Source organism: Vicia villosa, unplaced genomic scaffold (genome assembly GCF_029867415.1).
Source record: "Vicia villosa cultivar HV-30 ecotype Madison, WI unplaced genomic scaffold, Vvil1.0 ctg.000892F_1_1, whole genome shotgun sequence".
Lineage (NCBI taxonomy): Eukaryota > Viridiplantae > Streptophyta > Magnoliopsida > Fabales > Fabaceae > Vicia > Vicia villosa.
The window spans coordinates 657,501-721,944 of record NW_026705401.1 but is presented as its reverse complement, the minus strand read 5'-3'; the positions used below and the strand labels follow the sequence as shown (position 1 = coordinate 721,944).

The window sequence follows — 64,444 nt, the reverse complement described above, 5'->3', positions numbered from 1 at the left end:
GTATGTGACCATGCCTTTCGGTGAATTGAACATTCCTGGGGAATTTTGACACTAAGTCTTTTAGTTCAGAGGGTACCGTTGAGATGTTGATTCGGATGTAATCTCGGGTGGCGGGAGCCATTACCTGCAAAAACAAAGGTAAACTCTTTGATCCTTGAAGTGTTTAGTGAGAAAATGATATGCTTATGATGCAAACATGTGGCACACAAAAACAAATCAAACAATAGCCTTAGGTTTAAAGGCTTGCATGGAGCTGATAGGTGATACCCTCCCCACTGAAGTTGAGTTGGTTAAAACATGTCCTAGAATAGTATTCGGGTTCTATGATCCTTGGAAGTAACATCTCAATACGGCGCTCGAGCGGCCGATCAAAATATTCCTCGAGGATAACTAACTTCGATCAATTTCAAAGCTAGCCACTTAATAGGCCACAAGTCAAGTTCAACTAAAAAGGTTCTAAGACAAATTAGTGTTTAATGACATTTCGGAAGCCTAATATACTCCTTGATCGTTTTCAAGGGACATCAGTATAAACCAAAGTATCGCACTAACGATGACTACCAGATCAACCGTATCGGTACATGCCGTACAGTTTCCTTGGTCTATTGTCATATACTTAAGGTATCTCGAGATTCGGGTTAGAATCTTCCACACAAGCAAAATACCCAAACATACCTTTGAAAAATAGAGCAATCAAGTCAAACTATTGAAAACATCGAAGTAATCTATTCTCTTAAGGTAACCCCTTTTGAAAACATTTTGTTTTTTGAAAGTGACTCCCCAGCAGAGTCGCCAGTTCTGTGGACCTCCGTTTTTCGGGCCATACCTCTGAGCGGGAGAGATACGTGAACTGACTCTTTTTTATCGCTTAATGCTTTCGCTTTTTTTTTTTGAAAATTCACAGAGTCGCCACCGACCATTTATTTTATCCAATTAAGGAAAGGTTTATAAAAGAAACAGAAAAAAGACCTTTAAGAAATTCTGGGTAAGGGGGTAGGTTATACAAAGGGAAGGTGTTAGCACCCTTTGTATCCATGGTTATCCATGGGCTCTTAAGTTTGCTTAGCTCACTTGTTTTTCGATTACTTTTCAATTGCTTTAGAATGCTCATATGTGGTTTCAAATACCTTTGTAAATTGAATTTTGTAATGATCCTTGTGTGGATGTATACAGAATGTTTGTTTATCTTTCGAAGGATGTTTTGAAAAGAACGTTAACTTTGTAATGATCCGTGTTTGGATGTATACAAAGTATTGTCTTTTTGGAAAGTTTTGTTTTGAAAAACAACAGTGTATGAGAATTTTGTTTGTTTTGATTTGAGCAAGCAAACTAGGAGGTCTACCCTGAGTTGTAAGGTCTTTATCCTTATTTCCTTTAAAAATCTATCCTTTCACCGGATACAAACAAAAAGTTCGATTTTGTACTCGAAACAGTAGAATTTTGACTTTGATTTTGAAAAGAATGAGAAGGGATTACCTTAAGAGGTGCAAGTGTGATTGTGTTTGGATTCAGATATTTTATCTTTGAAGTTAGTGATCTAACGGTTCAATTTTATCTTTGACATACACGCAGTTTATATTTGCTGGAAATTAAAATGCGGAAATGTAAAGTGCGGAAAGTAAATCTACGTTATTACATCGATTGTGCAGGAAATGTAAACTAGCCTATTTACATGAATTTGACATCCTATACATTTATCTAGGAATTTAAATTGCAAGAAAAATAAAAGGCATGTTTTTTTGGATTTTTTATGATTGATTTTAATTATAATTAATGCATGATTAATTAAATTAAAATGAAGAAAAAGATGAAAATAGATTTAAACCTAGAAATTAAGTTTAAAACATGTACAAAATATTTGTCAATTAATTTTAAAACAAAACTAATTTTTTTTGGAATTTTTGAAATTGATTTGAAATTGATTAAGCTAATTAAAACATAATTATGCAAATAATTATACAAATAATTAAAACTTAGAGAGAAAATTATTCAAAATATGTACAAAATTAGTTTATAATATATAAACAATATTTTATATAAAGAACAATTTTTTTTATGATTTTTTGATTGGTTAGAATAATTAAAAAGCAAGTATATAAATATATACTAATTAATTATGCAAAATATTGAAATTTATGAAGAAAAATAAAATATTTTTATTTCAGAAAATAATATATTATTTTAGAAGTCTAAAAATATTTTTTGTGTATTTTTTTGGATTTTTAAAACTATTTTTAATTAATTTTGCAAAGAAAATTAAAATAAAATAGAAAATAAAAGGATACATGATCATGTGTGATTAATCTGAGAGTCCATGGTATGAGGATTCATTCTGAGGCGTTGGATGGTTCATTAAATGAGATCAGATGGTCCAGACATTGAGGCACGTGGTAAAAGTTACACCTGCAAAGCACAGAATCAGAGACAAATTCAAAAAAAAACACGCGCGCGTCTGAACCAATGGGGGGGAGACACGTCTTCGTCTTCAACCTCCAGACAACACTTATAACAGCGTTTTTGTAAAAAAGCACTATAATACATGATGCTTAAACCTGCAAAATAGCGAATAGGGTCAAACGTAAAAATAAATTTGGCGCGACCCATCCATTCAACTCGTCTGATCCATACGAACTCAATGGTACCACTTAGATCCTCTAATTTTGCCTATTTCAGAAAGCCCTAATTTTGAGATTATGAACCCTAGAATGGTAACTTCGTGTGTAAGCGTCTAAAACTCAATTAAAGTTCCAGAAATGATCTACACACCACACCAAGTTCAAATATATGTCTACATCGTGCTAGATATGCTTGTGTTATGAGATACAAGTCAGTTTTAGTTTGGACAAATCGTGACCTGTAGTGTTTGATTCAATGAGTTTCAAAGCTTGCAAATGATCTGAATTGGTTCAGTGAAGTTCAAGGAACGTGTTTGAGTGTTTATTTTGTATTGAAACTAACTTAAACTTAGAATTCGAATTTCAAAATTCTTTGAATATTTTAAGAGGTTACAAATGTATTACAAGCAAGAGTTTGATTCTGAATTCGTTCTCCTTTTATTGCTGAAGTATGCTAGCCTATATATAAGCATTGAAGTGCTTAAAATCTAAGCTAGAAAGCAATAAGTGCTTTGTTGAATTTTTTACTTTTTCCACATGTGTAGCTTGGAATTTAAGCCACTATGGCTTGATTTTCTTCTCTCCCTCTGCTGTACTTTGGCTTGGGACAGAGTTGAATGATTCTCTTGATGAGTCATGCTTGGAATTCAAGCTATGCATTATCCTTCCATTTTCCTTTTTAAATTTAATCTAATATGTGATAAAATTAAATCAAAAATGGATAAAAATGATGTGGGCTTTATCTTGGTCGTGGGAGGCCCATAATGTTATGGAAATGATGTTTGAACCATGAAAACTTGGCCCCATTTGGAAAAAACACATTTTTGAGCAATGTTGATTTCATGTATTTTCCCAAAATTTAGCCAATTTCAACAAGGTGTAAATCCCTCAATTTTTGTCATATGAAGGATTTCTTGCACTTTTTGGAAACCTCAAAGAGTCCTCTAACCAATGTCTTTGTTCTCATGTCAAAATGATTTTTGATGCTCCTTGTGGGTCCTTTTGAAAAAAGTGTCTTTTTGTTGACTTTGAAAATGACCTGTAATGTCTTTGGTCATATTTTTCAAATGGTGAATGCAATGACCATGGGATCAATTGCATTTGAAAGATAATTGAATTTCCTTCAAAATGAGCTTTGGTTTGAATTTTTTGGATGAAGGATGAGAGAGTTATGACCAGTCAAAGTTGAGTTGACTTTTTAGGCAAAAACCCTAATTTTGAATCTTAGGGTTTTGTTGATTTTTGATCTTTCCTTGATGAATTATGATCATCCAATGATCAAATGATGAATCCTTTGACAAAATATGGACTTTGACAAAAAATTTCATTTTTGACTGTCTGTTGACTTTTTGGGTCAAACGGGTCGTCTGTTGACCGTTTGAGCTGCTGACGGTGCGTCTGAGTGAATTGAAGTTTGAAAATTTGTATGATGGTACTTTGAGATATATGGATGTGCATGAAATCCATTTGAGGTCTCAAAAGCTTGTTTCTCCTGTAATAACAAGAAAACCCTAGTCATGGACTGTTTGTGTAGGAGACAGTTAAGCGTACCTGATTTTTGTGCAGTGTTGAGTCTCTGCTAATCGCGTGATATTCAGAAGACTTCTAGAACAAAAATCTTGGAATTCTGGAATGCAAAAGTTTGATTTGATTAATGGTACAAAACACGGAGAATTGCACTGTCTGCAGTTTGACTGTCAACTGACTGTTCAGAGTGAAATTTCAACAGTCAAAGTTAATTTTCTTTTTGCGCCTGCAAAAGATTTAACTCTGTACCAATTGTGTCAGTACTATTTATCTGTAAATAAATAAATAGCATGTGTGAAGTAATAAACAGTATTTGGCGTTTGCGTAAGAATAAATTCAACTGCAAGCCAAATTACTGTATAAGAAAAATTCTAAAAACTAAGTATTTCATATGTCAGGATATTTGTTGAAATAAAAATCCATGATTATATGAGATTCTTAATTTTTAGATTGGAGTTTTCTTGAAAAAAAAAGCGGGCAAATTTTGGGGTATAACAGAAGCTATTAAAGGCAACGTCAGTAGACACAGCGTAAACAAGGCTCGAGGTAGTTGACAAAAGAGTGAAACATTAAATGCAATGCTGTACGGAATACGCAAAGCATTAAATGCTCCCAACGGTCATCTTCTCAAGTGCCTATAAATATGAAGTTCTGATGAGAAGCAAGGCTACCGAATCTGCTGATAATTAACTTGCTGAAACGCTGTTCAAATCAAAGCTCTCAAACTTCATCTTCATCAAAGCTCACTACATTGCTGTTGTAATATATTAGTGAGATTAAGCTTAAACTTTAAGAGAAATATCACTGTTGTGATTATAGCTTTTCAGAAGCATTGTAATACTCTTAGAATTGATTACATTAATTTGTAAGTAACTAGAGTGATCAAGTGTGATCAGGATACTCTAGGAAGTCTTAGCTTGTGTCTAAGCAGTTGTAACTAGAGTGATCACGTGGTGGTCAGGATACTCTAGAAAGTCTTAGCTTGTGTCTAAGCAATTGTTCCTGGAGTGATCAGGTTGTGATCAGGATACTCTAGAATACTTAGTCGCGGACTAAGTGGAAAACCATTGTAATCTGTTGAGACTAGTGGATTAAATCCTCAGGTGAGGTAAATCACTCCAAGGGGGTGGACTGGAGTAGTTTAGTTAACAACGAACCAGGATAAAAATAACTGTGCAATCTGTTTTTATCGTTCAAGTTTTTAAACTACACTTATTCAAACCCCCCCCCCCCTTTCTAAGTGTTTTTCTATCCTTCAATTGGCATCAGAGCGCCGGTTCTAAGGTGCAAGCACTTAACCGTGTTTAGAAAAGATTCAGGAAGAGAAAAACGCTTCGGTAAAAGATGGCTGGTGAAATTCCAACAGACCCACCTGCATCTACATCTGGCTCTGCTGAGCAATACAACGGTAACAATGGTTATACTAGACCACCAGTATTTGATGGTGAAAACTTTGAATACTGGAAAGATAAACTGGAAAGTTACTTTCTTGGTCTAGATGGTGAACTATGGGATCTTCTGATGGATGGTTACAAACATCCAGTGAAAGCTAGTGGCGTAAGGCTTACAAGGCAAGAAATGAATGATGATCAGAAGAAGCTTTTCAAGAATCATCATAAATGTAGAACTGTTTTGCTGAATGCTATCTCTCATGCTGAGTATGAGAAGATATCTAACAGGGAAACGGCCTATGATATATATGAGTCATTGAAAATGACCCATGAGGGAAATGCTCAAGTCAAGGAGACTAAAGCTCTTGCTCTAATCCAGAGATATGAAGCCTTCAAGATGGAGGATGATGAAAACATTGAGAAGATGTTCTCAAGATTTCAAACGCTAACTGCTGGATTAAGAGTTCTGGATAAAGGCTACACCAAGGCTGATCATGTAAAGAAGATTATCAGAAGCTTACCCGGAAGATAGGGTCCAATGGTAACAACATTCAAGATTGCAAAGAATCTGAATGAAGTTTCTTTGGAAGAGCTTATCAGTGCCTTGAGAATCCATGAAATAGAGCTGGACGCAAACGAGCCTCAAAAGAAAGGTAAGTCTATTGCATTAAAATCTAATGTTAAAAAATGCACTAACGCTTTTCAGGCTAAAGAAGAAGATTCTGAAGAATCAGAATCAGAAGAAGAAGATGAACTGTCCATGATCTCCTGAAGGGTAAACCAACTCTGGAAGAGCAAGCAAAGGAAGTTCAGAGGCTTCAGAAGTTCAAAGAGATTTGAACGAGGAGAATCTTCTAGTGACAGAAGATCTGACAAGAAGAAGGCTGTCTGCTATGAGTGCAATGAGCCTGGACACTTCAAGAATGAATGTCCAAAACTTCAGAAGGAGAATCCCAAGAAGAAGTTTCATAAGAAGAAAGGTCTTATGGCAACATGGGATGATTCTGAATCAGAATCAGACTCTGAAGGAGAGCAAGCCAACTTCGCGCTGATGGCTATAGAAGATGATGGATCAGAATCTACATCAGAATCAGATTCTGAAGAGGTATTTTCTGAACTATCTAGAGAAGAGTTAGTTTCCAGTTTAACAGAACTTCTGGAACTCAAGGTTCATCTTAGTATCAAATACAAAAAGCTGAAGAAGTAGTTTGAATTTGAGACTAAGAAGCTGGAAGTGGAAAATTCTGAACCGAAGGAAAAAGTTTTAAATCTATCCAAAGATAGTGGATCTCCTTCTGAAACAGAAAAATCCATTCCGAGTCTCAATCATATTCTGAAAGAACATGACTCGAGCTTCAGAAAGTTCTTATCTAGAAGTATTGGCAGAAGTCATCTTGCTTCTATGATATATGGAGTTTCTGGAAACAGAAGGTTTGGTTTTGGCTATGAGGGTGATACCTCACATAAATTTGAACCTATTGATGATCTGAAGATCACATACAAGCCATTGTATGATCAGTTCAAATATGGCCATGCACATGATATTAGGCTCACTTCACATGCACAGAGTTTTAACACTGTTCACACCAAGAAGCATGTGACACATCCTAAGAAATGTCATGCTGACAAACCTAAAGAATATCATGCTGTTTCTCCTGTTAAATATTATGCTAAACCCAAGTTCAATCAGAACTTGAGGAAAACTAACAAGAAAGGACCCAAGAAATTGTGGGTACCTAAGGAAAAGATTATTCCTATTGCAGATATCCTTGGCTGCAAAGAAGACAAAACACAACATGTCATGGTACCTGGACTCTGGATGCTCGCGACACATGATAGGAAGAAGGTCTACATTCCAAGACCTGGTGCTTAAACCAGGTGGAGAAGTCAAGTTTGGAGGAGATCAGAAGGGCAAAATCATTGGCTCTGGAACCATAAGTCTTGGTAACTCTCCTTCCATAACTAATGTACTTCTTGTAGAAGGATTAACGCATAACTTATTGTCCATAAGTCAATTAAGTGACAATGGTTATGATATAATCTTCAATCAAAAGTCTTGCAAGGCTGTAAGTTAGAAGGATGGCTCAATCCTATTTACAGGCAAGAGAAAGAACAACATTTATAAGATTGATCTTTCAGATCTTGAGAAGCAGAAGGTGACATGCCTTATGTCTGTTTCTGAGGAGCAATGGGTCTGGCACAGAAGATTAGGACATGCTAGTTTGAGAAAGATTTCTTAGATTAACAAACTAAATCTGGTCAGAGGACTCCCAAATCTGAAATTCAAATCAGATGCTCTTTGTGAAGCATGTCAGAAGGGCAAGTTCTCCAAACCTGCATTCAAGTCTAAGAATGTTGTGTCTACCTCAAGGCCGTTAAAACTCTTGCACATTGATCTGTTTGGCCCAGTAGAAACAGCATCTGTCAGAGGGAAGAAATATGGATTAGTCATCGTTGATGATTATAGCCGCTGGACATGGGTAAAGTTCTTAAAACACAAGGATGAGTCTCATTCAGTGTTCTTTGAATTCTGCACTCAGATCCAATCTAAGAAAGAGTGCAAAATCATAAAGGTTAGAAATGATCATGGTGGTGAATTTGAGAACAAATTCTTTGAGGAGTTCTTCAAAGAAAATGGCATTGCCCATGACTTCTCTTGTCCTAGAACTCCACAGCAAAATGGAGTTGTAGAGCGAAAGAATAGGACTCAACAAGAAATGGCCAGAACCATGATCAATGAAACCAATATGGCTAAGCATTTCTGGGCAGAAGCAATAAACACTGCATGTTACATTCAGAATAGAATCTCTATCAGACCTATTCTAAATAAGACTCCTTATGAATTGTGGAAGAACAGAAAGCCCAACATTTCATATTTCCATCCTTTTGGATGTGTATGTTTTATTCTGAATACTAAAGATCATCTTGGTAAGTTTGATTCTAAAGCACAAAAGTGTTTCCTTCTTGGATATTCTGAACGCTCAAAAGGCTACAGAGTATACAATACTGAAACATTGGTTGTAGAAGAATCAATCAATATCAGGTTTGATGATAAGCTTGGTCTTGAAAAGCCAAAGCAGGTTGAGAATTTTGCAGATTTTGATATTGATATATCAGAAGCTGTAGAACCAAGAAGCAAAGCTGCAGAAGCTGGCAGTCTCAGAAGCAATGGATCAGAAGATCAAGTTGCTGCATCTTTAGAGAATCTCAGGATTTCTGAAGAGCCAACAGTCAGAAGATCACCCAGACTTGCATCAGCTCATTCAGAAGATGTGATTCTTGGGAAGAAAGATGATCCTATCAGAACAAGATCATTTCTAAAGAATGACTATCAGAAGCAGTGATCAGAATCAGAAGATGTACAGTCTTCTCAAAACAACACAGCTGTCATCTATGAGTATCTGAAAATGAACGCGTGTCCGTACGGTCAGTACAAAGCGTGCAGTTGAAAAGACGCCGACCTAGGTAACTGTGTTAAATCATTTCATTTACCATGTTCTCTCTCCTAATGTCATTTCTCATTAAATGCATAATGATGTTTTTTTTAATCAATTTCTTTCAAAACAGTTTTCTTTCTTTATTTTAATTTCTTTTTCTTTCAAATCGTTTAAATAACCCGCTTCATCTTCATTTCTTCTTTTCCCTCTTTTTACTTCTCTCTCTCTCTTTGCATTCATTGTCATCTTTGTTTGCTCTCTCTCTCTCTCTCATTATCTGCATTTCGCATAAACCCTAGTTTATTCATCTTCAACCTAGCATTCACCATGAATCCGTCTTCAAGTTCCTCTCAACAAGCATTCAACAGACAAGAGGTTACTCCACTGAAAACTTGCTCCATTCCTCCATCAGAAATGGATGTGCTGTGTGAGTCTCCGGTGGACTTTGAAAACTTGGGTGCATATGGTTTCAGATTTGATGCTAAGACTATGGAACAAGGATGGTCGAACTACTTGAAGAGATTGGTTGGACCAATATATCCGGCCCTTGTGAAAGATTTCTGGGCATATGCAACCGTTACTCCAACCGCTATTCTCTCCTTCGTGTTAGGGCATGAAGTTGTAATAACTGAAGACTTAATCAGAAAGCTGTACAACCTTGAAGATAAAGAGGGTGTTACTGGTCCTATTGCTGGAAGGGTTAGTTGGTCCCAGATTGAGAGACGAATCTCTTGTGTCACCGGGCTTGAGGCTAACTTTACTGGTACTTTAAAGCCTTTCTATCAGGTTTGGGCTGCGATCATTATGGGATCTCTTCACCATAGAAGAAAGTCATTCTCCTCCACCTTCATCAATCCTGACCAGAAGTACACTCTCTTCTGCATCGGGCAAAGGATTGAACTCAACATCTCCAACATTCTCTTTGAAAATCTGAAGTTGGCTGTTGAAGAATCACGGGATGAAGAGCGTGTGAAGTATCCTCATCTTCAAAGGAATACTATTCCTTTCAGCAGAATGATCTCAGATATTCTGATTGAAAGTGATCTGATGAACTCTCTGAAGACTTGTGGGTCGTCTGACTTCTTTAGAGTCATCCAAGGTGTTATCTTCAATGGTCTTGACTTGGTGAGAATGGAACTGGTCCCGGAGATAGTTTCCGTTCCTTCTGGTTTCTCTGATGGTCCTTTCAGAAGAATTCCTGTTGAAGGCTTCTCAACCTTGTTTCAAGCTGAACTGGTCAAGGCTGTTAAATTCTATTTGGAGGCTTCCGTGAGAAATTCATCGTCTATTGATCCTGCATGGATTCGTGGAAGAGTGCTTCCTTCTCAAGCTGATCTCAAGAAGGAGGATAAGAAGAAGCGAGAGAAAAGGCTAAAGAGAAAGGCTGCAGAAGAAGCTGTCAAAACAAGGCAGAAGGTCACTTATGACCCTCTTAAGGTTGATTCCTTTGAAGCAATCAGAACAGGTAACTTCTCCAGGCAAGTGTACCAACCTCCACCTATCCAACCTTCCCCTTCTGAACCTCAAAATATCCTTATCTCTACAAATATTCCTCAATCACCTCCTCCTGCACAAACTCCTACCCCCATATCACCTTTACCAAATAGCTTGCAAACACCATCATCTTCTCAAGTTCTCAACCCTACCCCCTTAACTACCATCCTTTCCACACCTACAGATATACCTTCCTCATCAACCTCTTTCACTGATATTCCCTCTTCCTCAACCACTGCATCTTCACCTTCTCTATCCCATCCCTTACCTACCAGAAAATCCAACCCTTACTGCCTTCTCTACCCTGACTACAAATTCACCTTCAACCCACCTGAACCTGAACCCCATATCTACCTGGAGCTGTTCAGACATGAGGTGATTAGCAGTCTAGACCTTCTGAAGGATGCCTTTCTAAATGGTCTGGATGATGTTTCTACAAGAAATCTCTGGAGAAGCTTTCGCCAGGATTTTCAAGTAGGAGCAATGGGAGTACAGAAGAGACTAGTGGCTGCTGCCCCTGGTTACCCTGGTTACCTTCTAGAGGGTGATAATGGTATATACTACCATCCTCTCAGAAATTGTGTTGCTGTTGAGGAGAAGCAGTTTGTGGACGAATTGGAAGAAGCAAGACTTGCTGCTGCAATGGAAGCTAACCCTTGCAGGGAAATTGTGGTCTGGAAATCTCAATATCCTGTTCTGCTCGGAGACTTCAAGACTCTCTTTGACTTTCTGAGGGAAAACCCTTCTAAGAAAGACCCAAGCTTGGTCATTCCAGAAGTTGTTGACCCACCAGAAGTTGAAGGTCCTTCTGCCCCTAGGAATCTAGCTGCCATTCTTCAGGCACTTGAGAATGGAGATTCTGAGATTCCGGCTGCAGAATATGAAGATGCTTCTATGCAAGAAGCAGATGTAGAAGATCATGCTGCTGAAACAGTTCCTGTTAAGGAAAACCCTGCAAATGATCTATCAATGGAAGCTACAGATCACAATGCCATCCCTGTGGATAGAAGCTGTGAAGCTTCTTCTGATGAACCTTCCAGTCTTGCAAGGACTCTGGAAGTTATTCAGAAGAACCAGGATGAGCAAAGCTCAGTCAATGCTGAGTTTAGAGCTTTCATGGAGAGGCAGAATGAGCACAACAATGGGGTTCAAGATATGCTGGCCAAGATCTTGTCGAAGCTAGGGTCATCTTAGATTGAGTCTTAGTTGTTTTGTTTTCGTTTTTTTGCTTTGCTGCATCTGCTTTGTGCATCTTCTCTTGCTTATCCTCTTGTACTTATGTACTTCTGTCTTCTTGAGCCTAAATGAAAGTTATCTTTTTCTTCCATCTGTTTCCTTTTGTTTTACATCTGCATCTTTTATGTTTTTGATGTTATGACAAAAAGGGGGAGAAAAATGTGATAAATGATCTGATTAATATTATCAGTTACCGGGTAAAAAGGCCCCACATTTCTAACAGAACTTGCAAAGTTCTATGGTTTTTAAGTGTTGACTTGCAAGAATTGAAGATCTCTTCAAGGAGAAGCAATTCTAAAGAATCAAGCTCTTGGATTCTTGAAGCAAGCTGAGTGCTATGAAGCTTCAGAATCAGAAGCAAAAAGCAAGAAGGAAGAATGTTCAGATATTCTGATGATAGAATATGTTCTGAAACATTATGTCCATTTGTTCTGATACATATTATGTGGCTCTGATACATATTATATGTTCTAACTCATTCATGCTGACTTTTGTCGTTTAACGTTGTTCTGTAACATTTCAGGATATAGAGATGCTCTGATGATGCTCTGGTACATTCAACAATGTTCTGATACAATCTAGCATGAAGTGATGTAAGAAGAAATTCAAGCTCTGAAGCTGTCCTGATGGAAGCAAGAATCAGAAGCTGTGAATGTTCTGAAGATCAAAGAAATTCAAGTTCTGAAGCTGTCTGATGGAAGCAAGAATTAGAAGCTGTTAATGTTCTGAGGATCTAAAGAAATTCAAAGTTCTGAAGTTGTCCGATGGAAGCAAGAATCAGAAGCTGTTAATGTTCTGAGGATCTAAAGAAATTCAAAGTTCTGAAGCTGTCCTATGGAAGCAAGAATCAGAAGCCATGAATGTTCTGAAGATCAAGCACTGTGAACGTCTCTACTGAAATACTCAGGGAAGTCTTTTATTATTAAAATTCTTCTAGTATTAATTTCAGGGGGAGATTATTCATCTCAGGGGGGGATTGTAAATCTCAGGGGGAGACATATTCACATGCTTATGCTTTAGCTGTGTAATTGTCTTTAGCCGTCTGCTCTTTCTGATCGCAAATTCATATCATTTATATATGTTTTTGTCATCATCAAAAAGGGGGAGATTGTTAGAACAAGATTTGTTCTGATCAATATTCTTAGTTTTGATGATAACAAGGATATGAATTTTGTATGAGATAATGTGGTACTCTAATACACTGCAATTTCCCTTTCAGGAAATATATATAAAGAGTATGCATAAATCAGCGCTCAGAAGCTTTGACTCAGAAGGTTCAGCATGCAACATCAGAACATGGTCTGGCAAGACATCAAAAGATGGTCAAGCAGAATCAGAACATGGGTCTATGGAAGCATCAGAAGAACTTGAGATCAGAAGCAGAAGCACTGAAGTTCTCATGGTATCACGCTCAGAAGCACTTCAAGGTCAGAAGACAAGAAGATGCTCTGCACCAAGCTGTTTGACTCTGATGATATTCAAACATCGTATACACAAACATCAGATCAGAAGCAAGTACAAGATGGCAGGCTACGCTGACTGACAAAAGGAACGTTAGAAGCTATTAAAGGCAACGTCAGTAGACACAGCGTAAACAAGGCTCGAGGTAGTTGACAAAAGAGTGAAACATTAAATGCAATGCTGTACAGAATACGCAAAGCATTAAATGCTCCCAACGGTCATCTTCTCAAGTGCCTATAAATATGAAGTTCTGATGAGAAGCAAGGCTACCGAATCTGCTGATAATTAACTTGCTGAAACGCTGTTCAAATCAAAGCTCTCAAACTTCATCTTCATCAAAGCTCACTACATTGCTGTTGTAATATATTAGTGAGATTAAGCTTAAACTTTAAGAGAAATATCACTGTTGTGATTATAGCTTTTCAGAAGAATTGTAATACTCTTAGAATTGATTACATTAATTTGTAAGTAACTAGAGTGATCAAGTGTGATCAGGATACTCTAGGAAGTCTTAGCTTGTGTCTAAGCAGTTGTAACTAGAGTGATCACGTGGTGGTCAGGATACTCTAGAAAGTCTTAGCTTGTGTCTAAGCAATTGTTCCTGGAGTGATCAGGTTGTGATCAGGATACTCTAGAAGACTTAGTCGCGGACTAAGTGGAAAACCATTGTAATCTGTTGAGATTAGTGGATTAAATCCTCGGGTGAGGTAAATCACTCCAAGGGGGTGGACTGGAGTAGTTTAGTTAACAACGAACCAGGATAAAAATAACTGTGCAATCTGTTTTTATCGTTCAAGTTTTTAAACTACACTTATTCAAACCCCCCCTTTCTAAGTGTTTTTCTATCCTTCACTTGTATCACTATTTTTCAACTTTATTTTAAAGCTTTTAGATAGTTGGTTTAGTTGATAGAAACCAAGAGCCTATCCTAACAATAGTATATAACTTTGATCCTTAAACACATAAAACACACAGATCAACTTCTCTTTTGGCATCAACAATTCCTAAAATTCTAATAATCCAATTCATTCAAGTTAAAAGAAGAAACAATGACAGTCCACAACACCAAGATTATTTCAGTTACAAAAATTTAAGTAATAAAATGAGTGAACAAAGAGAATACATATTAGTGAAGAACATAGAAATGTGAACCAAATGTAGGAGGGAGACATTGATAAGAATAAAGGAATTATACAGTTTGTTCAAGCCATAGATTATTATGCTTTGACAGGATTTAGGATTGGCATGACAAACTTAAAAGTAAGAACAATCTAAAATTAACAAAAGATAACACATCACAATATGTTCATTCCAGAAAGAATAAAACTACCTTTAAGATCATTGTTTTCTGCATTAGACAATGGGACACCTCCATGATGTAGTCGGCTTTTCTCATTTCCAACCTCATTTTCAGTACCTCGTTCAATAGTCTCAATGTTGTTGCTTGGACTACTACTCTTCATAGCTCTTTTCCCTAATCATGCAAATAATTCAGACCTTAATGTTGCTTCAAGAAGCAAAGACCTCTGAGCTTTAAGATAAGATTTGTGTGCATTTCTCTCTTCAATTTCACAATTATGTCTGTGCTAGAGAATTCTTAAAGAATGACACAAGGGACTGAAATAGTACACAAAATAAGATTAAGTTACATACTGGCTTATAAAAGAATGACACTTGCTTATATAAACCATCCACGATAACTATTTCTACATACTTTTCAGAAGGTTTCTTCACACTTTGACTTTGGTTGACATGCTCTATATTTTCATGTCGAATAGAGACCTGAAATAGTACACAAAATAAGCTTAAGTTACATACTGGCTTATAAAAGAATGACACTTACTTATCTTATTAAGTTACAGAAAGTACTTCAAAAGTATTTCTTTCTTTACTTTTTTGTGGTATAATTTCCTTATACTTGGGCGATAGCCTTTCTCTAAGCCTCCAAAAACAAATCCCTTCATTGCTGTGACTGCACTTGGGGAATTTGTAGGGAACTCATCTGTCTAAACTGAGTGTTAGATTGAGGATGGAAATTTGACATTGCAGCCAACTGCTGCTGCCTAAACAGTATTTGAGGATGTCTGGAATTGATAAAGGTATTACCATCACTTGGTAAATCTGATGTGTTTTCAATCTTGACTTGAACCAATGGTCCTTCCTTATTAACATCCATAGCAGGGCGGGGATTAGATTGGAGGTTTCTCACTCTCTCTAACTGCAGCTGGTGTTGTTGCTGAAAAGTTAAACTGTGAGAATTAATCATCTGCTGCATCTGTCTCTGCATTTGAACCTGCGCATTAACAAAATATTTAGTAACACTACATCACAAAAATCATGAATAAATAACCCCTGTCTCCATCCGCTACAAAAATTATGATTATACTTGGGCACAGGGTAATTTTGATTATACTTGGGCACAGGGTAATTTTGTTATGAAAAAGTATCGGGTGCATTAAGAAATTATAAAGAATCCTAAATAGAGAAGCATTGTATTTATAGACTTCTTCCCATCACAGAATTTTGAAAACTGTAATGATGAGGCTGATGTTTAGAATTTTTCTGTTACTCACAAAAATACAAAGATAATGTGTAGAGTGAAAGTTAAAAATAGACCAACTCAAAATAAGTTTTTCCAATAAAATAACAAGTCAAAAGTAATATGAAAACTCACGAGTATAATCAAATATATACACAATTTGTAGTTATTAATGGTTGAAAAGACATGGTAGATAGAGTAGACTAAACACAACCAATATAGTATGACAAGCGGTAGATGCCCAATCTTGTAACTATACTACAGCTTGTTCCCAACAACAACATGTTGTGCTAACCTGATAGTATTACAAAAGAACCCAATTCTGGTGGTAAGTGGGTACCAACAAATGAGTTGGTTACATATACAGGTTTAAGTTAACAATGATATTCTAAGCCACTTATCATCTACTCTTAACTTTATTGCATATCAATTGAAAACCTTTTTCAAAGCCCATTATTAATGTATTCTATGATAACTATTTAAACTAAATAATTGAACAAGATTCACATGTGAATAAATTCTAGACAAATTTTCTTAAATATTTGAATGGTCTGAATATCAAAAGTTCCTAAGAACTTGCACGTAAATAATTTTTCATGTAATTGAGTTTGGAGCTTAAACTTCTAACACTTTTCTTCATTCTTTCTATTTACATATCAAACAGTTTAACTTTTCTGAAGAATTCAAAATGATAAAAGTGGGGGAAGATTAACTATGGTAGATTAGCAAGTAACAAAATATCAGTCATCAAAACAACATCAAAACCCTGACATTCAAAAACCCTAAATATCAATCATTATCTTCCCAATTTTACAAACCCTTCAGAAAATCCAAACATAAAACCCTAAGCTATCATCATTTTTCCTAAAACATCAAACCCTTTAGAAAATAGCGAGAGAAGAAGAGAGATTAGAGAGCTTAAAATGTGAAAACAAAATCAGAAGGATCTCACCATTTCAAGCTGATCTGCAATCTGCTCTTTGAACATCATCATCACCAAATCGCAACACACTCTCAGATTCTGAACAGCAACACTTTCATTATCATTAAAACGTGTTCATCATGGTTCGTCTTCAACGAACCCAGCAACACAACAACATTCAACAACACAACTTTCATCATCAAATCGAACAAAGATTCAACGACAAGGTTCAACACCAACATCACCAAACCCGTCGCGAGCTCGCCATCAGAGAAAGAGAGATTGGAGAAGAAGAATGTCTCAACAGAGGGAGCTGGCGGACCTTTCGCCAGAAACAGAAGAAGATGGTAGCCGTTGATGAATCGGATGGATGAAGGTTACGCCGTCGCTGTTTGAAGAAGGAGAAAGAGATTTGTTTCAACATCCCAGTGGCCTCACACGAACCCTAGTCCCTCTTTTGTTTAATGTTCCTTTTATTTATTTATTTATGTTAATCTGATTAATAATATTAATAATAAATTATGTTTGTAATGGGGGTTTTACCAGTGCTTTTTAAAAGCGCTTTGAAATGGGGGACTTTACCAGCGCTTTTTCAAAAGCGCTTTGAAAAGGGGGGTCTTTACCAGCGCTTTTTCAAAAGCGCTTTCGCAAGGGGACCTTTACCAGTGCTTTTTTTAAGCTCTTTCTAATGTTCCCATACAACAGCGCTTTTTTTCCTTGTTTTTTAGATTTGTTTTTAGTGAAACCTATAGCACCGCTTTTGCCTAAAAGTGCTTTCGTAGCTGCGCTAGCAAAACTCAAATTTGGCGTAGTGTATGATTTTATATGGTATTGATGTCGAATGATGGCTGAAATTGCGATAATATGTGCCTAATTGATGTTTAGATCGAGTTTTGGGTGAGGGATGTTGGGTTTCACAGGTCTGTCAGAGAGGTGAAATTCTGCAAAATCGCACGTCCGCTGAGCGGCCTCAAGCTCACGGGTCAAGTTACTGTGCATAGAGAATAATCTATGCACCATGCATAGAATAATCTCTGCCCTTGGATCAACATTTTAATCTAAAGGTGAATATTAGGCATATATAACATTTTCTAAAAAGGAAACCTAATCTCATTCTCTCGCTCTCACGATTTTGGGGCTTCGGATTCTCTCTCGCCGCCACCACCATCATCGCACTCTCTCTCTCGCCGCCACCACCAGCATCGCACTCACTCTCTCTCGCCGCCACCCCCAGCATCGCACTCTCTCTCTATCGCCGCCGCCACCAGCATCGCACTCTCTCTCTCTCGCCGCCAACACCACCATCGCACTCTCTCTCTCGCCGACACCACCACCATCGCACTCTCTCTCTCTCTCTCTCTCTCTCGCTGCCACCACCATCGCAGCACCTTCAACATCATCATCTAGGTAAGATTAAATCTTTCTTCCGATTAGGTCGCGATTTTGTTTCAATTTGTGTTTTAGTTACTACGATTAGGTCAGATTAGGTCACGATTTTGCTATATTTGAGTAATATGTATGAAATAGAGTAATATGTATTGAGTAATGAGTGGTCTACTATGAGCACTATATGTCACTTGCTGAGTTATTACTAGACTGATTTGAGTAATATGTATGAAATAGAGTAATATGTATTGAGTAATGAGTGCTCTACTATGAGCACTATATGTCACTTGCTGAGTTATTGATAGACTGATTTGAGTAATATGTATGAAATAGAGTAATATGTATTGAGTAATGAGTGGTCTACTATGAACTAGACAATTTACAAACACGGTGACAAGTTATATTCCAAGGAGTATATGCTTCTGTGGAGGAAGTTCTAAAACTCCAGTCTTCATTATTCACTTGTCTTCTTTGTTAGTGATGTTAGATTTTATTTTGTACCTCTGTGGAATTTGTTTATATCAATTATCTAAAAACTATAGTTGCATGTAATTTTTAATATTGGAGGAAAGAAATCAGCTAACTGCTGTAATAACTACTTACTTGAAAAAGAACCTTTTGGTTTTCTTTCTATAGTTTCTAGCATATAACATATTTACTATATAATGAATTTGCCTTTGTTCTGGTTCAAAGTCGATGTTTCCATTTTAAAACAGGGACACAACTCTAGGTGTGTTTTTCTTTTTAAAATTATAGGTGCTGTGCCAAGTCATTAATTCTAGTAAATATGAGTGTATGGCCTATCAGTAAGTAGATTTAAGGCAGCCAGAGCTTAATGGATCTAGTAAATATGAGTGCATGGCCTATCAGTAAGTAGATTTAATGCAGCCAGTGCTATTCAGCTCCCACAGTGATAGGGTCTAAGAATGGGTAGTATTCATTATGGAGTCAGTTAAGTTTGTAAACAATCCTGGGCAAATTATCTGCAGTTACTGTTAGTTGACTGTTGTCTTAGTTTGTCAAGGAAGAGTCTATATTTCAGTCCCAAATTTTCTACCTCAAATGCAGCATGTCTTTAAGTTTTGATTTAAATTCGGATTAGCTATCTATTTTTCAAGTAATACTTGTTGCTGCTGATAATACTTGTTCTTCTCCCATAATACTTGTTGAGTAATATGTTGTGATAATCTTTTTTACTCAAGTAATTGTGACAACTTAATAATTCATGTTGAGTTACACAATAAATTGTTGAGTTACTCAAGAAAAGTAATGACACGTGTGAAGTAATTACATATGTTTTTTTATCGTTTGACACGTGTTAGATAGTTTTATTTATGTGTCTTGTTCTCATATGTGTGTATAATCTGAAACTTTCGGAACAGAATAGCATGCTTCAAATAGATAAATTGTTAACAAATGCTTGTATATTTTTTTTTTTCTTTGTGAATCTAGAATAGCATGCTGTATTTGAATTTGAGTGAGCAATTCTACATAAGTATCTAGGATTGTAGTATGACATCTTATTGTAGTATGTTCTGTTCCTTGCTTATTGAGTAATATGTTGTATGGACAGATATGAGAACAAGATCTGCGGCACGAATTGTTAACAATGACCATTCTGATGATTTTGTTACAATCATAGAGGAAGACGTAAATGATCGTACTGCTGCAGTTGGGACTGAAGAGGCAGAGGATGGATTTGCTGACATGAGAAATAAGAAAGGCAAAAGAACTTCATCAAATATATTGCATAGAAGTAAGTATTTGAATAATCTGTTTTTGGATTTGAGTAATTTGTTGTCAATATTTATGTTTAGAATAGTCATATCATAAGTTTTTTTGGGAGGCCCTGCCCTGTACGAGTTAGCTACAATTCAACCATGCCACCAATTAGGGGTCATATATTTAGATATAGTTTAATGGTGACAATTCTATTAGGAGCTGTGCATAGTTCAATACTGGCCAGATTTCATGAGTTCATGCTTTTAGAGAATAAAATCTGGATGTTGATTTGTTAGGATTCAAATATTGATTTATTTATTTTTTAATTTTCCTTTTCTTTTAATTCTAAAATTTACAAGCAGATGTGGCTTGTATTGTTTTTTTTAAAAGGTTTCATACTTAGTATTTTTTTTTTCTTTTCAAACTATAACCAAAAATATGGAACAAAGCTAGTAGTAATTTTTTGGATTTGAGTAATATGTTATTAATATTGAGTAATCTGTTTTTGGATTTGAGTAATATGTTATTAATATTGAGTAATCTGTTTTTGGATTTGAGTAATATGTTATTAATATTGAGTAATCTGTTTTTGGATTTGAGTAATATGTTATTAATATTGAGTAATCTGTTTATGGATTTGATTAATACGTTATTAATATTGAGTAATCTGTTTTTGGATTTGATTAATATGTTGTTAATATTGAGTATATTCTGTTCCTTGCTTTCTATTCTTGTTATTGAGTAATATGTTGTATGGACAGATATGAGAACAAGATCTGCGGCACGAATTGACAACAATGACCATACTGCTGCAGTTGGGACAGAAGAGGAAGACTTGAATGATCATACTGGTGCAGTTGGGACAGAAGAGGAAGAGGATGGAAGTGCTGACATGAGAAATAAGAAAGGCAAAAAAACATCATCAAGAATATTGCATAGGTGTTTCCCTAAGAAGCTGACAGAATTAGTTTTGTTGTTGAACGAGGGAAAGAAAGATCCTAGGAAGAAAGAAGACTGTATTAAGAAAGAGAAGTATATTACGGAATGTGGATTTGGTGGATTGTTAAAACTGAACATCACCATTATCCCGGGGGTATTTGTAAGTTGGATTTTAGATAACTTTGACGAACATAGGGGAATGATTGTCAATGAAAATGCAAGAATTACAGTTGGAGAAGAAGATGTGAAGAGGGTATATGATTTGCCAAGGGGTAAGAAGATAATTGATTTGGAAAAGGTTGACAAATCAAGTAAAGAAAAGGTGAAGAAATTTAAGGAGCAGCTCGGGTACATAGGGGAGACTTATGATAGTATGATCCACATACATACCAATGTTTTGTATGAAAAATTGATGAATTTTGAAATCACAAAGAACAAAGCTTGGGCAAAAGGTTTTATATTATTGGCTATCGGAACCATTCTTTGCCCTACTACTTCATACTTGATTAGTTTGAACTATGCTACAGTGTTGAGCGAAGTAAAGAAAGTTAGTAGCTACAACTGGTGTCAACACTTAATTCAACATGCCAACGGAGGGATTAAGAAAGATGCATGTTCTGGGAAAGCAGACTTCCACTTTCTTCTAGTATGTAATCTATTAAAATATTGTTTTCATTTAATGTATCCTCTTTAAATTTTACTTAATAATCAAATTTAATATCTTCATTGTAGGTACATTTTTTAGATATGGTGCAAACAACCAAACAAAAGGAAATAGTTGAAAAAGCACCAAGTTGTGGAAATTGGGAGGATGGCAATGTGAGCATGGAGTTGAAGAAAATAAAGAAGAAGGGAGGTTTCAACAAGGTGATCATTCTTGATAAACAAGATTGTGATATTCCAGAAAGTAGTATGGCAGCAAAAGACATGGGTGATGAAGTGATGCATGACAAAATTGCTGAGACTGCAAAACGTAGTAGAGAGAAAGTGATCCAAAGAAAAGGGAAAAAGCGAAAGACACAAAATGTGGATAATGAAATGATGGAGGCTCATTTGGCTCCACAAGACTACGCATTAGAAGAGGTATATCTGAACGAAATACTCAATATTCAAATTTAGTAGTGTAATATATTAGCAGTATTGAGTATTGAGTAATGCTTAGTATATGGTCATTCATTGTTATTTGAGTATCGAGTATTGTGTACTATATGACCATTCATTGTTATTTTAATATTCAGTATTGAGTGCTACAGTTTGACTATTGAGTATTGCATAATATATGGCTATTCATTGTTATTTTAGTATTCAGTATTACTGTTTGAGAGTACATGTTTAATATGTGGCTATACATGCTTAGTTTGAGTAATATGTGGCTATTGATTTGAGTGCTTTTATGTACATTGCAGGCTAAAAAACAAATAAAAATTTGTGATGAAAAGCTGAAGTTTTGGGCAGATTGGAAGACTTATTGGGTCAAACAGGCAGAGGAAGCTGAGTCTTCAATGAGAAAAGGAAAAGAAGTTGGAGAAAAGGAGCATCGTTCTAATACGGAAAAAGAAGTTGGATATAAAGAGGATGCTGCACATGAGCCTAGAAATGCAAGTCCTGAATTGGTTGAGAGTGAAGACAATGATTCGGATCATGGGCTTGAAGAACAAGCTGCAAATTTAGTTGATAAAGAGGATGATGCAGAACAGCCCGGAAAAGAAGATGATGCAAGTCAGCCTGAAAAAGAAAGTCAAGAGAAGCATGGTGATACAGCTGAGATGAATGATTCTGATTGGGGTCAGCCTTCTTTTAGTCTAGGATTCAGTACTCCTATATCATTGGAAGAAAGTAGAAAGTCACCATCTGATGTGGCAACATACACACTTATGGAGAACATACCACAAAATGAACAGATTCCGCTTCCAAAAAGGATCTCAGCATTGTCACAATACTTTAGATCCCCATATGTAATGCAAATGAAGAAGGCAAAATTGAGTGAGGAAGACACACAATTGGTCAACTATGCATGGACATTGGCAGAAGCAAATGGAGGAGCTATGTACGTTGATTTTTTAATTCAAGCCATTTAATATTTTTTTAACTTCAATTTTTAAATGAGATTCATTATATTTCATCTCTAATTGATAATGATTTTAACATGAAGGGAGGTATTGTTCCAAGACAAATGCAAGATGTTAGACAACCTTAACAGGGGATCCTTATTTTGTCTCAAGAAGGATTGTAAGTTAGAGGGGGATGTCATTGGAAACTATTTTAGTTTCTTGAATAAAAAAGAGATGATGAAAGGAAAGATGAAAAGGTTGATATTCCCGGTTACATATGAAGTAAGTATCACATATTGATTAGTTTTAATTAACTAAAATTTACAATATCTTCATTGTTTAAATTCCCATATTAAATGTATTCTGTTATAATTATTTGCACATAGTTTGAGCATGGCGTCAAGATCACTAGACGCAAAAAGGATCATAGAGAAGCCCATGTAGTGGCCGAGTATGCAGAAGATTTAATAAGACAGCTCAAATACATGGATTTTAATGATATAGACGTGGAAAATCCTGAATATGTAAGTACATTTTTGCTTAATATTTGTGCGAACATATTGTAAATATATTGTGCTAGGATAATATTCAATAATGTTTAATATGTTGATAGTATTGAGTAATCTGCCATACTAAGTGATACAGAAAGAATTTCTGCTATATCAAAGGTAGAATTCAGTAACTCTTTGAAAGATAGTTCATTTGAGAAAAGTTCAACGAAAGGAACTGATAATGTGTCAAATGAGATAAACACTACCAGTCATATAATACTATTTGGTCAGATCGTGCGTCCCGCTGAAAAAAGTTTCGATGATTCTGCTATTAAGGGGGCTGATTGTAGTGAGATGCACAATGGGGGCTGATTAATGGGGCTGATTGTAGTGAGATGCACAATGGGGGCTGATTAAGGGGGCTGATTCTGCTATTAAGGGGGTTGTTGAAAATAATAGCTCAACTAGTTTTTAGAAAATAGTGAAGTAGCTAATAAGATGGATAAAACATGGCTTTAAACTTGCATACTGTTGTAAACTTTCTACTTTGTTACTATACCATGGTATGGTTTTCTTTTTTCTTTTAGTTATTCTCTCTTAGGATTTGGAGATGATAATTTTTATCACCTTTTAGTCACAATTTAAGTAAGTTAACTGCTTTTGAATTCTCATATATGCTATTGAAATTTATAACAACTTGGTTGGTAACAGACTTGCTCTTAAGTGTGTCAACACTAATCACATCACGACATGCTTTGAGATTTTTATTGCTACTAGTATTAAAAATTAATTTTAAAAAAAGTACGTAGTTATTAAGAAACTTAATAAGAGCAATGAAGAACATCATTTACAGCTCGGCGAGTCCATATGGCAGTGAAACAGTGGCTGAAATATCACACTGCTATTCAGCCAATGTTTGATGGATCCAAATCTCTAAGTTTAAACCATATTCCAAATTAGAAACCTAAGAAGTATGAACGTTTTGTAACAAAATAATACTGAACACATGGGATAATATTCAATAATGTTTAAGTAATATGTTGATAGTATTGATTACTCTGTTTTGATTAATTACAAGGTTAGCTATAGCAATCTGTTTTGATTAATATGTTGATAGTATTGAGTAATCTGTACTGAGTAATCTGTACTGAGTAATCTGTATTGAGTAATCTGTACTGAGTAATCTGTACTGAGTAATCTGTATTGAGTAATCTGTATTGAGTAATCTGTTTTGATAGTATTAAGTTCCATGTTGATTATTGTACTCATGATTTCTTTTCATCATTACAGTGGTTTTTCCCAGTTTATTTGAAGAGTCACTATGCTGCATATGTGATTGATTTCAAAGAACAGAGGTTCGGATTTCTGAATAGTTGTGAAAGGTTCACATTTCGAAAAGAAGATGAATGGGACAATTGGGGGAAGTGGAAAGTGAGATATGGGATGGAGTTGATAAATGCTAAGAGAAATGAACCTATAGACTTTAGTCAATGGAGTTGGGAGGATGTGAATTTGCCTTTACAACATGATAGGAAATCATGCGGGCTATTTGTTCTGACATATATTGAGAAATGGGATAGCAAGCAAGCTGCAATTTGGGATTTTTTTTAAGCATTGGGATATGATGACAAATGAAGAGCAAGATGATTTTATGGAGATTCAAAGAGTAAAAGTGTTGCTAGACATCTTGAAGCGTGAGGACAATGAGTTGCTTCAAAACTTGACAAAGTTAGCTCTGACATTGGCTGAAGAAGAGGCTGCATGTGCTATGGAGGATGACTTGGAGAAAGAAGCAGAGAAGAACAAAAAAAAGGTGAAGACAAAGAAGTCAGCCCCTAACTTGGGTGAAGAAGAGGAAGAATGTTCTATGGCACAAGTCCTTGAGAAAGAAGCCGGGAAGAAGACAAAAAAACCTAGGACAAAAAGGAAAAAAACTCTATATTGAATTGTGTAGTAAGAATGTTGGTTTCTAGAATTGATTAAGTTTGACTTGTATGAGCAAATTGTTTCTTTAAGCTTAAATGTAGACAAATTGTTTCTTTAAAGCTACTGTCCTGTTCCATATTGATGCAGATTCCTTTTTACGTATTTTCAAATAAAACTGCAACTTTAAATTAGTAGACTGTTTGAATCATCCGGTACATCCAATGAATAGATTCAATGACAATTAGTTTTAAAAAATTTCAATCAATGAGGTGTTTTTAAATCGATTCAAATACAATCTCAATACATATCTAGAATATTTATTCTAGAATACAAGCAAGAATTTAATGAAAACAATTTGCACTGTAATAAAAATGATAAGAGAGGAGAATAGTTATTCATTCTATGAAGTACCCTGCTCCTCTTTTGTCTGTTGTTTACTCGACTGTTGTAATAATTCTAGGAACTATAATATGAACTTATGACTGTGTTGTGTTGTGTGTGATAACAAAAATATAAAACAAAACATAACACGATACAATAAAAAATAAGGGAATGTGATTTTGTAATAATAAAATAATAATTTTGTGAGAATTGATTTTGAAATAGAGTATGATCCTCGTTTTGGGTTTGAATTGAATTTTATATCTTTTTTTAAATTTAAATAAGATATATGGACTAAAGATTTTCTTCTAAATATATAATAAAGTACTGCATAAGATTTGTTTAAGGATTTCTTCCCTTGGACTCAATAACTCATCATATCTGCAAACTCCTGAGCAAATGAAGTGCCCTTTGCCACTGTGGTTTTTCTGACAGAACAATTCTTCTTAAAGCTGGGACTGCTCCAGCAGCTATAATTCCTGAATGGTTCTCACTATCCATACTCAGATTATACAGCTATAATTGTTGATTCCTAATTGAAAAACAAACTAATTCATCTACTAATTGATTAATTGAGCAAAAGCTAAATTGACAATGGAAACATAGAAATATCATTTATTATCCATTCCGGTCACTAATGTATTTGCAGTAACTAAAACGGAATAGTAAAAATTCTGCTTACAGTATGATGAAAATTTGAAATAGTAGACTGAAATATAATAGTCTAAAATAATGGAAAGAAATAATGAAAATCAATCAACATTGTTGATTGTTAAAGCTAATTTTGCAGCATCTTCTTCTTTCTTTTGTTTCTTCCGCTGTGCGATGAATCTTTGTCTCTCCCTAGCTAACTCATAATCACTTTTGAGCCGTTTCTTAGCCCTGATTGGATTGGGTCTCTTTTTGAACTTTTTTACACTAGAATCAACTACAAGAGGTTCAGCAACACTAGTATCTTTGCAAGATGCAGACCTGGAAGATGAAGGTTGACCGGAAACACCTTTAGCAACAATCAACTCTTCCGCTTGCTTCCCACATTCAATTGCAGCATTAAGAAAAAATTGGCACGCATCAGGGTCCATGCAAACACGGGTTATAATCTGAAGCATAACACCAGAAGCTTGTTGATATCTTTGTGCAAAAGTAGTATCTTGAATACCTCCAATACTGATGGGTTTTAAAGCATCAAGGGATGGACGAATTCCTTTAGTCCAACGCTTCAATATGTAGTGGTCAGGTATGGACTTCAAGGACTGGTATTGGACAGAACTCCCTAAGAAGTCTAATATCTTGAAAACATGGCGACATAAGAATCCCCGGTTCTCGAACATCCGACAGGTACAAGTAAAAATCTTGTTCCCAATATCTACCGTAACAACCCTCTCATCAAGTCGCAAAGGATCTTGATCATTAGGAAGAAGGTTTTCTGGAACTTCTTCGACCGACATATAAACATTCGCAGCGGCATCATTATCAAAATCCATCTCATCGGCATCACGAACAAGTTGAATTGTGAACACTTTGAAAACTCTATTAGAAATTGAACTTCTTGACATGTCCTCCTCATAATAATATTTGAAAGAAAGATCATATTGCTTGTGAATGAATGCAAACGATGCTGGAGTATACTTGGCGACAACGGACCTCATGAGTTGGCTGTTGGGATAATTGTTTCTTGGCCTAGTATTAGCAGCCTTGAAATCACAATCAGCATGATTATCTCGCATTTTCTCAACCATAACATTGAAATGGATAAAGAATTGCACAAGTGAGTGGTCTGGCTGAAGAAAGTGGCGAAGAAAGGCATTGAACGACTCGCTTAACTGTGTGGTCTTCAAACCGGCAGTGAAGTGTGATTTCACCCAAGCAGAAGACCATTGAGTACGATTACGATGAATCTGGACAAGCCAAGTAAATTCAGAAGTGGCTTTACCACCAAAACAATTTTGAAGCATCTTATTCCAATTGAAGTCAAACTCTGCCTCATCATCAACATTCGAAACCAAGTGATGTAGTTCGTCAAGAAATGCACCATTGCAACGAGAGCCTAAGTTGGACTTTGCATTCTCCCCCATGTGCCAAGAACACAAGCCATGGAAGACATCGGGGAAGATGTTTGGAACTGACTTCATCAAAGCAGAAGCTTGGTCTGTATAAATTGTAATGGGTTTCTTATTTTTCATGCACTTCAGGAAAGTGGTAAACAACCAATCAAAACTTGCTGAAGTCTCATCGTATAGCAGGGCACAACCAAATAATACACTCTTACGGTGGTTGTCAAATCCAAGGAACGGAGCTGGTATGTGTGACAAAAACATATAACGAAAAAGTTAAAACAATTGATGATATCAATCTAAAAGCAGTGTCATACCTAAAACAAAGGATGTTATCAATATATCTTTATACTAATATACCATGATGTAATAATAAATATGGTAGAGAAAATATATCAACGCACTGATAAATACAAAATAAAATGGAAGCTTGATATAATAGTAGTGAAATGAATAGAACACATACCTAATGGGCGATACTCCGTATTTGTTCGATAAGTAGTGTCGAAACTGATGAGATCACCAAATAATTCATAGTCTTGCTGCATGATTGCATCTGACCAGAAAATACTAGCTATGTTCTCTTCAGAATCTACTTGGATATCATAATAAAATGACGGGTTCCTCAAAGCTTCGTTTCTAAGATATTCTTGGATAATAGTGGCATCACCAATGACCATTTCCTTTTGTCGAACAGTGGTGAGAAAGTTCTTTAAATCTTGGAAGCAATACCCAAGGTTCTTTGAACCACCAGCTATTTGACGCATAACTTGAAAGGAGGATCTTACAGACATGCCTGATTTTGAATTTATTATAGCAAGTTGTTTTTGAGGCTCACTAATCTCTCGAGCCGATCTCAAGTAATGCGAATGCTCGGGTTTATGGAGAGGGTGGTTATGAGTAACATTCCATTTGTATATGTGATAACCTTTAACATTGGAATCATACTTCAACGAAATACTAGCTGGGCAACCAGTCCTTTCCTCGGGAAGTTCTTTCTCTTTATGATATTCAATGAGAACAGGAGTATCCGAGTTTGTCTTGTTCTTAGGATCCGCCCGACTTCCGTGCTTGAAACCATGCTTGTTACAAACATAACGGATATATTGCACAATGTCCGTTTTTTTGTTACGAGAATCATAGAAGGAATGCAAATTTCTTCTCACGCTAAATCCCTTTTCATGAGCGTATTTAGCATAGAAATCCTTGATTGATGAAAGCTCGTGGAAGACAAAATGTTGCCACGATTCATTATTTTCATCGGAGATTGAACCAACATCTTGAGTGACATTTGTGGAAGACGATATCTCATCCATTAGCAACACAACCTACATAATACAAATTACAACTTTATTAATAAGACAGATAGATATGCATATTCAATATTACACAGTCAAGGTTATTCTATCAAAATATATTGCACATTACTCATGGAATCCTAACATTACTCAACCATATTTACAACATAATTACAATCAGTTCTATTGAAATTCAACACTAAGGGTAATGTAAATCCCCTGTTCATATGCAAGCACGGTTAGTTCAATTGGAGAAAAGCTTTACAACATAATTGTGCAGCCCAAACTCATGGTTTACAACATAATTCTACGGCCAGTAACATAATATTCATTTATTGTTCATAGAAAAATTACAAAGAAAATCCTTCTATAAGACACACTATAATACACACATTCAGTTAATCAAACAGTTTGTGTGATACCCTTCTAACCAAATTTCACAGAAATTAGCAGAACAAAGATGATAGGTGAGATAGGGAGAGCAAGTCTGACTCACCGATGGCGGAGCGGAGCTGTGACCGAAAGAGAGGGAGTTTCAACGGTGTGTCTGTGGTGATGCTGCAGAGCAATTCTCGGTGTTGTCACGTTTCGAAATTTCGACAGCCTTGTACTTTTTCACTTCGTTCACCTTATCCAATATACATTAGGCAAGGTTATTATATCAAAATATATCGCACATTACTCATAGAAGTATGCAAGGTTATTCTATCAAAATATACATTACTCATGGAATCGTAACACTACTCAACCATAGTACATACATTACTCAATGAATTCTTGAATTAGGTAAAACAATCAGTTCTATAGAAATCCAGAAATTGAAGTGTGAATCATCTAAAATTAAATTTAACAAGTTTAAAATTCAATACCTATGATTTCGTGGATGAAAGTGAGCTGTGAGAAATCACCGGAATGAATTATTGATGGCGGCGAAGAAAGGCGACGATGATTAGGTGTTGGGAAGGAAGCATGGCAACAGTGGTGATGTGTTGAGAAGGAAGGATGAAGACGGTGGTGATCGGCGGAGATTGGCGGTGGCGACGGTGCAGGCGGTGGCGACGGTGCAGCGGTGGCGACGGTGGTGAATTGAGAAGAAAATGATGTCTGAGTCGTTGAATTGAGAACGAACAAATCACGAAAACGTTTTTTTTTTTCTGTTTTTAGTAAATATATATATGGTGATTTCTAGCCATTAGATGGAAATATTGATCCAAGGGTTTAGGTTAACTTATGCACCATGCATAAATAAATGTTTATGCATATTAGCAGCTGCCCAGGCTCACTAAGCGGATGCTGTGTATTTTCAAAAAAATAAATGGGTCTGCTAAGCGGACCTAGCCCGCCAAGTGGATGCCCCAACATAGTTAGCTACTGTGATAGGTCACTTGAAGCGGGGTTATGAAAAGTTTAATCCCATAAGCGCGCTGGAGGGTCGCTAAGCGGACCCTGCTTTGCAGAAAATTTATGAACTTTGAAACAGCGTATCTTTTGATCCGTGTACCCTTTTTAAGTGTCGTTTTGGGTGTTGCAAGGCTAATTAAAGGTTTTATATGATAATTTGGTGAGATGGTAAGTGGACCGATTTTATTTTAAAACTCGATTTTGTTACTTTGGTGAAATAAAACATTGTGCATATATATATATATATATATATATATATATATATATATATATATGTGTGTGTGTGTGTGTGTGTGTGTGTGTGTGTGTGTGTGTGTGTGTGTGTGTGTGTGTGTGTGTGTGTGTGTGTGTGTTTGTGTGTGTGTGAATATGACAATGTATTGGTGTAGTGATGGATAGATTGTGATTATTACCATGTTTATTGTGACAAATGTGTAAATGATTGAATGATTGCAAAAGTATGTGCATACTTGTTGGTGATGATAGTGGTGGGTTACTGTGAAGCAATGTATTTCATCGGATTGGTGATGTGTAGGTATGTCATATGTGTGCATTCATTCATAAATCATTTTGGTGATGGATCCCGACGATGTTGGATCATTGGTGGGCATAATTCTCAGTGTGTGGAATTTGTGTCGGTAGGGCCGTATCTCGGTGACGTTTAGATCGGTCGGGTGGAGAATTAAATATGGAGAGAAAAAATTATTCCTTATCATTTTTAACTATTAGATTGAAAAGAATTAACGGTCAAGATATGGAGTAGGTTATAATAACTTACTCTTGGAGTAAATATATTCCTTATATATATATATATATATATATATATATATATATATATATATATATATATATATATATATATATATATATATATATATATATATATATATATATATATATATATATATATCCTAGGCCCATTTATTAGGAGATAACATATGTGTGAATGGAACCCCAAAAAGTTGAATAGTTTTATCTTCAATACAACCAAATAACAAGGATGCATGCCTACTTTTCTAGATTTTATTTCTGACTTTGCAACTTCATACTTTGGAATATAAAACCAAGATTCAGTTCTATAGGAGAATGAAATTCTAAATTCTAAAATTCTATTTCACAATCTCACAGCCCAAACATAGCAAGCACCCTTGATTTTTTTTTAGTGGCAAAATTATATATCCACGTGTGCAATCTGGACAAGATACTAATTTACCAACTTGTTATTTAATTTTGAGAATGATAGCAACACAACACCTACTTAAATATCTAACTTTGAAAAGAAAAGTGCAAATCTTCAATTCTTCAAAATATCTATTAAACATGACACATAAAATTTCTCCAACCAGACAAGACTTTGGTGTGGTTGATAAAGTCGAAATGAGTATTTTACAACAATATGGTTTTAAATGTTTTAAAAAGATTTGACATTTTACTTGGCTACAAAGATTGCGGGTAGCATAGTGGCACTATTATTATACTATGATGACTGTGACAGAGAGAGAACAATCTGTTCTTTGTCGAAGAATTGGGCCATTGCACTATCTAGAGAATCCGTTGTAGTGGGCCATGGGCGGCTCATGAGTCATTCTTATTCTTACTCCCTTTTCATATTCTTGACAAATCATAAAGCCACACTAAGAACCAAAATAATAACTATAAATTTTATTTTAGAGGTCAGTTTGGAACTCAACAGGTTTTAGTCCTTTCTGATGGCAGCGGAGGATTGAATATGTCTTTTCTATTAAATTCAGTGTCAATCACCACTGAATTAACTACCGACTAATAATAACTCAATAAATTTATATTTTTAAATTACTTTATTTCATAATACAGGATTTTGATATGTAACTTGTGAAGGTTGTAAACTTCCAATATTGTTATTGTAGGAAAATTGAATGATTAAACATATTAAAAATTTGATTTGTGGAACAAAAGAATAATGACAATGACTAAGAAGTTACAAATGAATTATAAGAAAATAGGTCTTCAAGTTTATAAGAGCTAGCAAATGCATGTAAAAATTACATAATGACAGAGTCTCATTTCAGTCTCAAATTTACTATGTTGTTTGTCCTCAAAACTTCATACTAACCAAATCAATGACTAAGACCAATCGTTGTCGAGTTATCACTTTCGTTCCTTGCTTCAATCCAACATAATCCAAAAAGCTTTTTTTCAAGTTTCTATATACTCAACCTTCTCTCAATCTCACCATTTACTCTTATTTGAAACAATATGGTAAACATTCATTCACATATAATTGACATCAAACATATAAATTTTTAAGAATTCTAAAAAATCGTCCATTTCTATTAGAAAACACGCTTTTAAGGTCTTTCAAAGGCTGTAATGTGGATTATGTCCAGGTGGGATATATTTGGCCAGTAGGTTTAATTCCTTGGAGCTAAGTACTTGCTACCTTCCTATTTTCACACCATCCTTACATATTCTTTTTTTTAACTGATTGGGTACTAGATTTTCGAATCTATTTTCTTTGGAGCTTTTTTTCCTTTTTTTTCTCCAAAAGCTTTAAATTTGAACAAGATAAAGATTTTTATAGCTTATATTCATTCTCGTGTTTTTTTTTCATCATCACTTTATTTTTCAATTCTAAGATTCTAGTACCCTAACTCCAAACTTAAATTGTTTTTTATTCCGGAAGCAACCTCAAACTTAGCTTTTTTGCATGAATTAGAAAAATAACAATCTGCTTAACTCTAAGGAGGGGATGGAAAAATTCCTCTTTCGAATCAATTGGCTAAATTTGTGGCTAAGTTACCGAAAAAATGAATCAGACTCAAAGAGTTTAACAACGGATTAAAATTCTTTTAAGGTTCACCTAAGAAAGGCTCTAAGTAAAAAACAAGCAAATTGTCTCCGCGTGTAATCAAACAAATAGATAACAAATTCATAAATAAAGCAAATCCTAGTAGATGGGCAATCATATGTACACTAATAACAAGAAAGAAGATAAATAGTGAAATTATTTATATCAAGCCTTACTTATAGAGGTATATAGTGATTAAGTACAAGATCATTAAATATTACTCTTCTTCATACTTTGTCAATCTGAATTAGGAACTTCTGTAACAACCATGCTTTCTCTTTTCTTTTGTTTTTATTTTCTTGTGTCTTTCATTCTTTTTGTCATTGATAAGACATCATACTAAGAATTGAAGAAAATAACATAAAAAAATTCATTCATTAAATAGAACAGTAGAATAGTTCACAAAATGTGAAAGAAAAAAAAAACAAACGAAAGAAAATAAATGCCCCCAATATCTGGACTACCTCCCATAGAGTGCTTATTTAAAATCCTTAGCTTGACTGTTTGATTCTCTAATCAGGTGCTTCCTCCAAAATTATATCAGTATATCTAATTAGTTCGAAATCAAGTTTGATCTCATGCATGATGTTATTCGGGTTTCTTCCCCTTAAATCAAGTGTATTCCATATATGTGCTCCCTCATTCTTTCCCAACACTCTTTTAGGCTTCTCTTTCTCCAAAATCAAATTTCTTAACCATGGAAAGAGGCATCAAGTTAATGCTTGCTCGTAAATCACAAAGTGCCTCCTCTATCTTTAGCTTGCCAATGGTGAAAGAAATGGCAGATCTCCCTAGCTTTTTGAGCTTTGGTGGAAGTTCCTTTGTATGATTTTACTTCACTCTTCAATCAATTTTATATTCTCATCATACTTTGTTTACGCTTTCCGGTTAATGGATTTTTTATGAATTACGCACAGAGTGATATTTTCTCCACAACTTTACCACAACGGGCGTTAACATCATGCTTGTTGACATTCTCCCTAAACTTCTTGAGCTAATTATCTTCCTTTTCTTTCTTCAACTTTTTATTTAAGATAGGATAAGGTGGTTTCACATAGTAAGAGAGTTCAAAATTTGGTTCGTTAAGAATTTGCTTCTTGGTTCTTCTCAAAGGTGAGTTTCTGATAATTAGTTTGCCTATTGTATATCCTCTTCATATGTCTTCCTCTTTTTCCTCACTTTTTATTCCTCTATTTTTTGCTCTTTTTCAAACACTCCCTCATCCATTACTTCCTCCACTCTATTTTTATTCTCACTCCTAGAATATGTTATTTTGGAAACTATCATGTTTCTCTTCTCAATGGAATTTCAACACTGATTCTTTAGATTTTCTTTGTTATTCCCACAAAATCTCCCACTCGAACTAGGTTGATTTTAATTTCTAGTGTGCCTACTCACAATTTTTTCTAAAGTAAACAACTTCATTCCATAGATAAAATAGAAGAAGTACAAGCATAAAGACAAACATTGAGTGAGAGCATTTCTCATCTTCAAACTAAAAGCAACATTAATAGTTAAGTCTCCTAAGAGTTGGACAAAAATAAACTTTGAGAGATTATAATCCAAAAGAGTATTACCCATCCAATCCCTTAATCCTAGCAACCAAGAAACAATCTTCCAAAATAGATGAATGAGTTTGGGAACCACAATCTTTGAATCTATCCAGTTATGGATCATTTCTTTAGCTTTATCACGCCCAGTTCGATTATACCGGTTCTCTAACTTGAAAAACCCCACCATCTCTGAAAGAAGCCTTTGTTGGAAGGAAGAGAGAAACTGGATAGAAATCACCCTGATATTTTTACTCTAAAATCCATTATCAACATCCAAACCTCTTTGGAGTAAAACAAAAAACACCTTAAAGATACTCCAAAAAGAAAAACACTTACGAGTCATATTATCAACCACCAAGAGTGCATACATAGAACCCAAAAGATAACAACACAAGATAAAAAGCACAAAACTAAATTTAGATAAATGGAAAGGAGGAAGAAATCGTAAACTGTAGGTAAACCATGGTGGCTTAGGAGTTGGTGAACGGTAAATATCGTCGAAGTTATGGGAGCGGACAGTAGTGCCTCCGAAGGAGCCCATGTCAGCAGAAGGATCTTTGGAGATGAATTAACGGTTGAAATCTTTGAGGGTGTGAAAACAGCCGTTGGTGGTAGCTCCGGTGGAAGCCGCTTCAGAAGGAAGAGGGTTTTGGTGGTGGGGGTAGTGAAAGGGGGAAGCCGATGAAAGGGGTTAATTGATTAAAGGGAGTGATACTCTCCATAGAAGAGTGAAGGAGACAACCATGAAGGTGGATTTTCTTGATACTCTCCACAACTTCTTGATTCTTACTTACTCAAAATTCGCTTGAGTCATCTTCATGAATTGAGCCATATTTTCTTATAACTAAGATGGCTTTTCTTGTGTTCGATTTTGCTGAACTTGAGGGACTTGAGGAACTCATTGTCTTGCATTCAAACTTTGGTTGTTACTCACCTTGAATTTCGAGTGATCTTTCCAACCTGCATTATAATATTAGAATAAGGGTTACCTCTTTGAAAATTTCCAGCATAGTGCGCTTCTTTTGTATATCCCTCTAGTACAAAGTTTCTATTAGCATTCTCTTCTCCATATAAATCACACCATAGTGTCTGAATATGACTAACATTGGATAAAACAAGGAGATCTACAAACCCTAATTGATTAAAATAAACCAGGTTTAAAGCAATTAGTTTAAACAAAATATGTAAAATAAAAAATTTAATGTTTTTTAAATAATCATTAAAGGTTAAGGAAATCGAATGTTCGATAAAATATGATAATTAAATAATTACTGGATTAAATCCTAATTAACTAATTAATTAAAAGTATAGGCAAAAATTTGAATTTTTAATATTTAAAAAAACAATTATTGGTAAGATGATAAAAAAAGTTGAGTTTTCGATAAAAATAAAAATAAATGATCGTCAAAAATAACATGCTTAATGAAAATATAAAAATTTAAGGTAAATAGTTAATAAAAATAAAATAATAAAAAAAGAAAATAAATAAATAAATAAAAGGGATTATGTAATTAAAAAATAAATAAAATTTTTTTTGGGAAAACTTAGCTCTGATCAGGTGTGGCAAGGCTTAGCAAGACCATGGTAGACTCTCAGCTCTTTGCGCGTTGGATTTGGAAGGAAGAGGATCTGATGGACGGTGGAGCAAAGGCGCATGGAGGATCGTACGTCTTAACGCACTGGATCACTGAGTTTTTGAAATTCCTGCGTGGTGCGCGCTTACACCAATGGGGGAGTGACGCGTAGTCGTCTTCAACCTCCCAATCGTCGTCTTAGGTATGCAAATACCTATAGTGACAGTTCCAAGTCGTAGCTATACCCTGCATCTTACGAATACATGCAAAACCAAACAAAAATATTTCGCGAGGCCGCCTATGAATTCGTCTAGGCCTCACGAATTTAGTCATGGCCCTTATTTAGCCTAATTTTACCTGTACACAAAAGCCCTAATTGAAGCTAACAAACCCTAACAATGGTGATCTACGGCAAACATGCATGGAAACACAATTAAACATCCAGAAAGCATCAGAACATTATAACAAACAATTATATGTAATCAAAACGTATTTATACATTATGAATCATGCTAATCGAATCAAGAAAATTCAAGACAAACCGTGGCTTAATTGGAGATGATTTTGGGGGTGTTGAATGCGTGTGATGATCCAAACAACTTCAGAATGCTTCAAGGAATCTTTCTGGATGCTTAGAACTGCTTGAGTCTCTCTCTAATTCCAAAATTGAACTTCACTCATTTTTGAAAATTTTGGAGCTTGATTAGGGTTTGTGAAGCTGCCAAAACGTGTGTTCTTGGTCTGGATATGTTCACTACTTATAGTAGTATGAATTAGGTCAATAAAACTGACCAAAATCTTTATGAATCAATCATGGGAAATTTGATTTGAAACTTGATTTATTTTCTTTCTAATTATGGCCAATATTTGATTCACTCACTCCAATTCCAATTTGCACGAATTTTGAATGATTATGTGGTATAATTGATGATTGGAATCAAGTGGAAACAGAATCAAAACAAATCCTTTTCATATTTTTCACATTACTTGATTTATATTATTTTTTATGAATTAAATTCAATAAAAATATGAATATTAAATCAAAAATTCGTGGCATTGGATATGGGGCCCTAAATATCATGAGGACAAAGATTGGATCTTAAAAACCTGGGCTTATTTGCAAAGAAATCCATTTTGAAGCCTTTTACTTCACATTTTTCCTCTTAAAATGGTCCAACTTTGACAAGGCATATCTCACTCAATTTTCAAGATATGGAGGAGTTCTAAGAGTTTTTGGAAACCTCAATTTTATCTTGATGATATGGGCTTTGACAAAAACCTGCTTTTGGTTGACTTTCAAAAAGGACCTATAATCTTTTGGTCAATACCTCTCAAATGAAGCATTTCTAGCCTTGGCATGTGAGAGACAAAGTTGTAGGGAATTCCATTTCCTTCAAAATGAGTTTTGGATGGGAAATTTCTGATGTTCCATGTGAAAGTTATGGCTGGTCAAAGTTCAAATAACTTTAGGTTAAAAAACCCTAATTTAGAAACTTTAGGTTTTGTTGATTTCTGAACTTTCCTTGATGAATCATGATCAACTTTTATCAAATGATGAATGAGACCTCAAAACGTTGATGTTTGACCAAAAATCAGGAGTTTTGACTGTATTTTGACCATAGTTGACTTTTAGATCGAATCAGTCGACTGTTGACCATTTGAATTGTTTTTGTGAATCAAAGCTTGAAATATAATGGGCAAATTTTGGGGTATGACACCATGAACAGTAGCCGTTGTAACACCCCTTTTCTAACCCCAAATATATCATACAATCAAACAGAGTAAGCATGCATAAAGGAAAAAGGGCGTCACATGTTATTTTCATCGCAATGAAAACCTAAAACAAACATCCAACATTCTTAATACGCAAAGATCATTTCGTAACACAAATGCAATCTCATGTTCTCATACATTATGCACAAACGCTTGCGGAAAAAATTCGAATTGCTATTAAAGATTTCAATGAATATATCCCATACTATATTCATCTACCAAATTTAAATAACATCAATATCTTTGTTACTTGAACATTAAAACTCTAGGCTACAACGGCCTTTAATCACATATCCAAAAGTCATCACATATATTCAATATTCAACAAAGCATAAGAAATAGCAATATTCAAACATGAACATAAGTCTAAGAAACCCCCAAGTGTTACATGATCAGAGCATATGACTCTCTACCTAATCAAAACGAAACATCAGAGCTCTCCGGCTAAGTCACGAATCGAGCAACTACTCTTCTGAACCTGCACGTTACCAACCAAGGGTAACATTCAAACAGAAGGGTGAGAATTCAAATTCTAAATAGAAAATATAATAATAGGAAATGCAACATAAGTAAGCATACATTTCACAACCCTTCACTTTTCTCAAAACATGTATTTATCTCCAATATAAAGTTAACATGTTCAATACAATTAATCATCACAATTAATTCACAACCTCATACATTGACAATTTACATATATACACATATATCACTCATACATATATATTCCATATTTCATATCAAATATGTATTAATCACATATATCTCATTCTCATCACATTCTCTAATTCATATAAAATGATTCATCATTCCACATACATGCATATCAATCAAATTCGCATCCACACATTCATACCACATAATCACACATAACAACATTTCACACCGACACGTGCGACTCAAGTGTGACTCTATGCGATATGCATGTGGATCCCTCTGTTATCATTTTCGGTCATGTCGATTGTCATTCTCTCTAGACTAGATAACCACCTCAAAGCCCCATTCTCGTTAAGCTTTCAAACCCCATACTCGTTAGATTTGGGACAAGTAAATAACCTTCACGAGATTACCCAACATTTCCACTTTCAAAGACTCATGCTTGTGTACGTGTGCAACAAAACAAGACTCATGCATTTAAGACGATCCCTATATCTCTTAAACTACACAATCACATCTTCACAACTTTGCACAACATTACACAACATGCAATTCAATCCAATCTCAACACAATTATCATTTAGAACTCCATTACATAATACATTCAATTACACCTTACACATGTTATTTAATCAATTAATAACACATATTGAACATATAGAAGTAATAGGTATGCAAGTCAAGTATTAAACAAACAAGAAATATTTTTGAATATAGTTCGCGCGCGCCAACCCTTGGTCGTGCCGTGAAGTAACAAACAGAAACAATATATTTTAAAAATGCATTCAATTCGCGCCGCATCCACATGTACACGCCGCGAAGTACAAGGCAGAACTAATCATTCCAGAATTCATTCAGTTCGCGCCGCCACCTTTCGTTCGCGTCGCGAACACAGCGCAAAAGTGAATTTTCTGTGTAATCTCAGCATAGTTCCCTCTTTTTCATTTCATCACTCAATTCACAGTTCAGTTTATTATTTGCACACGAATTTCACATACATATCATACACATAACCCATATGTATCCTTAGATTCATCAAAGTTTCATTAATTATGCAAATCCATGAATTTCACCCAAATCCCAAAGTTAGGTTTTTACATTCTTTTCATCCAACATGTTATAAATCAAAACCCACCCATAGAATCAAGTAACGAATCATGAATTACATGTTATTTCTACCCATTCCAAGCATAAACAACATCAAACAACACAAATCTCATGGATTATGAACATACTCAAAGTGAAATCCCATGTTTTAACACATACAACATTACCCAATCATAGATTCTACAAGAATTTGTATTCAAACCCTTACCTCTTGAATTTCTCCTTCTAACTTCAAGAAATCTACAATCCTCTTCTCTTCTCTCTTCTACTCTTTTGCCTCTTTTCTCTTCTCTACTTTTCTTTCTATCTTTCTATCTAATTTAGGTTAACTCATTAAATTCTCTTCTAACTCTCATTATTTCATTGGGCTTAACCCACCTAATACTCTTTCTTACTCAACTAAGCCCATTTAACTAATTTCAAATAAAATTCTACCATTATTAATTAGTTAAATAACATATTACCACAAATTCAAATAATTATTACTCAAACAATAATTAAATAAACACACAAACAATACCAATTATCAAATAATCCTAATTAAATAAAATCTAATAAAAATAGGGTGTTACAGCCGTGGCTACTAAATATAGGAAAAGTATGGAATTTGGGTTCTAACACAATTAGGTAGGAAAACATAAAAAACTCGACCCAAAATTGGCCCAAAACTAAATATTTCTAAAGTCAGGAACTTCAATGAATTATTCGATAATCTATCACTCTTAATCAACTTTTAACTTCAACACAAAACCTATAGCTCTTTCTCTTAGCTTTCCAAAGCATCTCAGAATGCGTTAATCTGATTCTCGTAGCTCAAGTTATTGTATGTACAGTGAAAAAGTAACAAATAATAGTTAATGCTGAAAAATTAAATATGAAAATTAAATAAAGGAAAAAAATAAACTAAAATATAAAACACAATAAAATCATAAAAAGAATAAAACAAACTAAAGAAATGGCTAATTAAAATAGTAGGAGAATGTGCATCAAAATGCATTGATCAACAGTGTAGCCAATCTTTTCCCTTTCTAGTTAAAGAAATCCTGAATAATTTCAACTTGGTTTGACTATCAGTTACTCCTTCTGGGTTGCATATTGAACATGTCTCGTAAAATCAAGTCATATGCAACCCATGGGTTTCTAATAGCACTTATTTTGAATGGGTTATATCCCAAACCTGCAAGATCAACATTTTTAATGTCAAAAGAGATATCTGCCCAACATATGTTCTCCTATAATAAACTCCAATGGTCTACTTCAGTGGGTAGGCCATGACTCTTTCTGTTTGTACTTTCTTGTTAACTATGCTAAAGAGGATGCTTTTTGGGTTGCACATGTTGTTTTCTCTATCCTTTACCTCGTATAAACAACCAGAAAATACCTCACTAGCACCGCACTAATTAACAATAACTAAAAAAACAAAAATTAAAAATAATAAAAATAAATAAAAAACAAAAACAAAAAGTAAAAACAAAAACAAACAAAAAAACAATAATAACATTAAAAGAGCAAATAAATAGAAACAAAAAAATTTAAAAAAATAAAGCTAAAAGTTTAAAAAATAACAAATGAAGCACAAAAAATTGTCTTGTAGAAATAATTCAACAATCCCCAGCAACAGCACCAAAAACTTAATGACAATTTAGCAAGTGTAATAAACGTATTGAAGTAATAAAAATCTAAGTTCGTATCTGCAAGAATTACGTAGTTCAGCAAAGTTATTCATGTGCTATTGGAAAAAAAAAACTTGGGGGGTTTGCTTGAGATTTGGTTGAGTTGAAAATACTTAAAAACTTTGGTAAAATATCAAATTGAGAAGGCGATCATGTTTTATTTGGATCCATTAAATTAACTATTGATGACTAAGCTTATTTTTTTGAATTTGACTTCACAGAATTATGATGAATTAATAATACCGTTATACCCAATTTCTTGGTGTATAACTCAATAATTTAAACTACAACTCCCTAACCCCTTAGACTAGTTGGTAGTAAAATAAGGAAAACTGTGTTCGTTGATTCTTGTGTCACAACTATTAATATTTTATCCTTTAATAATTCATCAAGTTGAACAATCACTTTAAATCAGGTTGATAGAGTTAGGGTCAGTAATCCCTATAAACCTAAGTTCAATTCATGAGTTCGTCAATGTGCAAAAGACATTACACAAAGGAGTAAGGGAATAGAAATTACAATATCAAATTATGAAAATAATTCAAAACCAATCATATGGTTTAATAGAATAATAATAAGTTCATCTCCTAAGACCTAATCAAAAGTGATTTCACTACTCATAATAACAAAAATCAATATAATGAGTTTAGAGAAATAATACTTGTAACTCTAGGTTGAATCTGGTCTTCAATGGTTGAAAACCTTTTTTCCTAAGATTCTGGGATGCTTCTCTCGTCAAAACCTTTCTCCAAAATTGCCAACCACTTTTTCCTCTACATTTTTCTCATTTATAGAAGCAAAAACGTGTTAGAAAATCCTTCCATCGTGCCCACAATGTATTGGTCGCGTCCACAATGCTTTTTGTCGCATGCAGATCGTGCTCGCGATACTTTTTTTCGCACTGCAATGAAGCAAGCTTGGCCACGATGCCCACACAATAAAACTAATTGATTTTTGTCTTTTTCTTTGCAATTTCTTCTAGTTTTCAAATTTCTTCCTTTTTCTTTCCTTAGGTCATTTTCTAACTTTTTATTCATCATACTAAAGCAAAATAAACTAGAAATAACCAAACAAAATAATCGCAAATGCTTTTAAGAATTACATGATGACAAAGTGTCATCAATAACCAAACTCAATTCTTAGAGAGTATCTCACTCTTGAAAATAACAAAAATGGTATGACACTAATATAACTCTTTTCTCAAAATGAACTAAGGCAACTTTTGCGAAAAGAAAATATTTGAGAGAGAGAGAGAGAGGGAGCGAGAGAGAGAGAGAGTTGCTTTAGTATATTTGGAATTACTATCCTACTTTCACAAGACTCTCGTCACTCAGACAAACACGACCAGAAGAGCTTTGATATTTTCTCTTTTTCACAACTTTGAAGCTTTCAAGCTCCTTTTCCAGATAAGTTGATCATATAAGCACTTCAGTGGAACCTTGAATATTATACTTGATAAGACTTGAGAAATATTCAATTTATTCACCATCATCCAATAGTTGGAAAGATATTACCACAAACTTTAACACGCATAAGAGTTATCGTCATCAAAATAATAAGAAGGTCAGCAATGTTATGATCATCAATTTCATATCTATAAGCTCATAGATTCACATTCTCCCTCTTTTTGATGATGAAAATGCATATCTCAGGGATGTGGTAAAATAAAAAAATGTGGTGATAAAGTTTGGAGTGGTTAAACTCTACCTCATATGAGTAGAGAGTATAATCTACTCCCTCTAATAGTATACTTCCCCCCTGGCATAATAAAAAAGGTAGAAAAGCAAGCATAACACATATATCACATGTTTTCTTAAGTAAAAGGAATAAGTTACCTTATAAAAAGATGGACAGGAACAATCCCGAGTAAGGAATAAAACATCATGACATAAGATCTTACTTCTCCCAACATTAGGAAGCATCCAACTTTTAGATCAAACAGTAGGTAAGATTTGGAGAACTTCTCGCCCTTGATTATTCTCAAATAGAACTCAAAAGTCTTTAAAGCTTTGTAAATTGAAAGGCGATTCTAGAATATACTTCTTAAGCCTTAAACTATTATTTGGCTCTGAGCATACTACGTTTGGCACCCCTTTGCTATCAAATGTTAGTAAAATATAAATTGACTAAGAAATTAATAAATCAATTAATACATAGTCAATCAGAGTTTTTTACTTTTTCAATCTCTATTAAGTGTACTACCTCAAAACCTCGTGATAACTTAAAAGAACTCCCCATTTCAAGGGAACGAAAAAACCACCGTTGATTTTCCTTTTCTACGAGTCATTTGATGTGAGAATTGGTCCAAATACATGACTGATAAATCCATTTCAAATATATCAAATCAACATTCTAAGAGGTTCCATGATCATTGTGGTTGAATGATAACACTTTTTTGTATACCAAAGGTATATGCATGCTTTGCATAACTTTATTGAATTTGCAAAGAACAATCTTCAACGCTGCCAAGCATTATTTTTCTTATTTGTTTGCGTAGATTTATTTATATATTCCTTGAGTGAATATATTTGAGAAATCCATCCCATGATCGATGAATGTGTAACCAAAGATAGTATCAACTTTTCCATCTATCGATATTAATCTACAATCATATCATAAACGTACTTGCACAAGGATTTGTTAATAGCACCGAGTCGAAAAACATATAAAAGATAAAATATGACCAGTTTAAAGTAGATTTATATCATACTTCCTTCTTAGAAACATATTTTCAAGCTAAAATTAGCGCAGACTATCAAACCAAGCTCTAGGAGCCTTTTTTATATCCTAAAGACCCTTTTTCATTTTGAAAAAAAGAAAAAGAAAACTTTCATAAAACCAAGAGGATGATCAGCATGCACCTTTACATCCATTTGCAAGAGTTTAAGAAAATATTGTTGAAAAAAATTGGTTTATAGCATATCCCTTAAGGTTTGATGATGACAAAGTATTTGAAGAACAATTGGGTAGTTTAATGTGTGTTCAAGTGTGGAGATACAAAAATCAATATACTGATTGAAAGTTAGTTCTGAATCTGCAATGAACATTGGAAGAGAAGTTGTAAGAGGATGAATCTAAAGATCATATTCTGAAGAATCAACTACTAATCAAGATGATCAAAATCTGATGTCTTTAGTCTCTGAACAAGCCAACCTCTGAAAAGTCAAAGTTTAAAAGTCTCAAAAACCAAGACTCGGACTATGGAGGACTAGAACCTGAACCCAGTCAAAGCTTAGGAACCTAGGAATTCATGACACATGGCTATCAAACTTTGAGGTCAATTTGTCCTGTTTTGGTCACGTGATAACTTAACAGAAAATTTGCCGAACCCTAAATGTTTGCAACTGATAATTCCTTTTGTAGAAAAGGAATTTCAAATGAGCTTGCAATCACATTATCCATTTGAGGAAGATTTGTAATGGATTTGTTGATGCCTCTCTACAATGAATCTCTTGTGCTTAAATATTTTCTCCAACGAATCTTTCATGGAACTCTATAAAAGGAGCTGGAGATTTGGAGATAAATACAACACTGCACATTGACAAGAAAAAAGAGAAGTTACTCTATCAAAACAAGAGCACATGCTAACTTAGAACTTCTTACCATTGTACATTCTTAGAAGTTTTTAATTCTTAGATTTTATGTGTTGTAACTCTAACTCTATCACTATCATTTATCTACTAAATAAATTATCGGAAGTCTCTTGCATGCTTGCTTGAGCAATGAAGTCTCTTTCTTGTATGCTTGAGCATTTGTGAAGTCTCTTTCTTGTGTGCTTGAGTATTTGTGAAGTCTTTTGCTTATATGCTTGAGCATTTGCGAAGTATTTTTTGTGTGCTTGAGCATTTGTAAAAGTCTCTTACTTGTGTGCTTTAGCAATCAAAAATCTATTGCTTGTTGTTATACCCCAAAATTTGCCCGCATCTTTTTTCAAGAAAACTCCAATCTGGAAATTAAGAGTCTCATATAATCATGGATTTTTATTTCAACAAATATCCTGACATATGAAATACTTAGTTTTTAGAATTTTTCTTATACAGTAATTTGGCTTGCAGTTGAATTTATTCTTACGCAAACGCCAAATACTGTTTATTACTTCACACATGCTATTTATTTATTTACAGATAAATAGTACTGACACAATTGGTACAGAGTTAAATCTTTTGCAGGCGCAGAATCAGGAAACTCAGACTGTACTGGTAACAGTATATATTAGTAATTTATTATGTCTGTGCTTTTTTTAACAAGTCATGTAAATAAACTTTCATTTTTCACATAAAACAAAAACAAAAACAACAAAAAAAGAAAATTAACTTTGACTGTTGATTTTTCACTCTAACTGCTACGTCAATACCTGAACGGTCAGTTGACAGCCAAACTGCTGGCAGTACAATTCTCAGTGTTTTGTACCATCAATCAAATCAATCTTTCACAATTCAAAATTCCAAGATTTTTGTTCTAGAAGTCTTCTGAATATCACGCGATTAGCAGAGACTCAACACTGCACAAAAATCAGGTACGCTTAACTGTCTCCTACACAAACAGTCCCTGACTAGGGTTTTCTTGTTTTTACAGGAGAAAAAAGTTTTTGAGACCTCAAATGGATTTCATGCACATCCATATATCTCAAAGTACCATCATACAAATTTTCAAACTTCAATTCACTCAGACGCACCGTCAGCAGCTCAAACAGTCAACCCGTTTGACCCAAAAAGTCAACAGACAGTCAAAAATGAAATTTTTTGTCAAAGTCCATATTTTGTCAAAGGATTCATCATTTGATCATTGGATGATCATAATTCATCAAGGAAAGATCAAAAATCAACAAAACCCTAAGATTCAAAATTAGGGTTTTTGCCTGAAAAGTCAACTCAACTTTGACTGATCATAACTCTCTCATCCTTCATCCAAAAAATTCAAACCAAAGCTCATTTTGAAGGAAATTCAATTATCTTTCAAATGCAATTGATCCCATGGTCATTTCATTCACCATTTAAAAAATATGACCAAAGACATTACAGGTCATTTTCAAAGTCAACAAAAAGACACTTTTTTCAAAAGGACACACAAGGAGCATCAAAAATCATTTTGACATGAGACCAAAGGCATTGGTTAGAGGATTCTTTGAGGTTTCCAAAAATTGCAAGATCTTCTTCATATGACAAAAATTGAGGGATTTACACCTTGTTGAAGTTGGCTAAATTTTGGGAAAATGCATGAAACCAACATTGCTCAAAAATGCATTTTTTCCAAATGGGGCCAAGTTTTCATGGTTCAAACATCATTTCCATAATATTATGGGCCTCCCACGACCAAGACAAGGCCCACACCTTTTTTTATCCATTTTTTGTTTAATTTTATCTTATTTTAAGATTAAATTAAAATAAAAATGAATGGGTAATGGGTAGCTTACAATCCAAGCATGACTCACCCAAGGAATCTCTGATTTTCTGCAGAGAATTGAAGAGCAAGGCAAGAGCATTGAAGAGAAGAAGACTTGGTCAATAATTCAAAGGTTTTTAATATAAAAAAATCAAGAATTCCACAAAGGCAACTAGATGCTTCTTGGCTTCAATTCTAAGCACAACATAGTCTATATAAAGGCTATAACACTTCACAATCAAGGGAGACAGAAATCAGAGCCATTCTTATGCTTGTACCATGCTTGTAACCACTTAAACTTTTCAAAGAAATTTCAAATTCGAATTTTTAATTTCAGTCAATTTCAATACAAACTAAGCATTCAAACATCATCTCTGAGCTTCACTGAAACTATTCCAATCAATTGCAAGTCTTAAACCTCACTGAATCGAGCTACACAGGTCACGATTTGCTCAAACTAAAACTGACTTGTATCTCATAACACAGGCATATCTAGCACGATGTAGACATATATTTGAACTTGGTGTGGTGTGTAGATCATTTCTGGAACTTTAATTGAGTTTTAGATGCTTACACACGAAGTTACCATTCTAGGGTTCATAATCTCAAAATTAGGGCTTTCTGAAATAGGCAAAATTAGAGGATGTAAGTGGTACCATTGAGTTCGTATGGATCAGACGAGTTGAATGGATAGGTCGCGTCAAATTTATTTTTAGGTTTACCCCTATTCGTTATTTTGCAGGTCTGAAGCTCATCAATTACAGCGCTCTTTTCATAAAAGCGCTGTAAAAGGTCCTAGCGAGAGGTTGAAGATGATGAGGTGTCCCTACCTCATTGGACAGCCAGCGCGCGCGTTCTTTTGAATTTTCCACTAATCCAGTGCTTTGCAGGTGTATTGATGGCCATGTGTCTCAATATCTGAGCCTTCAGATTCACTTTCCAGCTCATCCAACGCACCTGACACGCCAGTCCATACCATGGACTCTCCAATCAACTACATCTGATTAGTATCCTTTTATTTTCTATTTTATTTTTATTTTCTTTGCAAAATTAATTAAAAATATTTTTAAAAATCCAAAAAATACACAAAAAATATTTTTAGACTTCTAAAATAATATATTATTTTCTGAAATAAAAATATTTTACTTTTTTTCAAAATTTCAATATTTTGCATAATTAATTAGTATATATTTATATATTTGCTTTTTAATTATTCTAACCAATCAAAAAATCATCAAAAAAATTGTTCTTTATATAAAATATTGTTTATATATTATAAACTAATTTTGTACATATTTTGAATAATTTTCTCTCTAAGTTTTAATTATTTGTATAATTATGTATTAATTAGCTTAATCAATTTCAAATCAATTTCAAATCAATTTCAAAAATTCCAAAAAAATTAGTTTTGTTTTAAAATTAATTGACAAATATTTTGTACATATTTTAAACTTAATTTCTAGGTTTAAATCTATTTTCATATTTTTTCTCCATTTTAATTTAATTAATCATGCATTAATTATAATTAAAATCAATCATAAAAAATCCAAAAATATGCCTTTTATTTTTCTTGCAATTTAAATTCCTAGATAAATGTATAGGATGTCAAATTCATGTAAATAGGCTAGTTTACATTTCCTGCACAATCGATGTAATAGCGTAGATTTACTTTCCGCACTTTACATTTCCGCATTTTAATTTCCAGCAAATATAAACTGCGTGTATGTCAAAGATAAAATTGAACCGTTAGATCACTAACTTCAAAGATAAAATATCTGAATACAAACACAATCACACTTGCACCTTTTAAGGTAATCCCTTCTCATTCTTTTCAAAATCAAAGTCAAAATTCCACTGTTTCGAGTACAAAATCGAACCTTTTGTTTGTATCCGGTGAAAGGATAGATTTTTAAAGGAAACAAGGATAAAGACCTTACAACTCAGGGTAGACCTCCTAGTTTGCTTGCTCAAATCAAAACAAACAAAATTCTCATACACTGTTGTTTTTTCAAAACAAAACTTTCCAAAAAGACAATACTTTGTATACATCCAAACACGGATCATTACAAAGTTACCGTTCTTTTCAAAACATCTTTCGAAAGATAAACAAACATTTTGTATACATCCACACAAAGATCATTACAAAATTCAATTTACAAAGGTATTTGAAAGCACATATGAGCATTCTAAAGCAATTGAAAAATGATCGAAAAACAAGTGAGCTAAGCAAACTTAAGAGCCCATGGATAACCATGGATACAAAGGGTGCTAACACCTTCCCTTTGTATAACCTACCCCCTTACCCAGAATTTCTTAAAGGTCTTTTTTCTGTTTCTTTTATAAACCTTTCCTTAATTGGATAAAATAAAAGGTCGGTGGCGACTCTGTGAATTTTCAAAAATGCGAAAGCATTAAGCGATAAAAAAGAGTCAGTTCACGTATCTCTCCCGCTCAGAGGTATGGCCCGAGAAAAAACGGAGGTCCACAGAACTGGCGACTCTGCTGGGGAGATACTTTCAAAAACAAAATGTTTTTAAAAGGGGTTACCTTAAGAGAATAGATCACTTCGATGTTTTCAATTGATTGACTTGATTGCTCTATTTTTTCAAAGGTTTGTTTGGGTATTTTTGCTTGTGTGAAAGATTCTAACCCGAATCTCGAGATACCTTAAGTATATGACAATAGACCAAGGAAACTGTACGGCATGTACCGATACGGTTGATCTGGTAGTCATCATTAGTGCGATACTTTGGTTTATACTGATGTCCCTTGAAAACGATTAAGGAGTATATTAGGCTTCCGAAATGTCATTAAACACTAATTTGTCTTAGAACCTTTTTAGTTGAACTTGACTTGTGGCCTATTAAGTGGCTAGCTTTGAAATTGATCGAAGTTAGTTATCCTCGAGGAATATTTTGATCGGCCGCTCGAGCGCCGTATTGAGATGTTACTTCCAAGGATCATAGAACCCGAATACTATTCTAGGACAGGTTTTAACCAACTCAACTTCAGTGGGGAGGGTATCACCTATCAGCTCCATGCAAGCTTTTAAACCTAAGGCTATTGTTTGATTTGTTTTTGTGTGCCACATGTTTACATCATAAGCATATCATTTTCTCACTAAACACTTCAAGGATCAAAGAGTTTACCTTTGTTTTTGCAGGTAATGGCTCCCGCCACTCGAGATTACATCCGAATCAACATCTCAACGGTACCATCTGAACTAAAAGACTTAGTGTCAGAATTCCCCAGGAATGTTCAATTCACCGAAAGGCATGGTCACCTACTCCATTTGGTTACCTCAAAATTTGAAGAAGACATGATACGGGTCCTGTTCCAGTTCTTTGACCCTGAACATCATTGCTTTACCTTTCCTGATTACCAGTTGGTACCCACTTTGGAAGAATTCTCTGAACTAATTGGATTGCCTGTTCGAAATCAATTACCTTTCACTGGTTTAGAAAGGATTCCAAAACCTGAGGTCATTGCTGCTGCTTTACATCTGCGGAAATCAGAAATCGAGTCCAATTGGGAAACAAAGAGTGGAGTTAAGGGTTTGCTTGCCAAGTTCTTATTGGAAAAAGCTCGACTACTGCTAGAGAACAAAAGTTATCCAGCTTTTGAGGAGGTTATGGCCCTTTTGATCTATGGGTTGGTTTTATTCCCAAATCCCGACCAGTTCATAAGTGTACACATCATCAACCTTTTCCTAATCCGTAACCCGGTACCAACATTGCTGGGAGACATTCTACATTCTCTACACACTCGTACCATGAAGAAACGAGGAACTCTCATGTGCTGTATACCACTACTGGCTAGGTGGTTTACATTTCATCTTCCCCGATCAGTGTTGAGAAATGAACAAAGAATGCAATGGTCTCGCAGGATTATGTCTTTGTCTCATTCAGATATCCGGTGGAACAACTTCTTTCAAAGAGACATTACTATCATTGATCATTGTGGAGAGTACCCTAATGTGCCACTCCTTGGCATCAAAGGAGGCATCACTTACAATCCCTCTTTAGCTCTACGCCAATTCGGATATGCAAGGAGCAACGGTCCTCATGACATGATTATCCGTGGCATTGTGTTTGATTACGAGAATGATTCTCATAGACACCGACGAAGGTTCATACGGGCATGGGACAGTGTCTATAGAATAGAAAGCAAAACTTTGGGGCAATGGAATTCTATCCCTATGGAACCTTACCTCAAATGGGTCCGCACTCATGATCAGAAACTCATTATGCCATATCCCGCTATTCTACCTGTGACTATTGAACCAGAGGTCGAAGGATACGAACCCCAAGTTATTCTACACCCGGATATGCCAACTGACCTAGAAGAGTTGCAAAAATCTTGGGTTCAACTCAAAGAGGAAAGAGACACCTTCAAAGCACACTGTCAGGACTATGAGAAAAGGATATTGGAGCTCACCGGACAGCTTCAAGAAGAACGGCAGATCAACACATTCCTGGGGGCAAAGAGAAAGCGTCCAAGGGAGACCTGAAGAATCATTTATTTTATTTCTGTCTTGTAAGCCCAAATGAGGCAAAGAAAAAAAAAAGAATAAATTGATTAACTAACGTTTGTTTCTTCTTTAACAAATCTAAACTCTAAGATCCTTGAAAACATTGCACACACATTTCATTTCATGCATTGCATATACATTTCATACATTGCATTCATATACATTGCATATACATTTCATTCATGTACATTGCATCCAGTCATACACATTGCGTAACAGGTTCTCATGACGGATTTCTCATCTCCTCGCTGTTTATTTCAGTCAGAAGAGATGGAATCCGAGACAAGCATCAAGAATCTCGAAGCACAGAATGCCCAAGTTCAAGTGGCAATTCTGGAACTGGCAAAGGGGCAACAAGAACTGAAAGCCCTGATAATCAAGAAGAAAAAGAAGCCCAAAGGATCTGTAGGCTTGAGTCACCTGAAGAGGAAAATCAAAATTCCAGTCAAAAAGTTCAAAAAGCCACCGATCCCTGAAACAGTTGGTGATGATGAACAAGAAGACAATCAAAGCAACCAGGGTTCTGCTAAACCCTCTCTCTCTTCAAATGAAGAAGATGATCATTCTGGGGATGAACCAGATGATGACAAATACCAACAGCTGGAAGACCGTATGAAAGCTATGGAGATACAAAAAGTACCTGGTTTAGATTTCAATGATCTGGGGCTCATCTCGGATGTTGTTATCCCTCCAAAATTCAAAGTTCCTGTCTTTGCAAAATATGATGGAGTTTCTTGCCCGAAACTACATCTGAGATCCTATGTGAGGAAGATACAACCTCATACAACAGATAACAAATTGTGGATTCACTTCTTCCAAGAAAGTCTGTCGGGTACACAACTCGAATGGTACTACCAGCTGGAAAATACCAAGGTTCATACTTGGGAAGAATTAGCTGCTGCTTTTTACAAACAGTACCAATACAATGCTGATCTTGCACTAACCCGTACTCAACTAAGGGGCATGTCTATGGGACCAAAAGAAAGTTTCAAAGAATATGCACAAAAGTGGAGAGATATGGCTGGAAGGGTTCAACCACCCTTATCTGATCGCGAACTAGTCGACATGTTCATGGGCACTTTAACTGGCCCTTTCTATAGCCATTTGCTGGGAAGCTCATCATCAGGTTTCACTGACTTGATACTGACCGGAGAACGTGTCGAAAGTGGCATTCAAAATGGAAAAATTCAAATAGGTTCCTCCTCTGGTACTACAAAAAGGCCCATCAGCGGGAGAAATGAGGTCAATGCAACGCAAATTCAGAAAAGTCGCAAAAGTGAGCAGCATCAATCTGTAGGGGCAGTTCTGATCTCCGCATCTGCACCTCAAAAAGATCAACAGCCAAAATATACGCATCGACCAGATGCACCAAGAAGAAATTTCACCAGAATCAACATGCCAATCTCTCAGGCATTGCAGCACCTGCTAAAAGCAGATCTGATCACATTAAAAGGTCCTCCAAAGAATGTCAACACTTCCTCTCCGAATTATCGCCCTGATGCGACATGTGCCTATCACTCAAAATGTCCAGGACATGACGCAGATCACTGCTGGGCCTTGAAAAATAAAATACAAGATATGATAGATGCTGGGGAAATTGAGTTCGATCCTCCAGAAACTCCAAATGTCATCACCGCACCTATGCCAAAGCATGACAAAACTGTTAACGCTATCCTGGACACTGTTTACATCTATGATGTGAACGAATTATCAACTCCACTCTGCGAAGTCAAAGGAAAGCTAATCCAAGCTGGATACTTTCCAGGGTGTGACCCCGACTACTTTTATTGCTCATACCTGCCCAATGGTTGTGAAAATCTGAGGATGGGAATTCAAAAGTGGATGGATCGCCGTATCATTATGTTTGAAAGGCTCCCTTCTATGGACGTGCTGTGCAAAGTCTTTGCAAACGGGATGAGAATAGAGGATGCCTCAGTGATCTCCAGCTTACCATTCAAAATCTCTGCCAAGGCTCCATTCAAAATTTCTGCTACACTCAAAGTGGCATCAGTAGTCATTGCTAGTCCCACTCCATTTCCATACTCCTCAGACAAAGCTGTCCCATGGGGATACGACACTAATGTTTATGTTCATGGAGTTAAGCAGGGTACCTCGACTGAAGAGGCCGCAAAGTTAACTACTCCAACTGTGGGTAATATTGTGGTTACCAGCAAGATCACGAGAAGTGGAAGAATCTTTTCACCAGAAATTTCTCCAAATATTGTTGCTGGTCCAGTCCGAGTCCCAGTTCCTAATCAAGATAACAGCGCTCGAGGCAAAGAGCCACAAGTTGAACAAGTTCAAACCCCGGTGGAGATCACTGCTGAGGATCCATCAAAGCAAGAAATGGAGGAAATATTGAAAATCATCTGCAAGAGTGATTACAATATTGTTGAGCAACTGGGGCACACTGCTTCAAAAATCTCAATGCTATCTCTGCTAAAATATTCAGAAGCTCATGCCAAAGCTCTGATGAAGTTCCTTAAAGCTGCGCATGTGCCTCAAGAGATCTCAGTCGACCAATTTGAGAATTGTGTTGCCAATCTAACCATGAACAATGGCCTCGGTTTCTCTGATGTGGATCTGACCCCTGCTGGAAAAAATCACAACAAAGCCTTACATATCTCCATTGAATGTAATGGCACCACTCTATCTCATGTGCTAGTAGATAACGGTTCTTCTTTGAACGTGTTACCGAAAACAGTACTAGAAAAGCTTGACTTCAAAGGAATTGTGTTACAACCAAGCGATGTTGTGGTAAGAGCCTTTGACGGGTCAACAAGAACGGTATACGGAAAAGTGAATCTCCCAATCAGAGTGGGTTCTCAAATCTTCGATTCTATCTTTTACGTAATGGAAATTCACCCAGCCTACTCCTATTTACTTGGACGCCCTTGGATACATGGGGCAAACGCTGTAACTTCTACCCTGCATCAGAAGTTAAAATATCCAGTAAAAGGAAAGATTGTCACAGTCTATGGCAAAGAGGAATATGTGGTTAGTCACCTAAGCAATTCCAAATATGTTGAGTTGGAGGACGAATTCATCGAAACTCCATGCCAGTCATTTGAGGTGGTCTCCCCAGATGTCTCCACCACCAAGCATATTCCTGCTATTCCAACTACAACTATGGCTTCTCTCAAAGATGCCAAAGCCATGATTGAACAGGGTGATTGCACAGAATGGGGACAGCTTCCCGATATACCCTACAAGTCTGACAAGCTAGGCCTGGGCTATGATAGTGAAAATCAAAAGAATGATCAAGGTCCTCGTTCTGGAGGATTAATGTCACACTTCGTCAGCCAAGAAGTAAACGCTATTGAAGATGAAGGAGTGTTCTTGAACCATATCATTCAGCCATATCCAGATGAGATTCCACCCATTTCCATGGGAATGTGGGATGTTGTGGGAGAACCAAGTGACGGGTATAATTATCAGTATACCGCACCTCAGAATTCTTATGTTGCTATGGAAGACATTACCCCGACTGGATGGGGTGATCAAATTGGAAATGACGAAAGTTTCACAAGTCCCGTCACTGAGCAATATCAAAATCCACCCAAAGAAGTATGGGACACGCTAGGAGAACCCAGCGGCAAATATGACTATATGGTGAAATACTCCGCTCCTCCGAGCTCACAAATTGCTATGGAGGGCATTGTCCCAACTGGATGGGATGAACAGTACGATGACAATTTCACTCTTGAAGAAACCAGGGAAATACCAAATAACGAAGGTTGCTTTCTGTCAGAATACACTCCTCATCAGGATGCACAATTCTCTATTCAAAACATCATCCCGACTGCATGGGACGGCCTTATCGAGCATCTCGCTCAGCCAACAAAGATATCTCAGCCTGGGCTCTCGTATCCAGCAGAGTATATCCCTTATCCCGAAGGATCACCGGCTCATTTTCCCACTAATGAAATCAATGCTGTGGAAGATGAAAAAGACAACTGCAACTGGAACAGCTGGATACTCCCTGCTCACAACAGTGGATTGAACAACTGGAAAGCTGAGGATGTGATCTCCTTTGACCAGGAGTAAATGCCATTTCCTGTTTTCTTTGTGTATATTGTGCAAAGATAAAAATGGTTCCTGAACAACCGAACCATGAGCTTGAAAGCCGTGTGCCTTAGCACACTGGTCCTTCTATAAGGGCTTATCATATCATGATCATGTGCATTCAATAAAATCATGGGACGCTTGCATATTTAAAATTTTGTGATCCTTTTTCTTTCTTTCTTCGCTTTCAAATAGCTATGTTTTTTCTTCACACACACTCACATAACTAACATGCAGATTCACATACACTCTGGATCCAGTCAACAACGATTCTGCTATTGCCCGTCATGACTTTGAAAGTCCGATCTACCAAACTGAGGACGAAAGTGAGGAAGATTGTGAAGTGCCAAGAGAACTTGCAAGGCTGCTAGAACAAGAAGACAAGGCCATACAGCCTCACGAGGAGCCAATTGAGGTCATCAACTTGGGCAGCAACGAAGAAAAGAAAGAAGTCAAAATAGGGGCTGATTTAGAACACAGCATCAAGCAAAGACTGATTCAAATGCTGCGAGACTACGTCGAGATATTCGCATGGTCCTATGAAGATATGCCAGGCCTTGACACGGACATTGTAGTTCATCGCCTGCCAATCAAAGAAGGTAGCATTCCAGTCAAACAGAAACTACGAAGGAGTAGGCCTGATATGTCAAAAAAGATCAAAGACGAGGTTGAAAAACAGTTCAATGCCGGATTCCTAAAAGTTGTAAGTTATCCTCCTTGGATAGCTAACATCGTGCCTGTACCTAAAAAAGACGGGAAAGTCAGAATGTGCGTGGACTACAGAGATCTGAACCGGGCAAGCCCCAAAGATGATTTCCCTTTACCACACATCGATGTACTGGTTGACAATACCGCACAATGCAAGGTATTCTCCTTTATGGACGGATTCTTAGGGTACAATCAAATCAAGATGGCACCCGAAGACATGGAAAAAACAACCTTCACAACACCCTGGGAACCTTTTGTTACAAAGTAATACCCTTTGGTCTGAAAAACGCAGGAGCAACCTATCAACGTGCAATGGTAGCGCTATTTCATGATATGATTCATCAAGAAATAGAGGTGTATGTCGATGACATGATTGCAAAATCCAACACCGAGGAAGAACATCTGGGTCATTTACACAAGTTGTTTAACAGACTCAAGAAATACAAGTTGCGACTGAACCCAAATAAGTGTACCTTTGGAGTAAGATCCGGCAAACTCTTAGGTTTCATCGTCAGCAGCAAAGGTATTGAGGTTGATCCCGCCAAGGTTAAAGCCATTCAAGAAATGCCTATACCTCGTACCGAGAAACAAGTCAGAGGATTCTTGGGACGTCTAAATTACATCGCCCGATTTATTGCCCACATGGCTACTACTTGTGTGCCGATCTTCAAACTGTTGAAGAAAGATCAAGTGGAAAGGTGGAATGACAAATGCCAGTTAGCCTTTGACAAAATCAAAGAATATCTCCAAAAACCTCCAATCTTGTTGCCACCTGTGGAAGGCAGATCTCTGATAATGTACCTAACTGTGTTAGAAGACTCAATGGGGTGTGTACTAGGACAACATGACGAATCCGGCCGAAAGGAGCACGCAATCTACTATCTTAGCAAAAAGTTTACCGATTGTGAAACAAGATACTCACTACTCGAAAAAACTTGTTGTGCCTTAGCTTGATCACCATCTTCTAAGGATGTTCTTTCAAGGATACCTGCACTATGGCTTAGTTCAACAAAGGTAATATGCATGAGTTCTTCTATAGTCATGGTCTTTTCAAAAAAAGGTTTTAAACGACTTTTATTTCAATGTTTTTAAGGATCGTCCTTGTTTGAGTGAGACAAAAGAACATATTTACTTCTTCCTTTTATGACTTGAAGAGAAACAGTCGATATTATCTTTTGAATTCAAGTTATCAAGTACATCGCCATCACAATTTGACTTTTCGACCTTTGGTACCCAAATATTTTTGGGTCCTTTGATGTTACTGAAATAAATACATATTATGAGCCTGCATCTTTTTATTTTTACGTTCAAAATGCTCTTTATAGAAATGCGAGGAAGGATATCCTTATCTTCTCTCATGATTCTTTTTGATAAAATACAACATAACAATATGTTGATTGGGAATTGCAAATATTGTTAAATTTATCGTTCTTACTTTTATAACCAAGACCAGACTTATTGTAATATTTCCTAAATTGTCTCTACATTTAGTGAATTTATCAAGTATGTTTTTAAGATCATCAATTTTATTTATCAAATGTCACATTGATTACACTTGATAGATTCATCTAAGACTTTATGGAACGAGGAGGAGTTTTGAATTAGATCATATTTTCTTTCTTTAAGTTGTTCTATTTCTTCTAATAAGTTTTTGTTTTTCAATTCGAGGGAATAAATAGTGTTTTTGGAGGTAGAGACAATTTGTTCTAATTTATTTATTTCTTTAGTTAGATTCTTACATATGCGAAGTAAGTCTTGATAAGAAAAACAAGAGGTTACCTCATATTTTTCATGATTTTCCACGAGACATGTGTTTGATTCTTCCTTGTTAGAGGATCCCACATCATTGTCATCCCAAGATATGTAAGCTTTCTTATCTTCTTTTCGCAGTTTCTTCGATATTCTCTAATTTTGAGGACAATTTAGTCTTATGTGTCCTCCTTTCCGAATTTGTGGCATGTGGGAATGGAGGAGAATTTTTCTTCATTTGGCTATAGGAAAATTTTTAAAAAAAATTTGTTTATTAGGAACTTCTTGAATTTTTTAAAGATGAGTTTCAAGTATTTGTTCATCTCACGTTGACAGTCTTCATCTTCTTATTCCATATATTTATTGTTAGTAGCCTTTAGTGCAATAATTTTCCTCGTCTTCTTTGTCATGAGAAATTATTTTCATCTTCATCTCATGTTCCTTCAATTTATCAAAAAGTGGGTGTCTGTGTGTGTTTGTGGGCGTGTGCCTGTTTGTGTTTGTTGTGTGTGTGCCAATAGTTTCTAAATCCCTAGATTCACAAATCGCATGAATTTTATTTAGTTTGCCAACTCTATTTTAGTATCTAATAATTTTCACAATCAATTTCTCATTTGAAAATGTTTTTTCCAAAGTTCTCATATGACTCGTGATATGGGTAAATCATGTTTGCATTTGATTTATGTTCTCTTTAGGTTTTATTCTTTAAAGTTCATACTTGTGAGTTAATGTGCCCAACTTTTCCTTTACTTTAGTAGTTTCTTCATGGGTAATTTTGAGGATATCCTATATTTCTTTTGCAGTCTCTCAGTGAGAAACTCGCGAAAATTCATTAATATTGAGAACGATGATGGTGATAGTTTTTGCTTCAAACCAAGTTGTACATCGTCTATAATCTTTGGTTCAACTCTTTTTTATATTTTTAAAATACAATACCATTGATGTTATGCCTAGGAATAATTGGACCTTCTTTCACAGCCTTCAAAATACCATGATCCATCCCTTCTATGAAAAAAATAATTTTCTCTTTCCACAAATTATACCCTTCGCTATTAAAGGATATGGGTTTATTTGGTAAATAACTTGAAGTCATTTTTACTCCTGGGATGACTAGTCTTTAATATGAGTTAGGCTGTATTCTACTTGTTGGACAAGTGACTCCAAGCACAAAAGAGGGTGTGGGGTGAATTGTGATTCTCAAAATTTGTGATTATTTAGAAGTTTAATACTTAAGTAGAAAATTGTGTTAATATATTTAAGATGAGAATTGAAAGCACCAGAAAATAAAGGAAACAAGGTAAATAAAAGAAATTAAAAAATAAGGGTTAGAGACATTGCACCAGAGAATTATCTAGGTTCATCCAACGTTGACTTACTCTTGTCCCCAAGAGATCGTCTTGAGATTTAACTATAATATTGAGAATTTTTCAGGTTATGCCTACGAATATTTGATACAAGCTAATCAATAAATTTTAAAATGGCATATCCCAAACCAAAAGGCAGTGTTTCCACTGCCTAAACTCATTAACTGAGTAGAGACAGGATGATATTAATAACCAAATACAAATTTTTCAGACTAAGTTCTATAACAAACCAGAGATTTTCAAATGGTTTTTCTCAAAAACCAAACTCAGGATCTAATTGATTAGATAGTTGAAAAAGTTATCTTAATCGAACAGACACTGCTATAATCAACTGTCTAGGCCTTGAAACTATTTTTTGGCGATTTTGTTAAGTAAAGAGAGGTGTTAAAAGTATCTTAGGTGTATGTGTGTGATTTGCCTTAGTATCTTATGAGTTATGCTCCTACTTTCACAAGACTCTAGTCACTCAGACAAACACGATCAGTTGAGCTTTCACACTTCCTCTGTTTCTGAACTCTGAAGCTTTCAAGCTCCTTTTCCAGATATGCCAATCATATAAGCACTTCACTAGAACCTCGAATTTTCTACTTATTGAGGCTTGAGAAATTTTCAAGTTAATCACCATCATCTAAGAATTGGAAATATATTACCATCAATTTCAACAAGCATAAGAGTTGTTGTCATCAAAACACCAAGAAGGTCACCAACATCATGATCATCTGCTTCTTACCTGCAAACACATAGATCCACAAAACAGAGATGACTTACAGATTACCAAGAGTCAAGAAAATCAATATTTTATCCATGTTAATTTCATTGATGGTAATTATTATAATTGGATCATAACAGTGGTTTATGCTAGCTCTAAAGAGGTGGGGAGACAAATAACTTAGCATTAGATAAGTGGATTTCTGCCTATACCTCTTCTCCTTAGTTGATGTTTGGGGACTTTAATGAGATTAGGGGCGGAGGAGAAAGAGGGGGATCACAAGTTAACTTCTCTAGATGTATAGAGTTTGACAATTGAATTAATGATTTCCATATGATGGATATGACCACTACTGGTTCAAATTTCACCTGGAAATGTCCTTGGTGAGAAGGGAGAAACCGTATTTTCAAAAATAATGATTGGTCTCTCTATAATGTTGAGTGGAGACTCTAGTTTTTGGAAGGTTTCTCTAGAGTTTTTGTCTCGCATCCAATAGGGTCGCCATCCCATCCTTGTTATACTGAATGGGGAACCTTCTAATCGTCATAACCGCTCCTTTAGATATGAAGCGGCTTGGCTTATGCATGAGAAATTTGGGCCTTGAATACGTGAGAAGTGGATATATTGGGGGAGTTAGTGTCTTTGTTAGAGGGTATGACTGCTCTTATTAAGGATTAGAACAATGACATTTTTGGGAACATCTTCAAACATAAGAAAGAGATCATAGCTAGGATGAATGATATACGGAATAGTGCATATTATGGCTATATTATATATCATGAGGATTTATAGGGAAATATGAAAAACCAATTAGCTATCTGACTATTTACTAGGAAGAGTATTTTTTGTCTTAAAAGTCGATAGGTAAATGGATTATATATAGAGATAGGAACACTAAGTGTTACCATTCAAAAACCATTATGCATATAAGGAGGGATAAAGTCATGGCTCTTAGGAATGAGAATAGAGGTTGGGAGTATGATGCAAATAAGATGAAATAAGTGGTGATGTAGTATTTCTCTAAGATTTTTAAAGAAGGCCATGAGATCAGAGATCCCATAGTTTCCTTTTTCCCTTATCTTACTTACTTGGAGGATAGCCAAGTTAGCTTGTGCACTACCCCGTCTAGTCTAGAGATTAAGAAATCTCTTTTTCGATATGGATATAAATAAACCCTCGGGTGAAAATGGGTTCCTGGATCTTTTTTACCAGCATTTTTGGATATTGTAGTGTCATCCTTACAACATTTTTTTGAGTAAGGTTTGGAGTGAACCCTCTTTGATTGGTTGGAAAACAATACTCTTTTTTTTATTATTCTGAAGATCAAGCAACTTGAGTATCTCAGGTAGTTTCGTTCTATTTCCCTTTGCAATGTGATATATGAGTTGATTACTAAAATGGTATTGAATCGTGTTAAGTCCCTTCTTAATAATTTCGTTTTCCCAAATCAATCTAGCTTTATCCCAGTGAGAAATATTCATCATAATATTATTATAGCCCAGGAAATTGTCCATGCGATGAAAAGAATGAAAATCCTAAAGGTTTTTATGTTTATAAAAACTGATCCGGAGAAAGCATATGACATATTAAATGGGGAATTTATTACCAAGTGTCTCCAAGACTGTAAGTTTCCCAAATAATTAATTAATTAAATTAATCGTTGTATATCCTCTTCGTCTATCAAAATTTTGTGGAATAGGGACATGCTAGATAGCTTTGCTCCCTCTAGAAGTATTCATCAAGGTGATCCTCTTTCTCCTTGTCTTTTTGTTATATGTATGGATCATCTGTCATATTTTATTTCTGACCAAGTTGATGCAGAATATTGAAAGCCTGTGTGTGCATGATCAAATGGACCTCAGGTCTATCACCTCCTTTTTGCAGATGACCTCCTCTTTGCAAAGACCAATATTGAGAATTCTTATTGTATCAATCATTGTTTGGATCAATTTTGTCAAGCCTCGGATCAAAAGATTAATTATGAGAATACTCAAATTTATTTCTAAGCAAATACATATTCTTAACTTCCTCAGGAGATTATGAAGCACGCGGGATTCAGAAAACCCTAAGCCTGGGAAAGTGTCTTGGGGCAAACACCACCCAAGGTATAAGCTATCAGAATAGATTTTGATATATTGCTGAATGGGTGCAACGAAGACTGAGTGGATGGAAGCACCGGTGCTTGATTTTAGCAAAAAATTTATGCCATGTCAATCATTGCTAAGTTTTATCCCTTATTTTCGCATGCATTATACTAAAATTCCCATCACTATTTTTCATGAATTGGAAAAGATACAAGGTTTATCGGGGAGACATAGAAAAGAACCACAAGAATTAAGTGATCAGTTGGGAAGTTTGTTGTATGCCTAAGGGTCAGGTGGCTTAGGCATCAATTAATGAATGATGCTTTTCAGTTTAAAATTCTTTGGAGTTTATTGAATCGTCCTAATGATTATGGTGTTACGTTATTATCAATAAATATGATAGGAAGACAAACCTTTCAGGGAATATGATCAGTAAGCAAAATGATCACCTTTTAAGGAAAGATTTGGCTAAGGTGTGGGACAATTTTCAGAAGAATATTACATGAGAGCTTGAGGATGGAAAAAGGGTTATTTTTGGGTGAATCGTTGGACTCCAACTGAGCAACCTCTTTTCTTCAAGTCGGACCAAGATGATACAATTGTGGACACCACCCTCACAGTTAAAGACATGGTTAATGTAGAAGGGAAGTGGAATTTATAGTTTCTTTAGAACTGGTTCACCGTTGAGATGGTCAGTTGTATCAATACTATACCTCTTATAAGTATCTTTCTTCTTATCCTAAATTCGTGAAAACAAATATTGAGTGGAATATCATTTCAAAGTGGAATGCCCCCCGCTGAATCCAAACTTTCACGTGGCTTATGGGTCATGGGAGAATCTTGGCTAACTCTTGGCGCCATAATTGGAACCCAACTATATTTTGAGATTGTAACTAGTGTACGAATAATGAAGGAAACTTGATTCATGTACTTAGAGACTATTGATATGCAACACATGTATGGATTGGACTTGTTCCATATGATAAAATGACTTAGTTTTACTATTTGCCTTGCAAGGATTAGATCTCATACATCATGAAAGGAAATGTTACAGGTTCACACAAAAACCATTGAAGATTAATATTTATGATATCATGTTTGTATTTATGGAAGTGGAGGAACAAAGCATTGCTTGAAGAAGGCTTTCAATGACCTAATAACCCAACTGGAACAATCATGCATATGGTTAAGGAAATCGAGAAGGGTAATCGTGTGAGGAACAAAGTTACGATCCTTGAGCCAGAAATCAAACATGTTCAATGTGATGGGGCCTACAAGATGTTTACGTCTATAGAAGGATGTAGAGACATGTTCAAAGACTCCTCTGATAATTAGGTGAAATGATATGCTTGGAAAATCGGTTTATGTAATTCACTTGTGACAGAGATGTGGGCGGTGATATATGGGATTGAGCTAGCTAAGCATGATAGTATTACAAATCTAGTAATCGAGAATGACTATAAAATTATATATATATATATATATATATATATATATATATATATATATATATATATATATATATATATATATATATATATATATATATATATATATATATATATATATATATATATATATATATATGGTGAACCAAGAGACGGGATACGATCACAACTTCTTAACTTTAATCCTTATAAGGATGACTCAAAAGAATTGACACATCAAATTTAGTCACATTTAACAAGAAGAAAATCATCATACATATTAAATAATCAATTATAACTTACTCTGAATAATAATGATCTCTTCATTCCTCCGATTATTATGACAAATAAATTGAAATTTATTTTAGTTGATTATATATTTAGGGCCTTGTTCCCTAAACGTGAATATTTTTTTTTCTTCCTTTTCTTGAATCTTTAGGCCCTCTTTTATTAAAAAATAATGTAAAGGCTAAGCTGTCTCATTTTTAAAAGCTCAAACTAGAATTTGTTTTTATTGTTCTAAACAATTGTGTCCAATCATTAATGTCGGCTGACCCGAAACTTAATCTTAAATTGATCCGTATTGAAATTGTTCATTGAAGAAAAATCAGAAAAATGTCACACCAAAAGACATGGATAATGACAATATGGTATAATTTAGACCGACCAATGCAGATGATGTTTAACATAATCGGGAAAACAGGGAATGGTTTTAAGCTTCTAAATATACATCACTATCTTTGAATTGTAATCCTAAATAAGTTGCATGGAAAACACCACGTTTACTGTTTTTCTATCACTCTTTTGTCTATCATTTTCCTTCATTCTTGTATTTATGATAAGGCAAGGAGCTAAATACACACAATAGGGTGTGTAGTATTAGTACTCTATGAGTGTTGAATATAAGAATTTTTTTTTGAAAATTTTGCATTGATTTGATCAAAAAGTTCAAAATTAACTTTTTATTATTTTTTTTTCAACACAAAATTT

The 64,444-nt window shown here is 35.3% G+C and overlaps 3 protein-coding genes across 3 annotated transcripts; 2 read left to right on the top strand and 1 right to left on the bottom strand.

Moving 5' to 3' along the window:
• Nucleotides 1–19,583: 19,583 nt before the first annotated feature.
• LOC131631975 (uncharacterized) lies at nt 19,584–21,913 on the top strand. The gene is made up of 4 exons (XM_058902739.1): nt 19,584–19,764; nt 20,492–21,315; nt 21,402–21,752; nt 21,908–21,913. Exons 1-4 carry the CDS (start codon nt 19,584–19,586, stop codon nt 21,911–21,913), a joined length of 1,362 nt encoding a protein of 453 aa, XP_058758722.1.
• A 258-nt stretch (nt 21,914–22,171) lies between these two features.
• LOC131631974 (uncharacterized) lies at nt 22,172–24,822 on the top strand. Its single transcript, XM_058902738.1, has 4 exons — nt 22,172–22,716; nt 22,822–23,002; nt 23,107–23,244; nt 24,502–24,822. Exons 1-4 carry the CDS (start codon nt 22,172–22,174, stop codon nt 24,820–24,822), a joined length of 1,185 nt encoding a protein of 394 aa, XP_058758721.1.
• A 1,448-nt stretch (nt 24,823–26,270) lies between these two features.
• On the bottom strand, nt 26,271–29,899 carry LOC131631973 (protein FAR1-RELATED SEQUENCE 5-like). Its single transcript, XM_058902737.1, has 4 exons — nt 29,740–29,899; nt 29,367–29,498; nt 28,039–28,900; nt 26,271–27,814 (listed from the first exon to the last, which is right to left on the bottom strand). The coding sequence occupies exons 3-4, from the start codon at nt 28,886–28,888 to the stop codon at nt 26,271–26,273; spliced, it is 2,394 nt and encodes a 797-aa protein (XP_058758720.1). The 5' UTR covers nt 28,889–28,900; nt 29,367–29,498; nt 29,740–29,899.
• Nucleotides 29,900–64,444: the final 34,545 nt, after the last annotated feature.

Excerpts from the sequence above, each read along its gene's own strand:
- LOC131631975 (XM_058902739.1), top strand. The coding sequence starts at position 19,584 with ATGAGAACAAGATCTGCGGCACGAATTGTTAACAATGACCATTCTGAT. Across the intron at positions 19,765-20,491 it reads ATCAAATATATTGCATAGAA|ATATGAGAACAAGATCTGCG; the intron begins GTAAGTATTTGA and ends TTGTATGGACAG. Across the intron at positions 21,316-21,401 it reads CAGACTTCCACTTTCTTCTA|GTACATTTTTTAGATATGGT; the intron begins GTATGTAATCTA and ends TCTTCATTGTAG.
- LOC131631974 (XM_058902738.1), top strand. The coding sequence starts at position 22,172 with ATGAGAAAAGGAAAAGAAGTTGGAGAAAAGGAGCATCGTTCTAATACG. Across the intron at positions 22,717-22,821 it reads GAAGCAAATGGAGGAGCTAT|GGAGGTATTGTTCCAAGACA; the intron begins GTACGTTGATTT and ends TTTAACATGAAG. Across the intron at positions 23,245-24,501 it reads ACGTGGAAAATCCTGAATAT|TGGTTTTTCCCAGTTTATTT; the intron begins GTAAGTACATTT and ends TCATCATTACAG.
- LOC131631973 (XM_058902737.1), bottom strand. The coding sequence starts at position 28,888 with ATGGATGAGATATCGTCTTCCACAAATGTCACTCAAGATGTTGGTTCA. Across the intron at positions 27,815-28,038 it reads TACGGAGTATCGCCCATTAG|CTCCGTTCCTTGGATTTGAC; the intron begins GTATGTGTTCTA and ends CACACATACCAG.